Source organism: Lactuca saligna, chromosome 4, assembly GCF_052625555.1.
Source record: "Lactuca saligna cultivar CGN05327 chromosome 4, ASM5262555v1, whole genome shotgun sequence".
NCBI lineage: Eukaryota > Viridiplantae > Streptophyta > Magnoliopsida > Asterales > Asteraceae > Lactuca > Lactuca saligna.
Window position 1 is genome coordinate 139,647,818 of NC_136420.1, and position 72,089 is coordinate 139,719,906.

Genomic DNA, 72,089 nt, shown 5'->3' on the forward strand with positions numbered 1-72,089 from the left:
AAATTATGCACAAACACTAAGTTTTTAATTATTTTATTGGACACAAGGACATTTTTAAGTAAGAATTTATCATGAGAATAAGGAAGATATATTTGGCTAATGTGAGAAACCAAAATAATAGCACCATTACCGACCATGATGGACTTAGAATTACATGGTGATAGAGAAAACATGTTACCTTGGTTGAAGTTCATGTGGGAGCTTAATCCCGTATCCATGTAATATTTATTATCCGGTGGCGGTTAGATGGACATTGCTTGAAAAAACGATGCTATATCTATGGGTTATGTTGAAGAAGTTGAACACGGACCTTGAGAAATATTATTATGTTGCTGGTAGGCTAAACCTTGGTTGTTGGGCCGAAATGGCATGGAAATGGGCCGCCCAAAAAGGGCAACATGTTGCTGGACCGATGGGTATGCAGCGTTGGGTTGTTGAGCAGAGAAATGGGTTGGCAGTTGTACTTGTAGGGCCATGTTGACTTGCTAGTGTGCAGGAAAAGTGCCGACAACAACATATAGCGATGGTGGCTATCCATTTGAGGGCATTACATATCCCCAAGGAGAATTAGGACCACCATTTTGACCATAAAATAAATATTGTTGCTGATGTGGAGATGTTTGACCAATAGTGCTTTGATGGGACCCCATTATACCTACAAATTGAGAATTTTGTCTTGGAGAAGTACCTGCAAATTGGTTAGCACTAGTAGAATTACTAGAATTTCCCCCTCCTTTAGAAGAAACTCGATTATTATTACGATTTTTGTTCCATTTATTTTTTGATTTTCCAGATTGTTTTGAAACGGAATAAAGAGCAGTTATTGTGATGTTTGTCGGGTCTTGCATCATGTCATGGTTGTCTTCACGATTTTCATGGAGTAGAAGCATATTTTGAATTCTAAAAAAAGATGGGAACGGTTTAGTATTCATGACAACATGGATAATACTTTGGTAGGAGGGCGGCAGACCACGAAGAATTTGCATAACAAGCTCCACTTCAGATATATCAGAGTCAACATCATGTAGAGCATCATCAAGGTGTTTGAGATTGTGGCAATAGTCGTGAATAGAGGATGCGCCTTTCTTGGTGTTACGAAACTGTTCTTGTAGTTGCAACATCTAGGGCATTTTATTATTGAGAAAGAATTCCTGATGTAACACCGTAAATTTCAAAACAATTTTTTTTTGAAATTTTCTTATAAAACATAATTCATGTAATATTCATAAAACATCCATAGTTAATTATCCAATTCAAGTAAATACAAAATCCCAAGATCCCAAATGTATAAACTCCAAGTGTGTGTACGGATCAAGCCGGTGCCTTCCCGCGGTCGTCACTAGTACCTGAAACAATAACATCAAACACTGTAAGCACAAAGCTTAGTGAGTTCCCCAAAATACCACATATAACACGTATTAGCCACTCGAGGCTATAACTCTGTGGGTCCGTGCACCCAAACTCTGTGAACCCTCAGGTTCTAGCTCTGATAAACATACACCACATAAGTCACATAGAAATAATGCAGTACAACACATAACATACATAGCATACAAATACTCTATCACATAACTCTGGTTACCTACTCAAGGTAATATAGTATAGTGAGAAGACTCACTTCGCGTATCTCGGTATCTCACGAATCCTGGAAATCCCTCGTGCTCGATCCTCCGAGCTCTAATCCTCCTATAACATTATATGATTCTAATTAACACTTTATATCTCTAAGGTTGACTATCCATAAGAAGTCAACTCAGGTCAACTCTGGTCAACGGTCAACTCTGACCGGACTCGGCGAGTGCCATGGCGATTCGGCGAGTCTAGACGTTTTCACCAACCCTCTGAAATCCCCTTACTACACGTTGAGTATCCCCCCCTTTACTCGACGAGTTTCACCTGAATGAATCGCGGGGCCACCCCGACTCAACTCGCCGAGTCTCAAGGGCAACTCGGCGAGTCCAAGTTTGACTCAGTCCACTCGTCATCCCTCTCCAACTCACCCTGACTCATTGAGTCTACCCATGACTCGATTGGACCACTCGCTGAACAATCCCAAGGCATTCTTCAAGCTACTCGCCGAGTCGGATGAACAGACTCGGTGAGTCCATGCCATGCAACCACCCCAACTTGCTTCTAAGGTCAGATCTGCTTCCATAAACTATAGATCTGGCCTCCCTAGACTGATTCATCACGTAAAGCTCCTATCTTGGTGCCCATAACACACCTCATGGTTCATAAATGGAGTTTTGACCTAAGGCATGAGGATTCCAATCCAAAGCCTCCATTGATTCCCAAAAAGCTTGGGTAAAGGGACACTCTGGACCTCTAAGGGTCCAGATCTATGGTTCAAACCTCATAAGGGACCAAGAGGACACTAGATCTTGCCATAAAAGGGCTCAACAAACCCTAAATCTAGATAAACAACAACAAGGAAGAAGGTAACTCGGATTTATTACCACAAAAGTGATGCTCTGGACTCCAAACCTACAGAAGTGGTTGCTCTTGCTTTCCCTTGGCTAGCTCTTCTCCTTCCTTGCAACAATGGCACCTTCAAGATCAATAATGGCCTCCTACTTAGCTCCAAATGCTCACACTCGATTAGGGTTTCACTCAAGGGGCTGGTGAGCACAAATGACGGCCATTATGCCCTTTAAATAGGTCTCAAACCCGAGAAATTAGGGTTTCATTACACAGTGCTGACTCGCCGAGTCCATATCCTGGACTCGTCGAGTCCAGGCGCGATCCCGCGTCCAGATCTGCGTCCCTACTCGGCGAGTCTGAGCTCCAACTCGCCGAGTCCCCTCACAAATCACCAAAAATACAATAAACAAGATACCTGATGAAAATCCGGCTGTTACACCTGAAGGTTATTCCATAAGTTCTTTGTAGTGCATTTATCAGTAGTAATAACCTACAACACATTGGGATCACAAGTCGAGTAGAACCATGATTTCACACAAGAATAAATTGTAGTGCATTTATCAGTTCCTGAAGGTTATCCCATAAGTTCTTTGTAGTGCATTTATCAGTAGTAATAACCTACAACACATTGGGATCACAAGTCGAGTAGAACCATGATTTCACACAAGAATCAATTGAATGCCAGTCTTCATCATCTTCACCTGTTAGTTTAGATTTTCCAGTAATGTGTCCAAGAACCTTGGCACCTTGACAAATGTCTTTAAATATACCACACCACAGTTTATATTTAAAGCCATCAGAAGTCAATTTGAAACTAAATTGGTTATAGACATTTGTTACCGCATATACCAACTGTTGAGCGGTAGGAGCTATGGTGAAAGAACCGGCTGGAGTGGTACTCATTGCAAATCCGGAAAAGCAAAGAAATAAGATGGAAGAAAAAACACGTAAAAATAAACGGGTGACTTACCGCAAGAAGAGGAGTTATAGTAGAACCACTTGTGCGACACCAACAAGGAAGAAAGGAGGCAGCGAAAAGGAAGGAAACGAGAACAGGTTGAAATATTAGGTGGTATCGATGGGGATTACTGGACAGAGGTTGCAGCGGGGAAAAATCGAGCGTATGCTAGACGTTGATTGTAACCTTGCTTGATACCATGTTTGTGTGGAAAGTACCCGCTAGGGTTTGCATTGTATTCCATAGTATAAACAATACCGTGTATGAGATAATTACATAAAGGAAACTTATCTATACAATATATATGATACCCTTATCTATACAATATATATGATACCTACACTAAACATGAAAATAAATAATACAATTAACAGTATAGTATGTATACCAAACAGACCCTACCTCCAATATAATCCTACCTGGTTGTTTCTTACTTGATAGATCCTGATATACAATGGGATTAGTGAGACATCTAGACTGTTATTAGTCACCAAGAATATAAGACTAAGACTTAGTGGTATTTATGCCCATGTCATATCAAAGGAAAAGCCAAAGTATTAAGTGAAACTCTACCCAAATCGTAAGTCATCCACTTTTAACTTGTTAGTGCATAGTTACTTTCATCTTACACACACACACACACACACACACACACACATATATATATATATATATATATATATATATATATATATATATATAAGTATTTAGATCATTAAGTACTATATGTGCCTATTATCTATGATTAAGACCTTATGTGTTAAATGAAAATATATGACCTGATTTTTATTTAACCATATATGTATTTTTATACTTAAAATATATGGGGTAGTAAAGGGTAAAAAGATATGAAAATAATGATGAGAGGTTGTGACTTTTCAAGTACTACCAGACTAGCAATATAGTCACCTTGCAGGGTATTGATGATGACTACATACTATTTTAGACAAGTCGAGTCAAAACATGGGCATACCTATAACCTATAGATGTTTATAAGACATGGTACATATAGTTTTACCACCTATAGGTGTCAGTCAATCATATACGGGCATGTTTACCACTTGTTGGTGTTAGTCAATCGTACATGGGCAGGTTTACCACCTATATGCGTCATTAAATGGTATATGGACATGTCCAAGGTTGTAGAACTCGTTACTCGGTACCTGTTCGGCCGACTACCGAGTAACGAGTACTCAGAAGTACTCGGATTTGATAATTCATGTAGAAATATTTTAAGGGAAGTTATATATGTCTAAATCATAAGTTAAAACCATAATTTTATTGAAATATATAACAAAATCAGATAAATGTGAATACACAAAAATTGAAAAACACATAATGGTCTCACTTTGTGAGTAATTATTGAAAATTTAAGATATATATATGTAGTAATTATCACATGTGTGTGTTAAATAATAAATCATTAAGTATATTATACATATTAATCACTGAGTTGACCGAGCTTTACAGCATTGCTTAGTTTAGAAAAAGGGCCCATCGGGGAGTACTCGAGATTTCGTAACTTGCCTTAGTAAGGGGCCGAGTAGCAAGTACTCGAAGGAGTAATCGGCCAACTCGGTGAGTTTTACAACATGGGTGTGACAATAGTTAAATTTTAGGTCAAGTCAAAGTCAAACAAAGTCAATGAGTCAAACCGGACGACTCAATTAGTCCTTGTATATTAGGGTTTACATTGTGTAATTACTACACAACTTGCTATTTTAATGAGAAAACATCATTGAAAAATTCGTGTGTTTGAATTTCCTTAGCACTGATAGTGCTAAACAATGAACCAAAGCGATAAAACACTATTACATACTCATCGGGAGTGTGTAGGACACTAAAACATGGCTTAACGGGGTTTACGGACCTTGCGTTGCGAAGCCGGACACTCGAAAATATCACAAAAGAAACCTCCCTCAATCGTTTTCACCCTATCTCTATCTGTTTGAAATCTCTCCCAAATCTCTCCCAAACCTCTCTCAAAATCTCTCTCTCTCAACTTTTTATAATCACTCGGGGCATCCCGACCCTCAAATTTGACGAAAACAGCTCGAAAACGTAAGTCTACGCGAAAAATAGCCTGAAGGAGCCGAACCTCCTTAAGAGCCGAACCCTCCTGAACCAAGAAACAGCCGAAGCCGAGCCTCCCTAATTAGCCAAGATTGAACTTTGCAGAGAGAACCGGAACCGAACCTCGCATCAGCCAAAACCCTAGGAGTTGAACCGAACCTGTCAGAGGTGAACATGTCAAAGCCAAACCTCACTTTCGCTTCCTTCTTCCGAGTTCGGTTTCTCGCCTGCGAAAGTCTCCAACCGAACCTCGCTCTCGGTTCTTACCTCCCAGCTTAGCCTATCTCTCGATTCCCCTCCTCCGACCGAGCCCTCCCTTCAACTCCCTTCTACTTTCGGTTCTTTCTTTCTCTTCTCTCGGTTCTAAACCTCTTGGAACCGAACCTCGCAGGTTCGGTCCAGATTTCCAATTTTTGACCCAAACTTCGTTTAAGCCCATTTTTCGTCATTTTAAAGCGGAATTTTCTCCCAAAACTTTATTTTAACATATTAAGACCCATATGTCTTAATTAATCACGTTTTAATGCAAATCTTATCCAAGATTTAGTGGTTGGAGTAATTAAGGTGGAGTGTTGACTTTCCTTTAGCTTATGACACAAGCAACCACTCACACCCACTCCTTGACCAGCCACACTCCTACCATGCCTAGGTCATGTCAATGTACTTTTTTTCATCATTTCCAACCATTTCCCACGTTTTTAGAGCTAGAACATCCCTCCTCTCTCCTCACTTCACTCATTTTCTCTCATTTCACCAAAGATCAACCTCAACTATTCTCTCTAACTTTCTCCCTCAATTTCGGGATTCCAAGGCTGGTCATCAAACTTTCTTACAATCTTGGTAAGTATAATTCATCCTCTTTGTGATAATTACACTTCATTCTACTCCAATCATAGATTGCTTACACAAATTCCATCACTTTGGTGTTAGATTCTCGAAAATCTTCTAGGCATCTTCAAGTGTTCTTGAGTTGAACACTTCTCTAACACTTATCTACTGAAACCATTTAAGGTGAGTTAATAGCCCTACATATTCATGTTTTCTTAAGTTTTAAGGGTGGGAATACAAGTTAAATCACCAAGAACAAACTAAATGCTTCTAATAGCTTTCATAAGAAAAGTTGGGCTCCATTTACGGACTGTTTTGATCACCTTAAACATTTTAGTTTTCAAAATTGTTTTAGGTGCAAGTAGTTCCAGTTCTTAGCTTTAAAATGGTTACTTGCACATCTCCAAAGAATTTTTCTACAAGTTATGGTGATTTTTACAAAACTGCCTATCATTTCAAGAACCAATCCGGACCAGTCCGTGTTTATGGACATTTTCACCTAAGTTGGAGGTCACTAAAAATCATTGGAAAATTTATGAACAAACTAGACTCATTTTCCAAACTTCTAGAATTTACGGATTCTGATTTGAACCTGTTATGAATCTTCTATAAATTTTCTAAAAACAGTAATAGAAAATGTTAATAACAGAAAAATGCTAAAAAATTCATTTCACCTTGTAACATGTTGAGCAAGGTGTATATATTTATGTGAATATATGTTATTGTAAATAAATGACATTTTGTATTAGTATATAGACATGCATCAGTTAATAAATGGATTTTGATTTATATATAGAATATAAAAGATAACAAATTGTTATAATCAGAGTACATCCATTACATACAAACATTTGAATAAACTATGTTAAATATAGTTTACGTACATTAACATGACTACCCTTGTTTTGATACATTACATAACACGATCATACAAAAAGTGTACATTTATACAAAAAGGGATTTTCATTACATTACACGTAAATTCGTTAATGACTTTGTGAGACACTCGCTTCACATTTACCAATAAGTCATGTATTGTAACCAGAGTCTCCTGGAGGGAGAGCGTGATAGTTGTATATAGATCTATATTGGGTTTAACAAACCCACACCTTAAATGTATGCAACAGTTAGACCGGCAGGTCTGGGGTGAAAAATGTCATAACATTTATGACGCCTGAAGAACGTCGTTTCAGGCCAACTAGGTCATAGCATGGTTATAATAACTCACAAAAAGTATTAACAAACATAGGAATTTTCAGGAATTTCATTGAAATTAAAAGAGTTTATGTCGATTTAAACTTGCATCATTTACTATATGTAAGAAAGGTTACTTATACATTTTGGTCTCTGGATATAAGACTACATTACACATTTTAAGGAAAATATCGGATTTTTCTGGAACAAACATTACATTTACAAGAGAAAGGATTTTATCAAGTTAAAACAAAAGCTTATGAACTCACCAACCTTTGTGTTGACACTTTTTCAAACAACTTGTATTCTCAGGAAATCAATAAACAGGTAACCAAGTGCATTTTGAGGATGGGACGTTAAGGCGTCAAACATTTCACATTTTGTCAACATATTGTAATTGATTTGGAAACATGTAATTCATACAATGATGTAACTCTTTCAATTATATATATATATATATATATATATATATATATATATATATGTTTGTTGTAATTGCTTGAATTACTATTTAAATTGTGGTTATGATACTATACATGAAGTCCTCCACCCCAGACGTTTCCACCATCCTTGGTTTGGGGGTGTGACAATGGGCATGTCTACAACCTGGAGATGTTAATAAATTATTTTTTGGGGATAGGTCTACGACCTGTAGGCATTGATGAACTGTACAAGGACATGTCTACGACCTATAGGTGCTATTGAACTATACATGGACAGGTCCCTGACCTATACATGTTAAGGAACCTTATACAGACGAGGCTACAAACTGTAAGTATGAATGTATTATTCATGTGGGTATTTTCTTCACCGATCACTCCCATGGTCATTGTATTAGCACATATTGCTAAGGAATCCCCGAGGCAACATTGTTCACTGAGAGATCCTTTAGGATAAATCCTTTGAGATTATCAGTTAGGATCAGGAAGTGAGAATAACAAGAATGGGTAATCAGGATAGTTGTCTGATGTGAAGTATATAATTATAACAAATTAATTATAATATTTTGGGTTAAAAACCCTATGTACTCACCAGGTTTCCTAACCCGACCCACTCAATTTCTTTGTATCATAGGTAGCGATTCGAAGGTATATGATGTTTGGATTAGATGAGAGATTCGAGGAAATATAGGCTGTTAGATGTTGTAAGGCCAGTAGTGACTATGTTTATTCTTATGTTTCTTGTATTAGTTATGATATCCCAAGTTTTTAAATAAATCAACAAAAAAATTCTTCCAAAATAATTTTATGGGACAAATTCCACAGTTATAAATAAACTATGTTTTAAAATAAGTATAAATAGAAATGTATTTTCTGGCCGTAAAAATGAGGATGTCACAACCGTTGTCTCTGTTCCACCTCAATCCTGGTTGCAGTGTTGATGTAACGATTTTGTTGATGAGATCTAACATTTCAAGTTGTTTTGACGATGTCGATGCCACTTTCTTTCCTTTTATTTTTCTCTGAGGCAATGCATCTTCAACATTAACGATTGTTGTTGTTGGAGGAATCTGGGAGGATACTATGCATCGTAAGATGTTGTGTATGCATTAAATGAAGATGTTTTGTTTGTTTTGAAGAAGGAGGCAGGGAGACTTCACCAACTTTAGAACCAACACCCATTTCGCATGGTCTTTAAACCACTTCCGCTTACCAAGCCATTCATCCTACACTTATAGATGCAGTTGAAAGCGTTACATTTCTTTTGTATGTATTTCTATTTTGAGTTTACTTGGTGTCATGGTCAATACAAACCTTCCATTTTGAACATTAAAATGTTCTAGAACCTAATCCCAAAATGCATCGAACCTTTGTTGATTTCCACGTTCATTATCTTGAGAAACATCGACATATACTATAGCTAAAGCCAACTATTTGCGTTACCCATTTCTTTGACTTCTGGCGGTTTGCATAGTTGCGTTTTTTTTTCTAAGCATCAGGTTGCAACTTCTCGTTGGTCTCTTCTTCATTTCTTTCGGGAACCGAGTCGTCGCTAGAATTGTTAGATTCTATGTTCTGAGAACTGAAATTCTCGGATTGAGAAGATTTGAATTGGGTTTCTAGAACCCTTTGAGAAAACTGATTACATGAATTATAACTCAGATTTTCTCTGAGAGCCTAAATGTGTCGTAAGATTGTTGCACCAGGTAATATTCTTATGTTTTGTTGGTAGTTTTGGTGGTTACTGATAGTTTGAGTTTTGGAATCATGGAGTAGAAAATGAAATATATTGACTTGAACCGTCATGTGTGAATTTGTGTCTTTTGTTAGAACCGACTTGTTTAACTTTGCCTTGGATTGAATCCATTGAAGGTAACCGAAGAAATTAAGCAAAATATAAATTTTTTCAGAGAAAAATAAAGTTATACAAAGTTATATTGAGTGAAGTATGAGTATTGACCTCATAAATTTATACAAAGTTAGATTTAAAAAAAACAAAAAAGAAAATAAAAAAGTTTGAGATGCACTGAATTACGGAGGGAATCAATTCTTTTGCAATTGAATTATCACATTTCCTTTTCACATGCATGCAACTTCATGGGTTCACCAACTAGCAGAATCAAAATCAATGCTCAAACCCGTTCATCCTTTGGTGCAAGGTATCATAAGCCGGAAGTATCATCAGTATCACCACATCACACAACCTAACTCGCTAGTGACTCTGTGTGCCCTTACAAGAGTCTATATGATAAAATTGAGTAAATGAAATAATAATAAGAGGGTGTTTGAATAGGAAAAAAAGGCTTATAGTTTATTGTTTATCCTCGGGATAATGTCACTGTAGCACATGGAACTTTTAATGTTTGGCTAATTTGGTCCTTAAAGTTTTTTTTTGGTACATTAGACCATTAAACTCGTAAGTGACCTTTTAATTACACCATTTTAGCAACTTTTAGAAGGTTTCCCGGTTATACGATGCCATTTTGTCAATTAATATATATTTTTTGTCTAATCCGATGCCACGTGAGATATGCCACATCAATTAATGAAATACGACGCTTAAAGCCTTTCGTCTTCAGCTATCGAACTTCACTAGTCTTCTTCTTCATTATTGAGCTGTAAAAGAAACTGATTTAGGGTTTGTGAAGCATTCCTGTGATCGAGCTGAAAGAAACAAAGAACTCGCAACAATGGCACAATCGGAACCTAATGGACTATTTGCGATGGTGGAACTCAACTACAAAGGGTATTTAATCGAAATCCTTTCTCTTACACTGGTGGTGTTAAAACCATCTTCAATGATGTTGACTTTTCTTCTATGACTTATTATGAGTTTGTGACCTTCTGCGAACGTTTCATGCATGAAGAGTGTAAAAAGTTTTACTATTGTGAACCAGACATGTCCTTCATGGAAGGCCTTAATCCCATTTCAGATGATGTGGAATATTCTGCTTTTATTTTTGATGCTTATGGAACAGATGGTGTAATTTCGGTTTATGTGGATCATATTGGGGTTGGTGTTGATGAGTGGCATGATGATGCAGATAATGATGATGATGAACATGAGTCTTGTATTGATGGTGAAAATGAAGACAACATAGATGAACTTAGAAATGTTGCTTTTGAATTTAATGAGGATGTAGTGCATATGAATAGGACATCAAATGATCCTTTCTTTAGTAAGCTATGTGTTGATGATGAGGATGAAAACAACATTGTAGATGATGACAATGGGAGAGAATTTGAAGTTAACATACAAGCTCATTCCATATTTAATGAGCTATTACACTGGAAAAAACAAAAACCAATTCTAGGGATGAGATTTAAGGGTCCAGGGCAAGTAAAATCAATGTTGTGTAACTATGCTGTAGCTAATGGATATCAATTGTGTTTTGAAAAAATGATCGGACAAGACTTTTCGTGAGGTGTAGCAAAGGTGCTTGCACATTTAGATTATGGGCCTCTTGGATGAGTGATGAAGAGAGTTTCCAAATCAAGTCACTAAAAGTTGATCATAATTGTGCTAGGAACTTCAAGTTTGGATCATTGGTGACATATGCATGGATTGGGAGTCACTATACCAAAGAGATTGTAGAAAGTCAGAAAATAAGTGTAAGGAAGCTTAGGTTAAAGGTAATGGCCAAGTTTGGTATCCAAGTTAGTATGGGGCAATGTAGAAGAGCAAAGAAGTATGCACTGAAACTTGTTGAAGGAAACCTTGTTGAACATTATGGTAAGCTATGGTCATATGGTCATGAGATTTTAAGGACAAATCTTGGGTCAACTGTGAAACTAGATATGGAGGATGGGCCAGATGGAAAGAAATATTTTAGCAAGTTCTATTGTTGTTTTCAAGGAGTTAAACAAGGTTGGATTGAAGGGTGTAGAAGGGTAATTAGTCTTGATGGATGTTTTCTTAAAGGTGTTTGTAAGGGAGAATTGCTTTGTGCTATTGGGAGGGATGCAAATGACAAGATATATCCTATTGCTTGGGTAGTGGTTAATGTGGAGAACAAGCAGAATTGGAAGTGGTTTCTAGAGCTTCTCATTGATGATCTACAGTTGAATTTAGGCAATGGTTTCAGTTTAATGTCAGACCAACATAAGGTTAGTATTTTACATAGTAATGCATTTATGTTAATTTTAGACTATCTGAATTTAACCTTTTTACTAATACAGGGTTTGATAGAGGCTGTTAAAGAGTTGCTGCCATATGTAAAGCACAGGTAGTGTGCTAGACATATTTGTCAGAATTTGCAGAAGAGATTTACTGGTGCCATATATCATACCTTGTTTTGGAGAGCATCTAAAGCCACAACTGAGCATGCTTTTAAAGTTGTGATGAAAGAAAGTGAGACATTGAACCCAGAAGCCCATCAATATCTCATGGAGAAAGATCCTAAAACATGGTCTAGAGCTTTCTTTCAAACTGGAAGGTGTTGTGATGCAATTGAAAATGGGTTCTCAGAAAGTTTTAATGCTGTAATAGTAGATGCTAGGAAGAAACCCATAATAACCATGTTAGAGGAGATAAGATTATACATGATGGACAGAATCTACAACATGAAATTAAAGGGACAACAATGGGGAAATCATATTTGTCCAGAGATAAGGGATAAGGTGAATTTGCTTAAAAAGGCTCAAAGGCATTATCAGGTACTACCAAGTGGATTAAACCAGTTTGAGGTAAGGGGAGCAATAGATGCATATGAGGTGGACTTAGAAAGAAAAACATGCTCATGTAGGTTGTGGCAATTGAATGGATATGGATGTGCTCATTCTGTAGCTCGCATATCCTTTCTTAATAGGGATGTAGAAGCCTATGTAGACAACATGTTTAGCACAACCACATTTAGAAAGATATACAATTACAGAATTGCTCCCATGAATAGCAGTGACATGTGGCCAGAGACAAACTATACTCCACCATTGCCTCTTATTAATAGAAGGATGCCTGGTAGGCCAACTACTAAGAGGAAGAAATCCACTACAGAGAATACAGGAACACACAGGGTTTCTAAGGCTGGAAAGAAAATCAGATGTAGTATTTGCAAGGAGATAGGTCACAACAAGGCAACTTGTCCACAGAGAAGGCCCCAAAAGTTAAATGTGAAGAAACAGAAGAAACAAAAAGTATGTATGAACCAAAATGCAGGACAGGTAAAACAATTTAAAATATAAGATTAATTACATATAATTTGTTACTAATATAATTATATCATGCCATGTAGGGTAGTACAAGTGAACCACAACAACATGAAGAGGTTGAAATGACTCCAATTGAGATGGATACTACTCAAAATGATATGCAAGTTGCTCCTACTGATGTTGAATCTAGTAGTGTAGGGGATTTTATTCAATATGTGCAATTTACTCCACCTAGAAGTTATGAAGGTGATGAGGGTGTTATGGGTGAGGAAGCTGATGTGGTTGAGGAAGTTGTTGTGGTTGAGCAAGTTGTTCAAGATGAGGAGGCTGAGGAGGTTGATCCTGTTATACAAGTTGATAATGTAAATGTTCAGGAGGTTGATGAGGTTAATCATAATGCCCAAGTGGATAATGGTAATGTTCAGGAGGTTGCTCCTGTTAACCAAGTTCAGCAGGTTTGTGTTAGGCCAATTTCAGATATTTTGAAGAGGATAAGGAGAAGAAAGTCAGAGAGAATACTAAAGATGAAATTAGGCAAAACAATTAGTGGTGTTGATGATCCAGGAAATTCGAAGGGAAAAGCTCTTGTAATTGATTAGTGTTTATTATAATTTGTGTTTAAAGTTTATGTAATGGGATGATGATAAATTGGATTTTAAGTTTATGTAATAGGATGATGGTAATTTATATTTAACGTTTATGTAATAGGATGTTGGTAATTTATATTTAAGTATGTGTGACATTAAAGGGTATTTTGGTCATTTAAGTATGTATGAAAGAAAAAGGGTAATCTGGTCATTTAAGTATTTATGACATAAAAGGGTATGTTGGTCATTTATTTATTGATGACAAATAAGGGTATGTAGGTAATTCATTTATGTATGCAAGAAAAGGGTAATTTGGTCATTCCGTATTGTGACAACCCGATATTTCGAGACAATGTAATGTAAAACCAATCATATTTAGCTCAAAATATAACTTTCCTAAAATCTTATTTTGGTTAAATAAAGTAGTGCAACAGCGAAAAGTCTGACGAAAACGGACATCGGATGAAGAAGTTATGGATTTTTAACAGAATTATCGCATCCCGGACCGTTAAAAATAAATAATTAAAATTAAAGTTAAAATTAGCCAATGAAGTCTAAATTAGAGTTGTAGATCATGTTTTTAGCTACGCGTGCATATAAAGAACGTCGAAAACGGAGGTCGTACGCGAAAGTTATGGATTTTACAAGTTCGGGGTCCAAAATCCGAGGCTGTCAGGCCCCCACGACGTGGCACAGCTTGGCCGCGACCCGGCAAGTGACTGAGGGTGTACAATCAACGGAAGGGGATAAGGCTTTCTCCCCACGACGTGACCAACCTTAGCCACGACGTGGCACACCAGAAATGCCCCTATAAATAGAACTCTTGGGGTGTCGGGTTTAGGTGCTCCAATCTTCTCTTTCTCGCGCCGAAACTCTGCGTTTAAGCCCCCGAGACCCTCCCAAAGCCCCGGTTTTTCACCTTCAAGTCCTGAAGGAAGGTTTTGTGTTCCCGAGATTCCCGAGATTCCCGAGAATCCCGAGATTTCCCGCGTTTTCAACTCTTCCTGTCGAAGTTCTGCTCGATTCTTCTCTAGACTATTTCAAATCGACCACTTCAATCATGTGAGTTCATACCCCTTAACTAATGTTTTAAACTACTTTTAAATGTTTAATGGGGGGGGGGGGGATACAAGTAGAATCATGCTAGTATTATATCAATCACATGCGATTAATAAGTAGAATTATGCTAGTTATTACATCAATCACATGTGATTAATATACAACATTCAAATGATTTGGCTACTCATTAGCCGTTTTACCAAACAGTTTCCTTCAAATGACTTTTTATAAACATTTTATATGTTTTAAACTCCTTTTTACACTGTACAGCTTACTCCGTACATTACCTTTCAAACTTATTTACAACTGTGTTTCAAACAAATGTTTCCTTATACTTAAACTGTTTTATTAAACTTATGCCTTCAAATTGTTTTATAGATTGACATCAAGTCAATCTTTTCTTAAAATAATACTTATATTTCAAATGTCTTACAAAACTTATTTATGCTTTTATATTATAAATTGCATGCCTCTATATGTATAGTTATATAAGAAATGTTTAAAAGACTTAGGAAGGCTATCCACCCTATTTCCTTTTCGCGCCTTGAGATGTGGTCTGGTGGGATATTGGGTATTCGTCCGAAAATCATTTAAATATTAGTTATATATCATGTGTACATATATAGTCATAAAAGGTCTTTCCAGTTCATCCCATGCCCTTAGTTAGTAAGGGTATAGATCCATGACCATACGTACCAGTTAGACTGCTAGTAAACTACCATATGGGTAGTTTAGGAAGATACTAGAACGCAATATCATACAATGAGTCAGTTCATTCATGAGTCAATACTTTCTAGAACATTACATATACAACTATACTAGAACGAGAAACATTACCCTTACATTAATACGTTAACAATTGTGATCCACTATATCGGAGCATGCCTTAAATGTCATGGCCCGAGTTGTAGCCAGAATTCTCTTGGAGGAGAGCGTTGATGTAACGCCTGTGTTTCCAGGCTTGCCATTTTTAGCAATGTAATGGTCTAGGTTAACCTTTGTAACCCGTTTTGAAATAATAAGATTGTATTATTTGAGTATTATGTGTTTTGTGCTTAATTGCTTAATTATGTGGTTTGATTAATAAAGAATAAAAATAAGCGTCAAAATTTAAGTGTAAATTAAACTTGATATCTTTAGATAATGTTGTAGTAGTTGAAACAAGGTTTCCGGAGATATAAAGAATGCCGAAATCCGAGTTATAACGAAGAAGTTATGACCTGTCGAAGTTTCACGACAGAACCGGCAACGCTGGATAACGTAAAAAGTGAGATTTACGTTAAAGTGATATTTAGCCTTAGTGATCTAAACGAGAATCGAAGATCTCGTTGTTAGTATCAAAGCGATAAAAAGTTAGGCGAGAACGGACGTCAAACGAAGAAGTTATGAATTTATAACGAAATTTTCTGTCCCGGCCTATTAAAAATAAATAATAAAAAATAAATTCAAAATTAGTCAACAGAGTCTAAACGAAAGTTGTAGAGCGTAGTCTCACCTTTCCGTGGATATAAAGAACGTCAAAAACGGAGTTCGTATGAAGAAGATATGAATTTCCGAAGTTTATTAATTAAATTGTATTTATTTTTAATTGAAAATTCGGAGGCATTATCCGAAGACGAGTCACAGCTCTGATACCAACTGTGACATCCCCAAAATCACGACCAGAAAAGACCGATTTTCATTTATGCTTTTAAAATAAATTCAGAGTAAATCCTTTTGATTTGAAATAGTTGCGGAATTTGTTCCCAAAACAAAACATGATAAAATAATATTTATCAAATAATTTCATCAAGAGATGCATTTTCATTATATAATTAAAACTCGGGGTGTCATGTTCCGATACAGACCATTAAGCATAAACAATAACATTACAAGTCATTCAACAAATATATACATATACAGACTTGTAAACAAAACAACTTGATGGTTCGTCCATCTTACGCCCTTGCGCCACTTCCTGTAATACAAATAAAACTGAGTGGGTCAGGCTTGGGAGCCTGGTGAGCATATAGGGTTTTCAACCCACAATAAATAAATTATATTTAATTTCACCAACCAATCATTATCCCGATTACCCATTCCCATTATCCTCACTTTACGTCCCTAAAACAACATCTATCTCAAGGGACCTAATCTAGGATTTTCATCGGGACGGACATTACTGCTAAGGGGTTTCCTCAACAATAGATATCCTAAAGGCAACCATGAGGGGGATAGAGTACACCGGTGAACACATTGTTCACAACACCTACAGGTTATGAACCTGCTAGCGTTCCACGAGACTGTCTAGAAGGAGTCTGTGGTCGTTATCCATACTCCGCTGAATAACTAGGTCAACAACAACAACATCGAGGCCTCTCATCTGTTTATTACGCACCAACTATCTACCCATGTTCTACCCAACATATTAGTAGATAAAAATATATATTTTTATACATAGTTTAAAACCTGTATAGCATTTTCATCCAATACATATTTCACATAACAGATGAGGCATACCCACATAACACGTATTTCATAGAAAACAATTCAGATCTATGAGCTTGAAAAGAGTGAATATACATTCACGCACATAACATAAAAATTATACACATAACACATATTTCGTATAAAATACTTCATAATTATGCGTTAGAAGAAATTAACTACACACTCACTTGATCAGAAGATGATCGGACAGCACTACGACTCGCAAAAGTAATAATCCTCCACAGATCTGGAAGATCTCTACGAAAATCGAACTTCTCGCGGGCAGAGCTTCGGCTCGGAAACTGCACTTCTCGGGATCTTCGGGATCTCGGGACTCGCTTCGGGACTCGGGAATATTATCGGGGCTTCGGGATGGCTTCGGGGGTAAAACCGCAGAGCTTCGGCACAAAAACGAGAGGAAATTAGCAAATTGGCCGGCTGCCCTCGCATCCTATTTATAGGAGGCTGGAACCCCCTCGTACGCGGGGCGTACAGCAGTACGCAGCGCGTACTGCCTCCGAATTGCGTCACTGCATGCGTCATCCGAAGATCGTATTTGGGTACCTAAGTCAGGAGGAATTAGAGATCTTTTAATGGAAGAAGCTCACAAGACCATGTATTCAATTCATCCCGGTAGCACTAAAATGTATAGGGACCTGAAACCCTACTACTGGTGGCCGACGATGAAGCTTGATGTTGCAAAGTATGTGGCCGAGTGTGTGACTTGTGCGAGAGTCAAGACACAACATCAGAAACCGTATGGGAGTTTAGAACCTTTACCTGTGCCTATGGGTAAGTAGGAAGACATTGCTATGGATTTTGTCACTAAACTACCCAGAAGAGCATGGGTAGTACGGGTCGCCTGGAGGGTGGAAGCCAGCCATGGTGTCTATGCGAGAAAAGGGGAAAAGAAGGTTAATAGGCATACTAACCTAAATTACTTATAAGACGGTCGTCACGAGTTGGACCAATACTTGCATAATGCATACTAATTACATGTGATTGGGGCAGGATAGTCCGTCGAATAAGTGACCCTAACTCTAAATCCACAACCAAACAAGGAACAGGAAGTAAAGCAAAGATCATAGATTCTAAGTCTATGACGCCCTAGTCACATGTAACCGGAAAGTATCCATTTAGCGACTATTGCTCCATCAGTAACGACCCTTTTTAGTTCTCACAGATGTATGTTTTTAGAGGTACAGAATACTCCTATAGTATTCTAATGTTAACGTTATTGTGGTAGTGTTGGTAAGTCTTAGACTTGTTGCAATACCACAACCAAACTTAGGCACATGCTAGTTACTCCCAGGAAGACGTAGTTGATCAGGCTACATCCCCCTAAATGTGACTATATGTCTCTAAGCTCAATTGTGTTATCCAACAATCTTAATACTTTTGTTTGGTTCTAGGACGATACTGACTTCTGTGTTTTATAGTGATGTGTGTACATATACTTAGTTAAATCTTTTAGATACTTAACAGTATATATTCTTGGTCAGAGTGTTTTAGTCCCGAAGTGTTTATAGTTCGTATATATTTTATAGGTTGATATACTTGATTCACTATAAACAATGCTCTGATACCAATCTGTCACACCCCAAAACCGATGACGGCGGAATACGTTTCGGGGTGGATGACGTAGTGTACAGTATCATCACAATTGTATAATAGTAAAAGCAAGAATAATACAACCATTTCATTCATATAGTAAGTGTATTTACAAGTGTGTTTTGTAAAGTTTGACAAACACCAAAAGTAAACAAAAATAAGAGATGGGTCTTGTATCCTCCATCTTCTCCAAAAATGCTGCTGCTGTACCTGTCTATCTTTGACCTGAAGATACAAGTTATTTTGAAAAGAATATCAGCATAAAGCTGGTGAGTTCATAAGAGTTTTTAGTGTGAGTGCTTGTATAAAAGTATTAGAGTCATTAGTATGAAAACTGAAGTTTTGAAATCATAAATAGTGGTAAAACCTAGAAAATCCCATATTTTCCAGAACTGTATAGTAAGTGAAAATCTTTAAGAAATATGTTGTTTCTATCTTTGAATGTCATTTATCATAGAAGTGTAATAGTGACTCATCGCTATGTAATGTAGTATAGTGAGTTATTCTTAGAGTATATAATAGTGGTGCAGCATCCTTTAGTATTAGATACTTATTTACTTCGGGATATTACTTCATCTTTCTTTTAGTATTTTAGTGCGGTTATAGTGTCTTTCTTAGTATATTTCCAATAGTATGAGTAATAGCGAACCCCCATGACCTTCCCAGTCATGCATAGTGTAGTAGAGTAACAGCATCCCTGGGCCTGAGCGGCTCGGACTGAAGTTATCAGTCGGGATGTAATAGTGTCTGCCCCGTATAGATCTATACATATAGTGTCGTCTTCCTGACGGAAAACTTCGGGCATAGTGAATAGCGTATAGAGTATCCCGTAGTGGATTAGTGAGTTATCTCATGATTAGTGCATTCTCTTGTATTATAGTGTAGTAATCTTTCGTATAACTTGTATTGTATTCTCTTATTAGTGTATTGCTTCATAGTATAGAGAATTATAGTAGTATAGAGTAATAGTGGAAACTAAAGATAGAGTCCTTAACTATACCCATTATAGTTAATTTAGTGTATGTGGTTCTAGTCAAGTAGTGATTCAGGTAATTAATGAATTAAGAAGTACTCATAATCTGTACTAATATACGAGATATATAATTAAGAACTCAATGACATTCGGATGGATAACTACTACCCTAAGTCCACAATCAAACAAGAAACAGGAAGTAAGGCGATCTATCGGTCCTAAGTCTTTCAAATCTTACTTATATAAATATATTAGTATGATTACATTCTTATAAAGAGTTTTATCTAACAAAAGTATTGTACGAAAGGAACATTTAAAACTTGTTTGTTAATCCAAGATAGTTTTGAAAACAATTGATTTATTTATAAAGCATAGTGATAAATCACATGTGATTTGAACTACAGATTGGGAATCACATGTGATTAACTCTGAAATCTGAAAAATAGTTTTGTATAACTTTTCATAAACATGTATATTCAACTTGTATCTCCCCCCTAAAACATATAAAACATTTGAAAGGTTCATTAAGGGGTATGAACTCACCTAAAATCGCGGAGATCGGGTAAATCGGGTAAAAGTGTCAATTGAGCGTTTGGTACCCAATAACCTCTTGAGCACCTCCTAGGACCCTAATGTCCTATGAAATATGTATTTTACAAGAAGTTAATCATCTTATGCCTTTCATTATAGTATTTGGACATTCTAGCATCGTTTTCGGGGTTTTAAGGCTTAGAAGGGGTTCCCGGGAGTGGTACAAGGTCATGAATGATTTACGGGAGGGTCCACGAGCTCACTCCCTTTGATTTTATGGCCCAAAAGCCATCCTTTGAGAGTTTACGGCCGTAAACCCCCTAGGTTTGGCCGTAAACTCTTGTGGCACTCCAAAGTGTATGTTTAAGGTCTTATTTTCACTTCCTTGATTTAGTGGTATGTGTCTTGGACCATTTTGAGGGATTAAACATCATAATTTGTGACATTTTTGGGGAGTTTACGGCCAAGACTTGTTCTTGGGCCGTAAACTCTTGTAAACCCTTCAAGATGTATGTTTTATTGGTACAACAAAGTCTCATACACCTTAGATAAATCCTAGAAGGCCATATAGTGAGTTTGGGACAATTTGGCATATATTTTTGGGGAGTTTACGGCCCAAGAACACCCTTGGCCGTAAACTCTTCATTTTGTGTCCAAATGTGAAGTTTAATGGTACAACACACTTCCAAAGGCCTTAGCTAAAATCCTTACATGCATTTGAGGGGTTTTGGGACTTGTTTGACACAACAATATGGGTGTTTACGGCCCAAGCTTAGCCTTGGCCGTAAACTCCTCTTTTTTCCATCAAATGATGTTGTTTGATGCATTTAAGCCTTCCTTGTTGTCAAGTCTAAATTGCCAAACACCCTAGATAAGTTTTTGGGACATTAAACAAGTGTTTTTGGGGTGTTTGAGGTGTTTACGGCCTAAGCACAAGCTTGGGCCGTAAACTCCTTTTTAGGCTCTAATTCCTTGTGTTTTAGTGTCCAAAGTCCCCTAGGTTTATGCCTTAACTAGTCCATAAGCTTAAAAGAAGGAAAAACAAGGTTTTTGGTATGATTTTGGGGGTTTACGGCCTAAGGAGCTTCTTAGGCCGTAAACTCCTTTATGGTCCTTGATTCTCATGATTTTGGACTCTAAAAGCAGTAAAATATGATTAGATTAAGTTAGGGGATGAATCCTTACGTTTGGAAGTCGGAAATTCGCGGATTTGGAGTCGATTTCGGGTCTAGAGAGAGAAAGTAGTGAGAGAGAGGTGTAATTGTGGTAAAAGAGTCCAATTGAAGTGTTCAAGTGTTTTTATATGTCTCGGGTATTGTACCCGATACACGGCTACTCGATGCTAAAGTTTAACGGGGTTAAAACTTTTTACCCGGGTGAAGTGGTTGAAAAGTAATATAACTTTATTTAGTTAAACGGGGTTAACATTTGCACGTTATAATTACTCATGATAATGCCGGAACATATAATTAACTAAATATTTATTTATTGACGACCCGAACAATACCGAGAAATAACATATAATGACGCATTCCGTTAGTGAAAATAGGGTTTGTAACGGGAATAGATTTGGGGTTGTCACATCATCCCCCCGTTAGGGGAATTTCGTCCCGAAATTTTAGAATTCATACATATAAGAGTTACAGTACAACTACGCGAAGAGATGGGGGTATTTGAGTTTCATTTGGTCTTCGCGTTCCCAAGTGAATTCCGGTCCTCGTTTGGCGTTCCACCGAACTTTCACAATTGGGATACGACTTTGCTTCGTTCGTTTTACTTCTCGATCCATAATATCAATAGGTTCTTCCACGAAGTTGAGGCTCTCATTGACCTCAATCTCGTCAAGGGGAATTACGAGTGTCTTGTCTGACAGGCATTTCTTCAAGTTAGAGACGTGAAAGGTAGGGTGTATGTTGCTTAGTTCGTGAGGTAGGTTGAGTTTATAAGCTACGGGGCCGATTCTAGCGAGAATCTCAAAAGGCCCTATGTACCTTGGGTTCAACTTTCCACGCTTTCCAAAGCGTATCGTGCCCTTCCAGGGTGAGACCTTCAACATGACTCGATCTCCCACCTGGAATTCCAAGGGTTTTCTTCGTTTATCGGCGTAGCTTTTCTGTCGATCCCTAGCGGCTTTAAGTCGTTCGCGTATCTGTACAATCTTCTCGGTCGTTTCTCGAATGATCTCCGGACCAGTGAGAGAGCTGTTAGGAACTCTTCCTTTAGCTAGTTGAGTGTCACCCACCTCAGCCCAGCACAGAGGGGATCTACACTTGCGGCCGTAGAGGGCTTCGAATGGGGCTGCCTTGATGCTCGTATGATAACTATTATTATAAGAAAATTCCACAAGAGGTAAGTGTGTGTCCCATGACTTACCGAAGTCAATTACACAAGCTCGCAGCATATCCTCTAAGGTTTGAATCGTCCTCTCACTCTGTCCGTCGGTTTGCGGATGGTAGGCTGTACTCATGTCCAGCCTCGTCCCTAGTGCTTCTTGCAACGATTGCCAGAACCTAGAGATGAATCGACTATCTCTGTCTGAGATAATAGAGATAGGGACGCCATGTAGTCGTACTATTTCTTTAATGTATGTTCTAGTGAGTTTCTCCATCTTGTCCGTTTCCTTGATGGGTAGGAAATGTGCGGACTTAGTCAACCTATCAACAATGACCCAAATAGTATCTAATCCACCCGTTGTCTTGGGAAGTTTGGTTATAAAGTCCATTGTGATCCGCTCCCACTTCCATTCTGGTATCTCAGGTTGTTGGAGAAATCCTGATGGCTTCTGATATTCAACCTTGACTTTTGCGTAAGTGAGGCACTTACTCACAAATGTGGCGATCTCCGCTTTCATGTTTGGCCACCAGTATAGCTTTTTGAGATCCAGATACATCTTATCTGAACCCGGGTGGATGGAGTAGCGAGTGTTATGTGCTTCCCTCATAACCAAATCTCTAAAACCTCCATGGCGCGGAGTCCAGATTCGGTCCATGAAGTAGTAGGCTCCGTCACCCTTTACCTCCAAATTTTTATCCATTCCACGTAGAGATTCTCCCAACACGTTCTCGGGCTTTAAGGCTTCCAGCTGAGCCTCTTTTATCTGTGTGGAGAGATGCGAATGGATAGTCATCGTCAACGACTTGGTCTTTCGACCAGTATACTCCTTCCTGCTCAGTGCATCTGCTACTACATTGGCTTTTCCCGGGTGATATCTAATTTCACAGTCGTAATCGTTAAGTAGCTCGACCCATCGACGCTGCCTCATGTTGAGTTCTTTTTGGTTCATTATGTGTTGAAGGCTTTTATGATCAGTGTATACCACACTCTTCGTCCCATATAAGTAGTGTCTCCAAATTTTTAGTGCAAAAACAACCGCTCCTAACTCGAGGTCGTGCGTAGTGTAGTTCGCCTCATGGGTCTTTAGCTGTCTCGAGGCATATGCGATAACCTTACCCCGTTGCATCAAGACACAACCGAGCCCCTGGTTGGATGCATCACAGTATACGACAAAATCTTCTGTCCCTTCGGGAAGGGATAATACTGGTGCGGTGCATAGGGCTCGCTTCAGGGTTTGGAATGCCTTCTCCTGTCTTTCCTCCCAGTCGAACGGTACTCCTTTCTGTGTCAGCATAGTGAGAGGTTTCGCAATCCGAGAAAAGTTTTGAATGAATCTACGGTAGTAGCCAGCGAGGCCTAGAAATTGACGAATTTCCGTAGGCGTCTTCGGTGCTGACCAGTTCTCAATAGCTTTAATCTTGGAGGGATCCACATGAATTCCTTCTTCACTAACCACGTGACCTAAGAATTCAACTCTTCGGATCCAGAATTCGCACTTAGAGAACTTCGCATATAACTTTTCGGATCGCAACGTTTCCAAGACTCGTCGTAAGTGATCCTTGTGTTCTTCCCCGTTCCGAGAGTAAACGAGGATATCGTCAATGAAAACGATGACGAACTGATCTAGGTATGGACGACACACTCTATTCATCAAGTCCATGAATATTGTGGGGGCGTTGGTCAGTCCAAAGGGCATCACTACGAACTCAAAGTGTCCGTAGCGAGTTCGGAAAGCTGTCTTCGGAACATCTTCCTCGAGTACCCGTAACTGATGATACCCAGATCTAAGGTCAATTTTGGAGAAGTAACTTGCTCCTTGTAGTTGATCAAACAGATCGTCGATACGAGGGAGAGGGTAGCGATTTTTAACCGTGAGTTTATTGAGTTCTCTATAATCGATGCACATCCAAAACGATCCGTCTTTCTTTTTCACGAACAAGACCGGAGCTCCCCAAGGTGAGAAACTCGGTCTTATAAAGCCCTTGCTGAGCAGTTCGTTGAGTTGACCAGACAGTTCTTGCATTTCGGCGGGCGCTAAACGGTAGGGCGACTTAGCTACGGGGGTAGCTCCTGGAATTAGGTCGATTCTGAACTCAATCTGACGTTTGGGAGGTAGGCCGGGAAGATCCTCCGGAAAGACGTCAGGGAAATCGCATACTACGGGAATGTCTTTTGGATCTTTCAATTTCTGGTTAGTGTCAACGACATGGGCAAGAAAGGCGCGATACTCCTTGCGTAAGTATTTCTGAGCCTGAACACTGGAGATGATACAAAGGCTCGTACTCGGCTTATCCCCATATATCAAGAGGGTTTCGTGATTCGGAAGGTTCAGACGAATAGCTTTGTCAGAACATAGGATATCGGCGCAATGGAGACTCAACCAATCCATACCAATAATGACATCAAAATTTTTGATTGAGACTGGCATAAGATCGATTGGGAATGAGTGATCGTCTAACATAAGAGTGCACCCTATGTAGATTTCGCTAGAGCTTTCTGTTTTCCCATTAGCCATTTCTACGACGAATGTTTCTTTTAGTGGTTGAGGGGTTTGTTTGAGTAAGTGTTTAAAGTTATGATTTACGAAGCTTCTTTCTGCACCACTATCAAATAAGACACGGGCATAGGAGTTGTTGAGAAGAAACGTACCCGTGACTACTGTGGGATCTGCTACCGCTTCATTGTGACCGATAGCGAGTAGCCTTCCAGTTCCTCCAGCATGTGTGGTCTTTGGACAGTTTCTCTTAAAATGACCCGCCTCTCCACAGCCATAACAAGTTGGGGTCACTCCCGTACCAGGAACCTGCGTGATAGGTTTGGGAGGGGCCTTACAAAATCGGACAGTATGGCCTTTTCGACCGCAGTTGGAACACTGCAGTTCACGGCAGGGGCCGTTGTGGTGGAAAGGGCACTTGGGACACTTGGGCAAGTTTCCACTGTAAGCTTTTGGCGGGGCTGGAGCAGCTGGAGTAGTCGGGGTGGTGGCAGCATGGACCGCCACAATTTGTTGGTCCTTTGAGGAGGTTTGAGTTTTCTTGCCTTTCATCTTATCCCATCGCTTCCTCTTTCTGTCAGATGAAGCGGGCGGTGCAGTGGTTGTTGTGGTTGCTGTCGCCGGAGTGGAGGAGATTTCGTGGTTGATCAGACTCTGGGCCAATTCCTTGGCGCTATCAAAAGTTGTAGGGCGTGAAGCTAGAATGTTTCCTTGATACGGGGGCAATAAACCCCAGATGTACCGCTCAATCTTCTTGTTCTCTGTAGGGATCATATTGGGGCACATAGCTGCCAAGTCGCAAAACCTGGCCGTATAAGCTGTTATATCGGTCCCCTTCATCTTGAGGTTCCAGAGTTCTTCCTCAAGTTTCTGAATTTCGCCCCTAGGGCAGTACTCTCCTCTCATGAGGTCCTTCAGAGTGTCCCAGCCCATAGCATTGGCTGTGACCAAGGAAAGTGAACTAACATGGCCGTTCCACCATGTCAAGGCCCTGTTGGTAAGGGTAGCGGTAGCGAACTTGATTTTGCTCTCCTCGGGACAAGATCACATCTCGAACACAGCTTCGGTTCTTTCGAACCATCGAGATAATGTCAGAATTCCTTCAGTACCATCGAAGAAGGTGGGTTTACAGTTCATGAAATCCTTATAAGTACATCCCTGCACTCGATGATGGACTTCACCGAACCTGGAGTTACCACCGCTCGCATCCCCAGAATTCATTTGGGCCATGGCTGCTGTCACGGCCGCAGTTACCGCTGTTTGAAATAACACCGGATCGATCTGTGGAGGAGGGGGTGGTGGAGTAGGGGTTTGAGTTGCAGGTCTTCCTCTGGCGGGACGCTTTCGTGGAGGCATCCTTTACTGGAAGAAGTATAGAAATGATAGCAATAGTAAGGGCCTATTGCGAATATAAATAGAGTGTTTCGTGGACTAAATCAACATAATCCAAGATCAAGATGAGAGTTATAGCAATAGAGAAATCAACTGCCAATATATTGGTATCCATGATGCAACACAAGTTCATGAAAATTTGACCTAGCGATAGGTCTTACATCATACCATAGAGAAAAGGTTTGGCAGTTTTAGAGGTTTGACTAGAGTGCTTTCGAGCTAGGAATGTTTACAGATAATAGATCTACGGAACATAGAGTGGATAGGTTAATCCATTAAACAAAGGATAGAGGTAACTAGACGTCTTCTACTGGCGACGGTTACTTGTCGGGTGAATCCTCAGTTCTGCTAACTGACGCATAACTTCTTGAAGGTGTCGATCATGATTCCTTTGGCGTGCATGGAGTTCTCTAACTTCAGCTCGGGATGCAGCCAGCTGGTGCTGCAGAGCCTCGTTAGTCCTCCTTGTCATGTCCATGGCTTCTTCGAGTTGGCGGATGCGAACTGTGTTGAGATTTGAGTTGGCATCCACTTCCACAACTTGACCTATTGCAGCTCGACCTTGCTCGACATTCCTGGCAATCCTTCGGATCATGATGGGCAGAACTTGATCTGCTGATCCACCTTCGTTTATGTTGTAGAAACTTCGGTCTCCATTGTATGGCGTGGGCTGACCCTGCTCTTCGCTCCATCTGTGCAAGGATATGGCCCACATAGGAGTGGGGCCCTGAAATGTCGGACGGGGGTTGGGGTTTGGGACTCCAAGGGGTAGGTTATTAACTTCTGGCTCGGAGTCGGAGTTATCCGGAAAGCCTTCTGCTCGGTGGTCATCCAAGGGGATTGGGTGATCATCGTCCGACTCTTCACTGAGCCATCCCCCATTACCCTGGTTTGGGTAGTACGGGTCGCCTGGAGGGTGGAAGCCAGCCATGGTGTCTATGCGAGAAAAGGGGAAAAGAAGGTTAATAGGCATACTAACCTAAATTACTTATAAGACGGTCGTCACGAGTTGGACCAATACTTGCATAATGCATACTAATTACATGTGATTGGGGCAGGATAGTCCGTCGAATAAGTGACCCTAACTCTAAATCCACAACCAAACAAGGAACAGGAAGTAAAGCAAAGATCACAGATTCTAAGTCTATGACGCCCTAGTCACATGTAACCGGAAAGTATCCATTTAGCGACTATTGCTCCATCAGTAACGACCCTTTTTAGTTCTCACAGATGTATGTTTTTAGAGGTACAGAATACTCCTATAGTATTCTAATGTTAACGTTATTGTGGTAGTGTTGGTAAGTCTTAGACTTGTTGCAATACCACAACCAAACTTAGGCACATGCTAGTTACTCCCAGGAAGACGTAGTTGATCAGGCTACATCCCCCTAAATGTGACTATATGTCTCTAAGCTCAATTGTGTTATCCAACAATCTTAATACTTTTGTTTGGTTCTAGGACGATACTGACTTCTGTGTTTTATAGTGATGTGTGTACATATACTTAGTTAAATCTTTTAGATACTTAACAGTATATATTCTTGGTCAGAGTGTTTTAGTCTCGAAGTGTTTATAGTTCGTATATCTTTTATAGGTTGATATACTTGATTCACTATAAACAATGCTCTGATACCAATCTGTCACACCCCAAAACCGATGAAGGCGGAATACGTTTCGGGGTGGATGACGTAGTGTACAGTATCATCACAATTGTATAATAGTAAAAGCAAGAATAATACAACCATTTCATTCATATAGTAAGTGTATTTACAAGTGTGTTTTGTAAAGTTTGACAAACACCAAAAGTAAACAAAAATAAGAGATGGGTCTTGTATCCTCCATCTTCTCCAAAAATGCTGCTGCTGTACCTATCTATCTTTGACCTGAAGATACAAGTTATTTTGAAAAGAATATCAGCATAAAGCTGGTGAGTTCATAAGAGTTTTTAGTGTGAGTGCTTGTATAAAAGTATTAGAGTCATTAGTATGAAAACTGAAGTTTTGAAATCATAAATAGTGGTAAAACCTAGAAAATCCCATATTTTCCAGAACTGTATAGTAAGTGAAAATCTTTAAGAAATATGTTGTTTCTATCTTTGAATGTCATTTATCATAGAAGTGTAATAGTGACTCATCGCTATGTAATGTAGTATAGTGAGTTATTCTTAGAGTATATAATAGTGGTGCAGCATCCTTTAGTATTAGATACTTATTTACTTCGGGATATTACTTCATCTTTCTTTTAGTATTTTAGTGCGGTTATAGTGTCTTTCTTAGTATATTTCCAATAGTATGAGTAATAGCGAACCCCCATGACCTTCCCAGTCATGCATAGTGTAGTAGAGTAACAGCATCCCTGGGCCTGAGCGGCTCGGACTGAAGTTATCAGTCGGGATGTAATAGTGTCTGCCCCGTATAGATCTATACATATAGTGTCGTCTTCCTGACGGAAAACTTCGGGCATAGTGAATAGCGTATAGAGTATCCCGTAGTGGATTAGTGAGTTATCTCATGATTAGTGCATTCTCTTGTATTATAGTGTAGTAATCTTTCGTATAACTTGTATTGTATTCTCTTATTAGTGTATTGCTTCATAGTATAGAGAATTATAGTAGTGTAGAGTAATAGTGGAAACTAAAGATAGAGTCCTTAACTATACCCATTATAGTTAATTTAGTGTATGTGGTTCTAGTCAAGTAGTGATTCAGGTAATTAATGAATTAAGAAGTACTCATAATCTGTACTAATATACGAGATATATAATTAAGAAATCAATGACAGTCGGATGGATAACTACTACCCTAAGTCCACAATCAAACAAGAAACAGGAAGTAAGGCGAGCTATCGGTCCTAAGTCTTTCAAATCTTACTTATATAAATATATTAGTATGATTACATTCTTATAAAGAGTTTTATCTAACAAAAGTATTGTACGAAAGGAACATTTAAAACTTGTTTGTTAATCCAAGATAGTTTTGAAAACAATTGATTTATTTATAAAGCATAGTGATAAATCACATGTGATTTGAACTACAGATTGGGAATCACATGTGATTAACTCTGAAATCTGAAAAATAGTTTTGTATAACTTTTCATAAACATGTATATTCAACTTGTATCTCCCCCCTAAAACATATAAAACATTTGAAAGGTTCATTAAGGGGTATGAACTCACCTAAAATCGCGGAGATCGGGTAAATCGGGTAAAAGTGTCAATTGAGCGTTTGGTACCCAATAACCTCTTGAGCACCTCCTAGGACCCTAATGTCCTATGAAATATGTATTTTACAAGAAGTTAATCATCTTATGCCTTTCATTATAGTATTTGGACATTCTAGCATCGTTTTCGGGGTTTTAAGGCTTAGAAGGGGTTCCTGGGAGTGGTACAAGGTCATGAATGATTTACGGGAGGGTCCACGAGCTCACTCCCTTGGAGTTTATGGCCCAAAAGCCATCCTTTGAGAGTTTACGGCCGTAAACCCCCTAGGTTTGGCCGTAAACTCTTGTGGCACTCCAAAGTGTATGTTTAAGGTCTTATTTTCACTTCCTTGATTTAGTGGTATGTGTCTTGGACCATTTTGAGGGATTAAACATCATAATTTGTGACATTTTTGGGGAGTTTATGGCCAAGACTTGTTCTTGGGCCGTAAACTCTTGTAAACCCTTCAAGATGTATGTTTTATTGGTACAACAAAGTCTCATACACCTTAGATAAATCCTAGAAGGCCATATAGTGAGTTTGGGACAATTTGGCATATATTTTTGGGGAGTTTATGGCCCAAGAACACCCTTGGCCGTAAACTCTTCATTTTGTGTCCAAATGTGAAGTTTAATGGTACAACACACTTCCAAAGGCCTTAGCTAAAATCCTTACATGCATTTGAGGGGTTTTGGGACTTGTTTGACACAACAATATGGGTGTTTACGGCCCAAGCTTAGCCTTGGCCGTAAACTCCTCTTTTTGCCATCAAATGATGTTGTTTGATGCATTTAAGCCTTCCTTGTTGTCAAGTCTAAATTGCCAAACACCCTAGATAAGTTTTTGGGACATTAAACAAGTGTTTTTGGGGTGTTTGAGGTGTTTACGGCCTAAGCACAAGCTTGGGCCGTAAACTCCTTTTTAGGCTCTAATTCCTTGTGTTTTAGTGTCCAAAGTCCCCTAGGTTTATGCCTTAACTAGTCCATAAGCTTAAAAGAAGGAAAAACAAGGTTTTTGGTATGATTTTGGGGGTTTACGGCCTAAGGAGCTTCTTAGGCCGTAAACTCCTTTATGGTCCTTGATTCTCATGATTTTGGACTCTAAAAGCAGTAAAGTATGATTAGATTAAGTTAGGGGATGAATCCTTACGTTTGGAAGTCGGAAATTCGCGGATTTGGAGTCGATTTCGGGTCTAGAGAGAGAAAGTAGTGAGAGAGAGGTGTAATTGTGGTAAAAGAGTCCAATTGAAGTGTTCAAGTGTTTTTATATGTCTCGGGTATTGTACCCGATACACGGCTACTCGATGCTAAAGTTTAACGGGGTTAAAACTTTTTACCCGGGTGAAGTGGTTGAAAAGTAATATAACTTTATTTAGTTAAACGGGGTTAACATTTGCACGTTATAATTACTCATGATAATGCCGGAACATATAATTAACTAAATATTTATTTATTGACGACCCGAACAATACCGAGAAATAACATATAATGACGCATTCCGTTAGTGAAAATAGGGTTTGTATCGGGAATAGATTTGGGGTTGTCACAGTTCATCAAACTGCTGAAAAGTTGAAAATAATTAGGGAAAGAATGTTAGCAGCTCAAGATCGTCAAAAGAGTTATGCTGACAAAAAGCGAAGACCGATGACTTTTGAAGTTGGGGATTCGGTTTTGCTTAAAGTCTCGCCGTGGAAGGGACTTATAAGATTTGGTAAAAGGGGAAAGTTGAGTCCAAGGTTTATTGGACCGTTTAAAGTTCTTCAGAGGATTGGGAACCAAGCTTACAAGCTCGAACTACCAGAAGAACTGAATGGAATTCACAACACTTTTCATGTGTGTTATTTGAGGAAGTTCACGGGAGAAGTTCCCGATATAATTCCAATTTCCAAATTGAGAATTGATGAGAACAAAAGGTTGATTGAAGAACCAGAGGCAATCGTTGACCGAAAGACTAAGAAGTTGTGACACAAGATGGTCGAGTTAGTGCTTGTCCGATGGAAACACACGAATGGGCTGAATCTCACCTGGGAGACGGAGAGTGACATGAGGAGTCGCTATCCGCATTTGTTTGTTGATGTGTGATTCCGAGGACGGAATCATTCTAAGGTGGAGAGAATTGTAACGCCTGTGTTTCCAGGCTTGTCATTTTTAGCAATGTAATGGTCTAGGTTAACCTTTGTAACCCGTTTTGAAATAATAAGATTGTATTATTTGAGTATTATGTGTTTTGTGCTTAATTGCTTAATTATGTGGTTTGATTAATTAAGAATAAAAATAAGCGTCAAATTTTAAGCGTAAATTAAACTTGATATATTTAGATAATGTTGTAGTAGTTGAAACAAGGTTTCCGGAGATATAAAGAATGCCGAAATCCGAGTTATAACGAGGAAGTTATGACATGTCGAAGTTTCACGACAGAACCGGCAACGCTGGATAACGTAAAAAGTGAGATTTGCGTTAAAGCGATATTTAGCCTTAGTGATCTAAACGAGAATCAAAGATCTCGTTGTTAGTATCAAAGCGATAAAAAGTTAGGCGAGAACGGACGTCAAACGAAGAAGTTATGAATTTATAACGAAATTTTTTGTCCCGGCATATTAAAAATAAATAATAAAAAATAAAGTCAAAATTAGTCGATGGAGTATAAACGAAAGTTGTAGAGCGTAGTCTCACCTTTCCGTGGATATAAAGAACGTCGAAAACGGAGTTCGTATGAAGAAGATATGAATTTCCGAAGTTTATTAATTAAATTGTATTTATTTTTAATTGAAAATTCGGAGGCATTATCCCAAGACGAGTCACAGCTCTGATCCGAGGTACGCGCCGCGTACTCGAGTACGCCCCGCGTACAGCCAAAGTGTCGACACTTCGGATGACGCATGCAGTGACGCAATTCGGAGGCAGTACGCGCTGCGTACTGCTGTACGCCCCGCGTACGAGGGGGTTCCAGCCTCCTATAAATAAGATGCGAGGGCAGCCGGCCAATTTGCTAATTTCCTCTCGTTTTTGTGCCGAAGCTCTGCGGTTTTACCCCCGAAGCCATCCTGAAGCCCCAATAATATTCCCGAGTCCCGAAGCGAGTCCCGAGATCCCGAAGATCCCGAGAAGTGCGGTTTCCGAGCCGAAGCTCTGCCCGCGAGAAGTTCGATTTTCGTAGAGATCTTCCAGATCTGCGGAGGATTATTACTTTTGCGAGTCGTAGTGCTGTCCGATCATCTTCTGATCAAGTGAGTGTGTAGTTAATTTCTTCTAACGCATAATTATGAAGTATTTTATACGAAATACGTGTTATGTGTATAATTTTGATGTTATGTGCGTGAATGTATATTCACTCTTTTCAATCTCATAGATCTGAATTGTTTTCTATGAAATACGTGTTATGTGGGTATGCCTCATCTGTTATGTGAAATATGTATTGGATGAAAATGCTATACAGGTTTTAAACTATGTATAAAAATATATATTTTTATCTACTAATATGTTGGGTAGAACATGGGTAGATAGTTGGTGCGTAATAAATAGATGAGAGGCCTCGATGTTGTTGTTATTGACCTAGTTATTCAGCGGAGTATGGATAACGACCACATACTCCTTCTAGACAGTCTTGTGGAACGCTAGCAGGTTCATAACCTGTAGGTGTTGTGAACGATGTGTTCACCGGTGTACTCTATCCCCCTCATGGTTGCCTTTAGGATATCTATTGTTGAGGAAACCCCTTAGCAGTAATGTCCGTCCCGATGAAAATCCTAGATTAGGTCCCTTGAGATAGATGTTGTTTTAGGGACGTAAAGTGAGAATAACAGGAATGGGTAATCGGGATAGTGATTGGTTGGTGAAATTAAATATAATTTATTTATTGTGGGTTGAAAACCCTATATGCTCACCAGGCTCCCAAGCCTGACCCACTTAGTTTTATCTGTATTACAGGAAGTGGCACAAGGGCGTAAGATGGACGAACCATCAAGTTGTTTTGTTTACAAGTCTGTATATGTATATATTTGTTCAAATGACTTGTAATGTTATTGTTTATGCTTAATGGTCTGTATCGGAACATGACACCCCGAGTTTTAATTATATAATGAAAATGCATCTCTTGATGAAATGCTCTGATAAATATTATTTTATCATGTTTTGTTTTGGGAACAAATTCCGCAACTCTTTCACATCAAAAGGATTTACTCTGAATTTATTTTAAAAGCATAAATGAAAATCGGTCTTTTCTGGCCGTGATTTTGGGGATGTCACAGTTGAGTTTGCGTATAGATCTATACTGGATTGATAATCCTACACCTTGCTGCTAACTACAGCCGGACCTGCAGGTCTGCGGTGCCAAACGTCATTCCATTATTTACGACCGTTCTTTATGTCGTTGTTATCAGTCGATAGTATGGTGCAATTATCACATTATACCTTAATATAAATCCAGTTTAAGGTAGTTAGTACAGCAGTAGTTCCTATAATACAAAACTACAGTACTACAATGATTTACCCATTACATTTTTAGTGATACCCTCACTTAAACTTTAATGTACAAACTATATTTTGATAATGATAGTTACACTTGGGAAAATTACACACTTTTACAAGAAACGAACATTTAGAACAGTTAGGTCTTGGTAGAAGACGCACTTTATATAATAGTAGGAATCATAGGGATTTCTAAGGTTTTTCAAACGTTTACAGTTGTTTTACAAACATTTTCATACTTACAGTTCACTTACAAATTCTTACATGCAAATTAAGACACTAAATACTTATGATCTCACCAGCTTCAAAGCTGATACTCGCTTTCAAAATTACTTGTATCCTCAGGTCATCATAGACAGGTATCGATGCAAGGAGAAAGGAAGATGGAGCTTGTTCAAGACTTATCTTTCATTTTAATTTATGCTTTAGTGTTTATCAAAATTTGACAGAATACAATTGTATTATAATTATTTTATTAATTCAATGGACGATGTTGTTGCTTGTTTACTACTTTACATTGTTGTTGATATTATACATGACGTCCTCCGCCCCAGAACGTTTCCGCCGTTCTCGGTTTTGGGGTGTGACAGATTGGTATCAGAGCATTGTTTATAGTGAATTAAGTATATCAACCCATAAAAGATATACTAACTATAAATACATAAGGGATTAAAAATACTCTGACCAAGAGTTTATACTTTAAATAGTAAAATATTTAAGTAAGTATACGTGCTGCATTCATACTAAAATCAGTGTCACTAGGACAGTACAAAAGAATTACGATTGTTGGACAACACAAGTGGGCTTAGAGACATATGGTCAAGACTGGGAAGATATAGCCTGATCACCTATATTATCCGAGGGTTGACTAGCATGTGCCTAAGCTTAAGTGCGTGGTTGCAACAATGCTAAAATCTTACCAACCCTACCACAATGAGAACAATAGAACATAACATTAAATTTTAAAATACTATAGGAGTATTTGGTGTTACTAGAAGTACTTTATACTTGAGAACTAAAACGGGATCTTCATTTCTAAGTTGATAGTTGCTAAGTGGATACACTAAGGCTATATGTAATTAGGATGTTATAGACTTAGAATCTGTGATAAGTTTGCCTTACCCCTATTCTGTGTGAATTTGGAAATTAAGGTCACTTATTCGAAGGTCTATCCTGTTTAGATTACACATAGCTGGTATGCACTTTACAAATAGCGATGTAACTAATGAAGGTTTTCTAAATAATTATCTAGATAGCTCGTCTAATAATTATTCTCTTACCCTTAAATTCTCGCATAGAAAACATAACTGGACTCCATCCCCTCGACAACCAGTACCTTCCAAATGAAGTCATAGCTGGTTGGTTTGGAGAATAACCAGAGAATGATAATCCTTTTCCTCTTGAATGATCACCATGATGAAGACTTTTCGTATGATGCTAACTCCGAAGCAGAGGTTGAAAACCTACCCCGAGCAGCTCCCTTTCCAATTCCTAACCCTCGTCCGGCTTTTTCATGGCCCAGCCCTGAGTGAGTGGAATGCTTGGAAATATGGAGCCAAGGACAAGATCAATCTATGCTATTTGATGGCGACTGAAGCTTTTCCGACTTGAGCAATGGGGGCTCAGCAGATAGAGTCTTGCCAATCTTGGTCCGCAGAATAGCCCGAAAGGAGATTCAAGGCAGGACAGCCCTATGTCGGATTACAGAAGTAGTCGCCTATGCTAGAATGCATACCCTCCGCACCGTTCGTCTAGAAGATGCTCACGAGAGGTCAGAGAGAAACCATGAAACCCTGTTGCAAGCACTGGCTGAATCACGAGCTGAAGTCATAGGGCTCCGAGTACGCCAGATGGTGTACGAAAGACACCTACTTGCATGGAACGTCAATTGGCTGAACTAAGAGTTCACCAGAGTGATGACCGTCGCCAGTAGTAGACGCTTTACTTTATTTCCTTATAAAGAAGAATCGTAATTTTCTGTCTATACCTGATATGGCATTTTCTAGGAAATTTTCTTGTTCCGTAAGTACTTTAGCTAGGTCTTTAGGCTGTCAGGAACTATCTTCTGCGGATATGATGTAAGACCTTTACAAGGTCATTTTCCAGAATCCTTACATCGTGAATATCAAAGATATTGACAGCCGGCTTACTTCTGTGTCATTCTTCATTCAAGTACTCTTATCATACTTTCATTGGAGTTTATATGAAACATGCTTTAGTCAAGTCATTGGACTATAGCGATTTATCTCCGGAGACACTTCCAAGTCTCTTTCTGTGGTTGGATCTTGTTATTCACCAACCCATGATACCTCAGCTCGAACGACAAACGTCTTGCGACCATTCTACGAACATACTCCCATTCCGTACTAAGACTGCATCATAGGGATGTAGGTCAAACCTTCGCGAACATACTTTCATTCTTTACTAGGACTGCATCATAGGGATGTAGGTCAAACTTTCGAGATCATACTCTTACTCTTTTCAAGAACAATCTAAGTACATCAAGGGTCAACCAGAATCGCTCACAAAATCTTTATTCTTTCGTGTTAACAGAATCATGTTGTCATCCGGAAACAACCAGCCAAGCAACGAGACCTCTACTTTTCCTATGGATGCCGCTACCTTTCAAATGGCAGTTACAGCTGCCGCAGTGGCTGCCGTAACCGCGGTTCTTGCGCACCGTAGCGCTAACAGCACAATCAATGTTACTGATGGGAATGAAGTTTCCAATCGTGGTATCCATCCAGGAAGTCACCAAACGGTAACGGCCTCAGGCCCGCAAAGCCAAAAACCAAAGAACAAGAAACGAAAGCGTCAAACTCAGAAAGAACGTGAGAAACCCCGAAAACTTTCCATGCAACAACAACAAGCGGAAACCTCTGCCATCCCAGTACCGAGCAGACCATACAAAGGAACACTCCCGAAGTGCGACCAGTGCAATTACCACCATGAGGGAATCTACCGAGCCTTGCAATGCAAAAATTGCAACAAAAAGGGGCACACCAAACGTTACTGCAAGAGCCTATCAAAACCGATCAACAATTCGCCCAACGCCGATGGGAACCAGACTTGCTATCATTGTGGAGAGTTTGGGCACTATAAGAGAGATTACCCGAAAAAGGAAAGAACCCGCGTCCCCATAACTCCTACTCGACGTTTCACTTCCACCACCAATGTGGGTGCTGTCCATATATGTTACCAATGCGGTGAAATTGGACACCTCCAGAAGGATTGCCCGATAACACAAAACTCTGGCACAGACGGGAAGATTCTCAGGATCACAGCCACAGGAGAGCCTGCTCCGGAACCACGTTAAATGTAATTTAGGCGTTTCGTTGTAATAGACTTATAAACTATCTAAAGCTAGTGCAACTAGAGTCTTACCTTTTGCGAGATCCTGTCTGTGTAGGAATTCTCGTGTTGCGTATACTTGTGTTTTGTAGTATATTTTATTCGCAGCAATAGTCTTATGGTAAATCTAAAGTACTGTAACTCTGTTCATGGTTGCACGGTTGTGCTTTGTCTGTAAACGTCTTATGTTCAAATCCAATGTCTTTAAGTTTCAGTATGATTTCGACATTATCATACGAATTGATTCAGTTTGATCCTCACAAAAACAGCTTCATACGTACATCTCTTTCTTCTATATCACTTTTCCAGCGAAACCATCACATCAGAACGCCGAAGTACTCATTCCAGGAGTACCTATTAGTTATTTTCTTTCCGAAGAAATCCCCGAAGTACCACTCGTGCAATACGTCAAGTTTAATCCAGGGATTCATGCGGTTGATCTATCACTGAAGAATGTATGCATAAGAGTGATATATAATCAAGGTTCTACAGGTTTAGAATTGATGATTCCACTTTAAATTCTTTTTCCCCGATGGGATGTGAACTTAAAAAAGAACCAGTTATTCGACTACCTTTTCAACCTTAATTATATATGACTCATATACACGAAAAGGTGATTGTGAAACTAGGTATGAATTATAATATGAACTTTAGGACGGAGAACTGCCTAAGTACGAGTAATCACATCGTCATAAGAACAAGCATAGAACCCAGTACGACTCCCGTAAACAGATCACCTTATAGTTTAAACACCCACGGAGATACAAGAACAGTTTGGACAACTTAGCGAACTACACATAAATAGAATTAGAAGACTAGGTTTCTCACCCTAGAGAACCTCGGTCATATTCTTCCAGAGATCGACGGATCGCATTGCATGTACCTCGGTTATCGAAGACTCCGTCGAGATTTTTCATTAGAAATCGTTATCTCTGCCACGCGTAGACAAAATGGTTGAGCAAACGCAAAGAAAGAAACTAATTCCAGGAATGGATCTGGGATCCGAATATCATCAGTTCGAGTGTTAGGGAAAGATGTCCGGAAGACTATCTCCTGAACTCGATGCGGACACTTCGAGTCCGTAGTGATACCCTTCGGATAGGATCAATACGCCCATAGCTTTTATGAGCTAAACGAGTAGGGTACGTCTTTCTTACCTGGATCAGTTCATCATTTCTACATGTAATGACTTACTTATCTACCCTTGTAGTAAGAAGGAACCCATGGGAAAACATTTCCTTCAGAGGAACTTTTAGCGATGTTCTCAAAGCACGAGTTTTGAAATTGAAGAGTCAAATTTCCAAGGACACACTGTTAGTAATGTGAGGAATTATGAGCACTCTTGCAATTTGTCAAAACCATTGAGCATTTATCGACATCAGAGACGCCGACAGTCCTTCGCCAGATTCTAGGTCTTACCGACCTACCGCCTTAGTTCATTCAAAACTCCTCGCAAGCTACAAAAACTCGTACGACTTTGACCCAGCAAGGGATGGCCTTTGATTGGGAGGTTACACAAGAAAAGGAACCTTTGAGATTCCAAGTGAGTGACCAAGTTCTTTAGGATAACTCACTCTGGGAATGGCTTAATATGCTTCGTAAAGCGTGGAAAGCTAAATCCAAGGTAGACAGGACCTCCGAGATTCTTATCAAAATCGGTCCTGTGCCTCACACAAACTAGACCTACTCCGCGAACTCAGTAACGTACTTTCTACTCTTCGCATCTCGTTCGTGAAACCATACCTTTCCGTTAGGACTCTTGCAAGTCCACTCGTCGAGATCCTCGCCTTCGTATTAGAACCGTAGTGACCTTCGACCGAGAGGTCAAGCAGACGAAGAAACGCCATCGCCAGTTAGTGAAGGTTCGTTGGAATGCCAACCGGGAACCCGTTATCACTTAGGTGCACTAGAACCAATCAATTAGGAAGTTTCCTCCTCACGACTCGATCATTCGTGCATACTTCCTTGCTTAAATTCTAATTTCGGGACGAAATTCCTTCTAACGGGGGATAATGTGACAACCCGATATTTCGAGACAATGTAATGTAAAACCAATCAAATTTAGGTCAAAATATAACTTTCCTAAAATCTTATTTGGGTTAAATAAAGTAGTAGGAATCGTATCAAGGTTTTCGTACATATAAAGAACCCTAAAATCTGAGTTATAACGAAGAAGTTATGACCAACCGAAGATTCTCGGCAAAACCGGCAACACCGATTAAACGAAAAACTCAAAGTTTCAATACATTAGTTTTTATCCTTAAGTATCTAAATGAAAGTTCTAGATAACCTCAAACCGTGAGCGTACATAAAAAGAACGTCCAAATCTGACTTCGTATGAGAAAGTTATGATTTTTCCAAGATTCGGGTATAGCAGTAGACAGCTAAAAACTCGAAATAGAGCTCGAGATACTTTTGACCAAAACAACCTAAATGAGAATCTAAGGTCTCAACATTAGTAGCGCAACGGCGAAAAGTCTGACGAAAACGGACATCGGATGAAGAAGTTATGGATTTTTAACAGAATTATCGCGTCCCGGCCCGTTAAAAATAAATAATTAAAATTAAAGTCAAAATTAGCCAATGAAGTATAAACGAGAGTTGTAGATCATGTTTTTAGCTACACGTGCATATAAAGAACATCGAAAACGGAGGTCGTACGCGAAAGTTATGGATTTTACAAGTTCGGGGTCCAAAATCCGAGGCTGTCAGGCCCCCACGACGTGGCACAGCTTGGCCGCGACCCGGCAAGTGACTGAGGGCGTCCAATCAACGGAAGGGGATAAGGCTTGCTCCCCACGACGTGGCCAACCTTAGCCACGACGTGGCACACCAGAAATGCCCCTATAAATAGAACTCTTGGGGTGTCGGGTTTAGGTGCTCCAATCTTCTCTTTCTCGCGCCGAAACTCTGCGTTTAAGCCCCCGAGACCCTCCCAAAGCCCCGGTTTTTCACCTTCAAGTCCTGAAGGAAGGTTTTGTGTTCCCGAGATTCCCGAGATTCCCAAGAATCCCGAGATTTCCCGCGTTTTCAACTCTTCCTGTCGAAGTTCTGCTCGATTCTTCTCTAGACTATTTCAAATCGACCACTTCAATCATGTGAGTTCATACCCCTTAACTAATGTTTTAAACTACTTTTAAATGTTTAATGGGGGGGGGGATACAAGTAGAATCATGCTAGTATTATATCAATCACATGCGATTAATAAGTAGAATTCCGCTAGTTATTACATCAATCACATGTGATTAATATACAACATTCAAATGATTTGGCTACTCATTAGCCGTTTTACCAAACAGTTTCCTTCAAATGACTTTTTATAAACATTTTATATGTTTTAAACTCCTTTTTACACTGTACATCTTACTCCGTACATTACCTTTCAAACTTATTTACAACTGTGTTTCAAACAAATGTTTCCTTATACTTAAACTGTTTTATTAAACTTATGCCTTCAAATTGTTTTATAGATTGACATCAAGTCAATCTTTTCTTAAAATAATACTTATATTTCAAATGTCTTACAAAACTTATTTATGCTTTTATATTATAAATTGCATGCCTCTATATGTATAGTTATATAAGAAATGTTTAAAAGACTTAGGAAGGCTATCCACCCTATTTCCTTTTCGCGCCTTGAGATGTGGTCTGGTGGGATATTGGGTATTCGTCCAAAAATCGTTTAAATATTAGTTATATATCATGTGTACATATATAGTCATAAAAGGTCTTTCCAGTTCATCCCATGCCCTTAGTTAGTAAGGGTATAGATCCATGACCATACGTACCAGTTAGACTGCTAGTAAACTACCATATGGGTAGTTTAGGAAGATACTAGAACGCGATATCATACAATGAGTCAGTTCATTCATGAGTCAATACTTTCTAGAACATTACATATACAACTATACTAGAACGAGAAACATTACCCTTACATTAATACATTAACAATTGTGATCCACTGTATCGGAGCATGCCTTAAATGTCATGGCCCAAGTTGTAGCCAAAATTCTCTTGGAGGGAGAGCGTTGAGTTTGCGTATAGATCTATACTGGATTGACAATCCTACACCTTGCTGCTAGCTACAGCCGGACCTACAGGTCTGCGGGTGCCAAACGTCATTCCATTATTTACGACCGTTCTTTATGTCGTTGTTATCAGTCGATAGTATGGTGCAATTATCACATTATACCTTAATATAAATCCAGTTTAAGGTAGTTAGTACAGCAGTAGTTCCTATAATACAAAACTACAGTACTACAATGATTTACCCATTACATTTTTAGTGATACCCTCACTTAAACTTTAATGTACAAACTATATTTTGATAATGATAGTTACACTTGGGAAAATTACACACTTTTACAAGAAACGAACATTTAGAACAGTTAGGTCTTGGTAGAAGACGCACTTTATATAATAGTAGGAATCATAGGGATTTCTAAGGTTTTTCAAATGTTTACAGTTGTTTTACAAACATTTTCATACTTACAGTTCACTTACAAATTCTTACATGCAAATTAAGACACTAAATACTTATGATCTCACCAGCTTCAAAGCTGATACTCGCTTTCAAAATTACTTGTATCCTCAGGTCATCATAGATAGGTACCGATGCAAGGAGAAAGGAAGATGGAGCTTGTTCAAGACTTATCTTTCATTTTGATTTATGCTTTAGTGTTTATCAAAATTTGACAGAATACAATTGTATAATAATTATTTTATTAATCCAATGGACGATGTTGTTGCTTGTTTACTACTTTACATTGTTGTTGATATTATACATGACGTCCTCCGCCCCAGAACGTTTCCGCCGTTCTCGGTTTTGGGGTGTGACACGTATTTATGATAGAAAAGGGTAATTTGATCATTTATTTATTGATGACAGATAAGGGTATGTAGGTAATTCATTTATGTATGCAAGAAAAAGGGTAATTTGGTCATTTAAGTATGTATGACAGAAAAGGGTAATTTGGTCATTCATTTATGTATGTAAGAAAAGGGTAATTTGGTTATTTAATTATGTATGATAGAAAAGGGTATGTTGGTCATTTATTTATGTATGCAAGAAAAGGGTATGTTGGTTATTTATTTATGTATGACATGAAGTATGAAAGTATGTTACCATTTTAAGTAAAATCATGACATGAAGTATGAAAGTATGTTACCATTTTAAGTAAAATCATGACATTTGGCTTTGAATATTTATGCATGGAAAAAATTAGAATAATGTGCATGCATGGGGATGTTTTATATGGCCCCGAATTTGGTTTTTTAATGGCTTCACAGGTCCCATTTTTTCATTATTAAAATGGTCCCCATACACATAGTGTACTTCCACATGGACCACTTCCTAATTAAATATATTTGTTGGGAATATAGACCATGCATATGTTTGATAAACATCATCTGATTATACAAAATACCCTACAATTGAGACTTTGGATATTTTTTTTACATTACTTATCATATGCCCTTTCATTAGGGACTTACCACCTTACAACATCAACACATTAAGGTTGATAATCCCAACTTATAACTAAAACTAGCTTCAATACATACAAAATGCCCTTATGGAACTGACTTTCTAGTCTGCCTTTACAAAAAATATAAGGGATCCTAAAAAAATAAAAGCTTACCCTAACCAACCAAACTAACTACATTGACCCCCTAACTTCAAAACACATAGGACCAATCAACCAAACAACAGGGCAACTATCATCCTGTACCTGCCTATTGACTTCATTGCATCGTGAACTTCTTTCTCACTCTTTGCCACCTTATATTGCTCCTATGACAGCAAAAACTCCACTTCAACAATCCTTCTCCTCAAATTGTTCATCTCAGACATTTCATCTTTGGCATCCAGTTTCTGCTTCAGAGAATATAGCAGGTTTTTGTAGTACCCGTCTGCCTGTTCTTCATCTTTCCATTTAAAGAAGCTACATTTCCTCAACCTAGTCTATAAAAAGACAATAAAATTAGGGTTTGACTGAAAATCACAAATCAACTACCTTTAATGTACCAGCGAAATGGGTTTTATTCACAGTGATCGTCAAGAAGGAAATAAAATTAGGGTTTTTAACAGATGAAACAAAATACAAATACACAATTGTCGTTTCTACAGAAAGAAACAACACATCAAACCATAAAATACTAACTTATCAAAATCAAGAGAATCGGGACCTACCATACTGTTTTGACAATTCCAGAATCGCCTCCCAGGGTTTGTTATCTTCCAACAAGTTCGTTCTTTAGCTAGAACGACACAATCACAAACCTTTACCCCTTCTTGCGACTGAACATGAGTGACTTGTAGCTGATTCCTTGACGTCGATGAGCTCGAAGACATTCTTCTTCAAGATGGAAATAGTCGGGGAGGGAGAAGTCTTTGACTTTTCAGAGAAGAGTAAGTAAAGAGTGAAAGGAGGTCCGAATGAGGGTTTCAATTAATAAGCCTGTATTGACAACTGGACCACGTAAGCTTATTGGACACATCAGCGTGCCACATAAGCATTGTAACTGGGAAACCTTCTAAAATGGTGTAATTAAAAGGTCAGTTACAAGTTTAATGGTCTAATGTACCAAAAAAAAACTTTAAGGACCAAATTAGCCAAATGTGAAAAGTTCCATGTGCTACAGTGACATTATCCCTTTATCCTCACAGCTATAAGTTTAGTTTAAGTGTTTGGACAGAAAACATTAAAAATCAACTTATTGTGATAAAGATATGCTAAATAAATTAATTTTAAAAAACATCCTCCTCCTTCTTTTTAGCTTATTTTTAATACAAACATTTATCATACACAAGTGTATATTTAAATTTTCAATGAGGAATCGGTTTGTACTTAAAACACGTTACAAAAAGTGCCATGATCCAGGCATTTCGTCGGACAACCTTCGCAATGGCATCAACGCCTCCGAAATCCCGAGACCCTCTTCTTCGTCCCATTTGCTAAAACCCTTCACCCGCCTAAATTCACTCATCCCATAAACCCTGAAAAATACCAAATACCCCCAATTTTCTCCTCCTAAAACCCTAATTTCTCGTGCCCTATGTTCGCAGAGATGCGAGCATTTCAAATGCTTTACTCTCGTGTTCACAGCCTCAATCTACTCTCCACCAAATACCCACAAATCCACAAACTTTACAGAACATTTCACTCCACCAACCACCGTTTAATCAACGACTCATCAACTGCTGATGTCTCTACTATATACGATCCCATGACTGGAAGTCTTGTAACCAAGCGAGCACCAAAATCAAAACACACGGAAGTTGAATCCAATAAAGACCCTTACAAACAGTCTGGTTCAGATTACGCCGATGCTCTGAAAGACGACAGATCATACGGAAACGTTGTGAAGGCGAGTCATGGCAGTGGGTCGGGTTTTGGGGCTAACAAGAAGAAAAGTAAGAGCAAGAGTAGTTGGGTTTGTTCCGACTGCGGATACACCGACGGGCAGTGGTGGGGATATTGCCGCGAGTGTAAAAATGCTGGTACAATGAAGGAGTTTACAGAAACTGATAATGGAGGAAAGACGAGTGGGTTTCAGGTGTCAGAAAAAATAGTACGATCGTGGTTGCCAAAAGGGTCAGGAGAAGCTCTTCCGATGAGGTTAACGGATGTTAACAGAGGGATCAACCATTTGAACTGGCGATTTCCTCTGTAAGTTTATCCACAATCACGTTTCGTCTTCCAGGCTTTAGTTATATGATTGTATCTAACTATCTAATTATCTATTATACGAGCTGTTTATATCCAGGCCTGGACTATTTGGGCACGAAGTTTCTAGGGTTCTTGGTGGTGGTCTAGTACCTGGTTCTTTGATTTTGATTGGTGGTGATCCAGGCGTCGGGAAGAGTACACTAATGTTACAGGTATTACAAAATCATAATCTTTACTTTATGCATAAACTTATAATATCTTGCTGTTCATGATTTCTTCATCAAGAATATAACTCTAGTTTACTTGATACTGAAACATGGAAGATAGCAGCCATTATAGCAGAAGGGAGAGAAATCAGTAAGCCAGCTCCTGTGCTTTATGTCTCTGGAGAAGAGGTAACAATCTGCTTTCAGTTTCACCATTAATGTTGCTTCATTCATAACTCATAAGTTATAAGACTGTAAAAGTTATTCAATCAATGACTCTTAATTCAGAGTGTTGAGCAAATTGGAAACAGAGCAGATCGTATGGAAATCAACACAGAGGAATTGTTCTTGTATTCAAGTACAGACATTGAGGTGAATATTCCAAAATACACATAACTTAATAAATCATGAACATGCGTTATTATAATTTATAAATATAAATGGTGTTTTACTTCGCTTTTTTTAAGGACATTTTGGGAAAAGCTCAAGCTCTCTCTCCACGTGCCCTAATCATAGATTCAATCCAAACTGTTCAGCTAATGGGAGTTACTGGAAGTGCTGGAGGTATCTACCAGGTAAACCTTTTTCTATTTCATTAACCTCAAAAAAACATCCATTTTGTTACATATGATGACGTGGCATTGTATTAACCGAATGTTGTATAGGTTAAAGAATGTACAGCAGCCTTGTTGCGTTTTGCTAAGAAGACTGATATACCTGTATTCTTGGTGAGTATAAAGTATGAACTAAAAAAATGGCAATTAATCTTTTAGAAAAGTATATTCTGATGAATTATTGTAAATGTTTTTGGATTTGTGTCAGATTGGTCATGTAACAAAGTCAGGAGATATAGCTGGACCTCGTGTTTTGGAACATATTGTTGATGCAGTTTTATATATGGAAGTTGGTACCTTTTTAAAAAAAAAAAAAAAATAATTCTTGGGTTTTTAATTGTTTAGTAATTATTTTTTATCTTATGCTATTTTATTATAATATGAAGGGGGAACAATATTCATCTCATCGTTTGCTTCGTGCGTTCAAGAATCGTTTTGGATCAACTGATGAGGTATTATTCATCATGTTAATTCTATTCCCTTTTTTTAAACTTTTTTTTTTGGAATTGAAAAACTGTTTTTTAATTTTATTTTTTCAGCTGGGAGTGTTTGAAATGTCGCCATGTGGACTAAAAGCTGTAACGAATCCAAGTGAGATTTTCTTGAGTGAAGAACACTCAGATTCAGAGTTCTTAGCAGGTCTTGCAATTGCTGTAATTATGGATGGATCTCGCACATTTGTCATTGAAATCCAGGTTTGTTTAATGAGCTTAATAGGTTAAGCACTTAAATTTGATGAAAATTGTTTTTTTCGGAATGTATTGGTTAAATGGTTATTTGGTCTAGAAGAGAAACAGACGTTATGTATACAAGACTTTATTCAGACAAATGATTACCCTTGTAGCCACTCTACCTATACATGACTTAAAAATAATATCTAAACGCTCCAGTGAAAAAAGTAATCTTTGGTTAAAAATTTTCCAAAAAAAAAAAAAGAACTTTTTGTGTTTATTTTTGGACAAATAGTGAGAAATTGGTTTTCAGGCTCTATGTGCAGCAGGGAACTCGCTTTCAAGGCAAGTGAATGGGGTTCAAGCAGGGAGAGCAGATATGATTATTTCTGTAAGTAATCATTAAATTTTGAGTAAATTACACTTTTGGTCCCTGGGTATAGCTGAAATTTGCAATTTTGGTCCGTGTTTGTGGTTCTTGTAACGTTTTTTGTTCCTTTCCATGTAAAATGACTATTTTTGGGACCAAAATTGCAAAAACCAGCTATACCCAAGGACCGGAAGTAGTCATTTGACTTGGTAAGGGACAAAAAACGTTACAAGAACCACAAACACGGACCAAAATTGCAAAATTCAGCTATACCCAGGGACCAAAAGTGTAATTTATTCTTTACATATTTTTCCCCTATATCTAATAAAAATTGTTATATCTTGTAGGTTCTTATGAAGCAAGCAGGTCTTAAGCTCCAATCAAATGTAAGTCCTATTTCCTTCAATAATATTACTTTAAGAAAAACATTTTATTTATTATTTTTTTTTTGTGGATCGGTTTACAGGCAATCTTCTTAAATGTTGTTAGCGGGGCTACTCTAACAGAAACCGCTGGAGATTTAGCAGTTGCAGCAGCAATTTGTAGCAGGCAATATCTTTAAAATTAGAATAAATTACATTTTTGGTCCCTGAGTATAACTGTTTTTTGCAGTTTTGGTCCGAAAAAGTTCTCTTGCAATCTTGATCCTTATTTGAAATTCTTTAATTTTTTGGCCTCTGTTGCAAGTAAAGTGACTGACTATTTTTAAGTATAAGTAACATATTCAATTTTGGTCCCTGTTCTTTACATCAGGGACCAAAAACGTTACAAAACTTCAAATAAGGACCAAAATTGCAAGATAACATTTTAGGACCAAAATAGCAAAAGTCCGCTATACTCAGGGACCAAAAATGTAACTTGCTTTTAAAATTATGTTATTGAAGTGTACTATAAATTTATAAGATTCATTTGTTTCATGATCTCCAGTTTTCTTGAGTTTCCAATTCCTAACAACGTGGCATTCATTGGAGAAATTGGGCTTGGTGGTGAGCTTCGCATGGTGCCAAAAATGGAGAAGAGGGTGAGTACAGTGGCAAAATTGGGGTATAAAAAATGTGTTGTGCCAAAATTGGCAGAAAAATCTTTGGAAGGGTTAGATTTTGGAGAAATTGAGATTTTGGCGTGTAAAAATCTCAAAGAAGTTATTAACACTGTGTTTGTAGCAGATGGTTAAGGGCTTCAAATGCTGTGTGTTTGTACAGTGCTACTTCATTAAGAAAATTGTATTTCATCTTTTGTTCATTAGTTATATTTTGTAGTCTTTTGTAGAAAATTAGTTGTTATCATAAAAGTATAATCATATTAAGAAATGTAAATTATATATAAAACTATTCACTAAAATTAATATACTTGGAAGTCAAGTATCATATTTCATCTTTTGATAAGAAATTGACCACAAGTGTTGTACCATTTTCCAATAAAACGAACGCTTTCCCCCCCTAAAATGGTGACCCTTAGCATGTTAAATTACTTTGTTACTAACATTTACCATTACTAATTGGCAAGCTTTTCAAAATTGTATAACTTTGAAACAAGAAACGGTGGGGATGCATTTTAGGAGAAAACATGTTTATGCCAGTTATGACCACTCAATGGAATAAGTTGTGTGGATGGATTTGCTATACTCTTATTTTTTTTAACCAATATAGTGAATCGTATGTTTAGTAGTGTCATGTTTATGAAAGGATACACATATAACATAAATGCAATGAATGGAAGAAAAATGTATCAATATATAACTTATACTACTCCTTTGCCTTATAATGAGATGAGAAGACCTAGGATGACACCACATCTTTAGCTTGTGCGGAGTGGCCTCAGTAAGACTTAACAAAAGCCGATGTGTTCAACTGGGCCACCAACTTGGCATGCCAAGTTTGGTGGCCAAACTCAGTAACTTCTAGCTGATGAGAGATGAGAGAGTGTGTGAGATAATTCCCATTTTCAAAAATGTATATGTTTTTAACCCATTTTTTGACTTTTTTTTTTTTTCAATAAAATTCAAAATTTACCTTTCTTTTCAACCTATATAAATACCACTCACTGCCATATTTTATACCAAACTACATTTTTCCATTTTTCACTCAAATAATCTTCATATTTGTAAAAAAATGCCCCCTCCATTCCAACCCAATAACTGCAAAAAGTAGCAAAAAAAATAAAAATAAATAAACACTCACAACACAAACCCAATCTCATCAGCATCACATACCTTCATCCAAAATCAAAATGATCGTCATATATTATTCACCTTTAAATTTCCACTATCTCGATGCATACTACCCATATCCTATCCAAACCCAACCACAATTCCAAACTCAACCCTATTCTAAACTCAATCTCAATCACAACCTCAAATGCAATTCCAATATCAAGTTACTCCCAGCCGGAGAATGACTTCAATCTATTTGATCATCTTCTCGACTCGCCAATCTAATTCCAATCCTAATCGTAAATCCATTCCAATTCCAAACTCACTCACAACACGAAGTCGTACCCGAAACGGATTCCGAGCTGGAAGCGATTCGACCTGAACCCAAGAAAAAAAGGAAAGGCACCTCCCAAACAATGGACAATGGAGGATAAACATCGTTGACTCGTGCGTGGGTAGATGTTTTAGAAGATTCGAGGGCCAGGAAAAACCAATATTCGCCAACTTTTTACTAGGTGTTTTCTCACAGAAATAAATTGTGGAGACTATAGACATAAATATCAAATTTACTCAAAGTGGAGGAACACAAACAAAGTTGTCATGGAGTTTAATTCAATATTTTCGAGTGTGAAGTGACAATGACAAAGTGGTGCAAATGATGAAGCAATCTTGCAAAAAGCTCTTGCACTTTACCGGATTCAGAAAGGAACAATTTTCAAATTTCTTCATGTTTAGAATGTGGTGAAGATTCGAAAAAGTGGCAAGATATCGAACATTCGGAAACATTCACAGGTGGTTCTTTTAAAAGAACCAAAACACGGAAACAACTCATAGTCGATGTACATGTCGGGATTGACTTAAACGAAAATGAGCCTATTGGTGTTCCAAGAGCCACTCTTCCCATGAGAAGAAACCAAGCTAAGCGAAAGGGTAAAAGGGTGACAAGTGGTTCGGGAGACATCGATGATCTAACAACCCAAATGGACAACTTGAAGTTGACGTTGGAGCAATACTTGGTTATCGCAAAAAAAAACCGTGCCATGATAATTTCAACAAAAAATACTAATAATTTTACCGTATGTGAAAAAAAAAAATAGTGTTAAGGACAAAAAAGCTGTAGCCTAAGGCTGTGTTTGGCGCGCCGCAGCTAGCTGATAAACTAACTTATTTTTCGAGATTTTTTATGTTGTCGTGTTTGGTAAACTAAAAAAGTACCTTATAAGCTAGCTTTTTAAAAAATTACTTAAACTAGCTTTTTAGGAGCTCTTTTAAAAATTTTAAAATACACTTCTTAATTAATTATAAAAACACATACTCTTACATGTGATTTTATGTAATTTTATATATTTCAGCTAATTTTACAAACGTTATTTTTATCAACTAGCTTTTCAATTATCAAAAAACTTTTTATTTAACATCTTTTTCAGCTACTGGCTAACCTTTTAGCTAATACTCCAAAAATAACCTATGCAATCTTTAAAATTAATTTCACATCAAATAAAAAACCCGCTTAATATTAAGTGTTTGAGCATTTGAGGTACAAAACTCAGAACCCCAATGGGTTTGACTTTAGTGACTTTTTGACTCCCAGTTCAGGGAAGTCGAAATAGTGCGCATTTGAAACCGACCATGAACAATGTCCGGCTCCTCCTCCGCCGTGGCTATGCCACCAAATACAGCGGCAGAGTCATCACCGAAATGGACAACGGCCGTTCATTCGCTGTCGAAGTCCAAGTCCCAAACATCCAACAACTTGACCCCAGAGGCTACCCTCTCCCTCGCCGTGACCTTGTCTGCAAGATCGTCAACATTCTCCAGTCCCGCTCATCAGACCCCTTCATCGAACTATCCGACTACCTGGAAACTCTAACCCTAACCCTCACCGCTTCTGAAGCAGCCGAAATCCTCAAATCGCTCCATTCTACATCTCTTGCACTCCAATTCTTTCGATTTTGCCCCTCTTCTATCCCTAAATTTCGCCACGATTGCTTCACCTACAACCGCATTCTCCTCATCCTCTCCAAGTCTTCCTCCCCTGACCGATTCGACTCTGTCCGTCGTATTATCGACGAGATGGAGCGGTCGCGCGTGCACGGCAACATCTCCACCGTCAACCTTTTGATCGGAATATTCGGCGGCGGTGAAGATTTGGACAGGTGCTTACGGCTGGTTAAAAAATGGGAGCTCAGGATGAATCGCTATACGTATAAATGCCTTCTGCAAGCTCATTTACGCTCTCGTGATTCAAACAAGGGCTTGGAAGTTTATCAAGAGATGAAACGGAAAGGATATCAACCGGATATCTTTGCCTACAATATGCTACTTGATGCTCTTGCCAAAGACGAAAAGGTCCAATTTATGACCATTTTTGTTGCATATTGAAGTTCGTGTTTATTCTAGCTGTTTTTATAGAATTCATCATCTCAACACCCTTCTTAATCCAATTATGTCAGCTATCAAATGTATCATCCTGTTTCACCTCTGGTTTGGTATAATCATGATAACCTGAAATGCAGCATCTTTTCAGGTTGATCAAGCGAACAAGGTTTTTGAAGACATGAAGAAGAAACACTGTGAGCCTGATGAATATACATATACAATTCTAATCAGAATGACTGGAAAACACGGGAAGCTTGATGATGCAATATCACTCTTTCAAGAAATGCTATCAAAGAACCTAGCTCCAAATCTAATTGCCTACAACACTACAATCCAGGTTCTTGCTACAAACCGAATGGTTGACAAAACTATATACCTCTTTTCAAAAATGGTAGAAAACAATTGCTGCCCAAATGAATTCACTTACAGTATCCTCCTCAATGTCTTAGCTTCAGAAGGACAACTTGGTAGACTCGATGAAGTTGTGGAAATATCAAAGAAGTACATGAACAAGAGCATATATGCATATCTTGTACGTACACTTAGTAAATTAGGTCATGCTAGTGAAGCTCATCGCCTCTTTTGCTACATGTGGAGCTTCCATGATAAAGGAGACAGAGATGCTTACTTATCCATGTTAGAGAGTTTATGTAAAGAAGATAAAATGACTGAAGCTATAGACTTATTAAGTAAGATTCATGAAAAGGGGATAAATTCAGATACCATTATGTACAACACTGTGTTCACTGCTCTTGGGAAATCAAAACAGGTATCTCATATTCTTGATTTATATAAAAAGATGAAACAAGAAGGGCCTGAACCAGATATATTCACTTACAATATATTGATTTCAAGCTTTGGGAGAGCTGGAAGAGTTGATGAGGCTATTAAGATCTTTGATGAGCTGGAGAATAGTAACTGTAAGCCTGATATTATATCATATAATTCTTTAATAAATTGTTTAGGGAAAAATGGTGATGTTGATGAAGCTTACATGAGGTGTAAAGAGATGGAAGAGAAGGGTTTGAATCCAGATGTTGTTACATATAGTACATTGATCGAGTGTTTTGGGAAATCAGATAAAGTAGAAATGGCTTGTAGATTGTTTGATGAAATGCTTTCTGAAGGGTGTTGTCCTAATATTGTTACATATAACATATTGTTGGATTGCCTTGAGAGAAGTGGGAGAACTGCTGAAGCTGTTGACTTGTATGCAAAGATTAAAGAACAAGGTTTGACTCCAGATTGGATTACATATTCCATTCTTGAACGTTTACAAAGTGGTTCTCATAGGAGATTTAGAAGCAGGAGGCAAAATCCAATTACTGGATGGGTTGTTAGTCCTTTAAGGTGATGATTGGATTATGAAGATGAAGTCTGAATGCTGAAGTTTGGAATTTGGAAGTTGTTTTCTTCATTGGAAAAAGAATTCGGGCAGCTTTTCTTCGATATGCTTGGTAAGTTTCCTGTAAACCTAATGGCTTACTGATTTAGTTAACCTTCAAATACTTATAAAAAGATATGTTTTCATCTCTTTTGCTTTTCATGCATAGTTTTTTGACAAATGGTTTTGCTTTTGATGTTGGGTTAGTTGACAATTTGTAAAGAAAAGTCATGATAGAAACAAAAAAACAATTGACTTTAGCAAATTGTTCTCATATATTTCGCCTATTTTTGGGCCTTTAGCCCTTCATCATTGCAAAATATGACCAACAGAATAATAGGCTTCATGATGTGTATAGTATTTACAACTTCGATCCAAAAGTCATCATCTTTGAAGTGTCGATTGCCTGTCCAATTTGTCTAGTGTGTTCATCGCCTTATTTCTCCCAATTTCTCCACGAATTCCGAGCAATTGTTGTAGACAGGGCTTCTCTATAAGTGATTAACCGCTTTAACAAAATATTATGAGACGTAAATTGAGTTTTTGCAACCTTTAAAAGCTCTAACTTTGAATAGTCCCTAAAAATGGCTAAAGGTTGTACATGGTTTAAAAAATATTTGACAATCATTTTCCCTTTTTTATATGTGTCATTTAGCCAAATAAACTCACTTGCAAAGTCTTTAAAAATCAAGTTCAATGTATGAACATAACACTTTGACCAAAAAATGTGATTGTATACCTTTTCGACTTTTATTCCTGCAACTTTACAATTAATGTCATTGTTCGACTGTTCGACACGACACTGAGAACATTACTTGGGCCAACAAAATCAATCCCTTCGCCTAGAAATTCAACAATTCTGTGGCATACATGAACATAAAACGTGGCTATTTATGGCAAGACCATTGACTAATGATTTATGTTTGATGTTTGTCCAACAATAAGTTATTATAGAAACAGAAATCCCGTGTGAATACCATGTATATTTAAATGGTGTTATTGCATTTACCATTTCGTGAAATTGTGAATTACGCAAAACGTTAAAAGGAATCCTGTTTGCACATAAAGCCATCATATGTTAAAAATCAACCGCAATTCTCTCAATTATGGCATCACGAAGCCTATTTTTCTGCTAGTCAAATTTATGCGACGGTGAAGGCTCCAAAATAGGTGAAATATATGAGATAATGGATAGTATATTGGGGGGATATAAAAAATGTGACAAAAGAAAGTATATATGCTTCGTATTTCCTAAAGCAGAGCAAATTATATAAAAAAGGTGAGAGAAAATGACCATAACATTACATTGTCTGGGATTTGCTTTTACTCTGCAATTTTACGACACACGTTATCTTGAAACGTTAGCATCGAGTAGAATACATAGAAAACCACCTAATCTTGATAAAGAAGTTGTACAATGTGTTATGGAAGCTTTTAAATGCATTTCTTTAAATAGAGACGAAGAATGGATGTTGTGAGAACAATTAGCTACATTTCACATGAAGAAGATTCTTTACACATTACCAACAACTCAAATGGAAGTGGTTATAACGGAAACAATTGATTGGTGGTCTACTTATTGGCCCAAAAACACCATTAGCTAAGTAAGTGGCAAAAAAATGTTGTCACAACATATAAGCGATCTTTTAGCCGATAGAAATTGGAGCACTTATTCTTTTATCCATAATGTAAAAAAAAAATCAGCTAAACTGTAAAAGGGCTGACAAACTTGTTTTTGTTCAAAGTATGACCACTATCGGGTAAACATCTATTAGTTTAACCGATTAGTACGGGTGGGGTTGAAGTGGTGCATGATGGATGGGGCTGTTATGTCTGTTATTTTTGCTTTCAACTCTTTTATGTAAATGGTCCCCAAAGTTTATATATGATAATGTAACAGAAAAGACAAAATGAGGGGGTAAAGTTGTCATTTTACTTGCGGCTAATGGATAGGGATAGATTGGTAACAACAAAAAGAACTAAATGTTGAAAGTCTGATTAACATGGATCTTTTAATGCAGAAATACGATTGTCACATGGGTGCATCAACAAATTCTTTAGCCACAACGATTAGAAAAACAAATTCTTCTACACAAAATTCAGGAGATTCAATGGCTATTACAGATGAACATACACTCTTGTTGATTTAGTTATTTTACTAGTATAATGTGCATACATGTTAGATCATGAATTTAAGTTCAACAACACCAGCAAAGATAGTGGTCACGACAATTGAATATCATGGCTGCTTTTTTTTTTGAGCCAAGTATTTTTATATTTTTGGTTTTCATCTCTTTGTAAAAATATGTTTATTAGTACTTGTCAACATTTAGGTTTCGTCGTTTATGAATTAGTAGAGTGTAAATTGATTATTGATTTGGATTTGGAAAGCAATGATAATTGGTCTAACAACTACAAACTACATTGATACTTGATTAAAAAAAATTCGTGTGAACTATTTTTTTTTTTTTTTTTTGGTTTCTTCCTTGGCATAAAAACAATTTATGGTTTAAATTTACCCTAATTTATGGGAAACATTCATAGATCTCAAGAAACAAAATCCCAAAACTCGAAATTGAATTTGAAAAGAATCGAAACAAAAACGAGAAATAATGGTACTACCAATGAGGATGAGGCGTTTATCGGGCTTGGATGAGCAATTGGGTTGGTGAAAGGGTCAGTCATGATGTCCAAATTCCAATGATACGAAGGTGCATTTTAATTCACAAAATATCTTATTATTTAGTAAAATCAATCGAAAAATTTACAAAAAATGAAACAGTTTCCTGTTTACATTTATTGAAATACCAAGTTGTTCTAGTTAAAATTTACCCTAGTTTCAGAAATCCGACACTAGCAACTTCAATAATATATTAGTGCCAAATCCGCGCATGTAGTACCTAAGAAACTAACACCCCAAACAAGAAGTTGAGACTAATTAAACATTTTCATTTCATTACATGATCCTTGTGGTTTCATTTTATTGGGTTTTTGGTCCCGACCTAATGCAATCATTGATTCGGGTAAGGTAAAATAGAAGGAAGAATCTAGAGGATAAGATGATAAATTAAGCAATTGACATAAACTAGGTGAAAAGATGGAGTGAATGTAATAGTAAATGCAGAAATGGGAAGAAAAGGAACGTTTGATAATCAATGATGAAATAAACAAGGACCACAATGACACTGGGGAGTAGACTTTCTCTCGGTCTTTTATTCTATTATTAGGCAAATCTCCGTACGTTGCGCAAGATTTTAATTTCATGACATAAATATTAGAATTATATATCATTTAAAACAATATAATATCATTTAGGTCTTAAGTTGTTGTATTAGGCAGTACACTTGGATATATTTTTAATGTCTCATACAGAAATAGTGTTTATGATTTGCATATGACATAATATCCTATGATGTTTGCTAACGGATATTGTTTTAGATTATTTAGTTATCAATTGGTATCAAACTTATTATAAATCAAGTTTATGGCTTGGATTTGTCTTTTTCGTAGGATCTAAAATTTGGCTTTTTGTATTTAGTTAAAATACGTTATCACCTTCGGCTATACTGAGAATGTGATTGTTGATGTTTATATTCGCATGTACGGATTAGTTTCAAGAAGAATACTATGGAAAGAAATTAGAGAATTATGTCACAATTAAACTTTAATGACCTTATATATGATTTATTTTGGTTAAATTAGTTTTAAATAATGTTGAACATTAATAGTTGGTTAAGTACTATAGTTGGTAAATAATAATTATTAGTATTTGAATAAATAAAAAAGTCTTTATTTGCTTAAATAACTTGTTTTTAGAAATTTTTTTTAAATTGAATAACATAAATAGTAGATGACCATATCGAGTGATTTACGAAATGGATATGTTCGTGTATTCACATTAATATTTATAAAAGTTAATGAAAAAAACATGCAATTTTGCATTGAATCTAGTTTTTCTAAGAATATATATATATATATATATATATATATATATATATATATATATATATATATATATATATATATATATATATATATATACACACACACACTAGTAGAATACCCGCACGATGCGGCGGTGACGATTAGTTTCATTCCGGGAATTGGTTTCCAATTGAAAGTTAGATTCATTTAGGCGGTCATCAAGTTGTTTCCTTTTGATTTGTTTAATTTCAAAGATTTTTTCCTTTTGGCGATTAGCTGTCTATAGACGGGCTTTAAATAGTATTTCCCATTTATTACCCTTCTTTCCGCATATAGTAGTAAGTCGATGATTTTGGTTAAGATAAAACCACATTCTTTTTTATATTAAAAATAAAAGTATGGTGTTGCCTTTATAATTTCGTTAATCACTTATGCAGAGACAACTTTTATTATTTTACATTAGGAAAAGAAAAGTCGATAAAACCAAACATCAATTTAGAAGTGGTGATTAAAAATATACAAATAGCAAGAACATTTTATGGAACAATTTTTTTTTATGTAAGACTGGTTTGTTATATGCAACCATGTGCAACACACACCTTGTAAATTTATACATCCTACCAACACACACCTAGTAAATTTACACATCCTACCAACACACACCTAATATATTTACACAACGTGTTGCAAGCATCCACTTTTCATTAGAATCTGTGGTGATAAACCACCTAAGCCGCCAACCAGGAACGATATCATTAGAACCCATAGAAAACATGCGTGAAAGTCCCTAGCATATCCACGAGGATGGTTCAATATTTCTCTAATAGCTACAATTGACTCTCTCCTAGGAACAAAACATGATGCAATTAATAATCAAAGATAGCAATAAACAATTATATTTGATGAAAAACTGAGAAAGACGCTACTCGTCGTTGAAATCAGCCTCAAATCTAGAAGTGGTGATAAGAAACACTTGCTCAAGGACAGGTTTAGTCTTTAGTGTCTTTAGTGCAAACTTGCACAAAACCTGAACATTGTAGCCAAGAATAGTGTAAGTTAGTAACTTAAAAACCTACAAGGATTCCATATTAACTCTAAACGATAGAGAATAATGGTTATTCTTTCATATTCAAACACTTCATTCAGAAAAACAATATAGAAATAAGGCATACTTGTATAGTTTTTATAATATACGCACAATCAGATCCACCACATTTACAGTATCTTCTTTCACTTCTTTTCAGTTATTGCAAGTATGCAATCCAAACAATAATATAAGAAAAGGAACAAGCCAAGATATAAAAATAACCATAATTCATGTGTCATATTGGTACATTAGAATGACTTAAATACTATATAAAATAAACATAACAAACAACAACTAAAATATTGAAGTAAACATTGTAATTATGTGATTTTTCACACTAAAATGACCAAAACCAAGCACATACTTAACAGAACGACCAGACCAGCTGTTAGTCATTCAAAACATTCCCCAAGCATCAGTAGTTCCATCTTTTAGGTTTACTTTTGATAAAAAATATAACAATCATATGTTTTCAGTTTTAACCATTCAAATAATAATAGATTTGCTCATGAGTAGAAAATCAGGTTTCACAAATATGTGCACAATAGACTTGGGAAAGTGTCAGTTTTGGGTTTTTAAGATACAATTTTTCTGCATGTTTTCATTACAGTATCATACATTCAAAGTTTCTAATAAAACCCTTGTGATGAAACCCTATGACATATCAAAAATCTAAACATTTTTCTACAATAAAGAAGCAAATTGATATAGGAGTCTATTGCCATAAAGCATTACCTTGAAAATCTGGTTTTGCATTTACTCTTGTTGTATCCCCATAAAACATATTACCAATTTCTTGGACCTGATGATGCATAACAAACCTACATGTTAGAATATTTATTAAAGCCTTTTGTTACATTAAAAAGGTAAATTACCATTGAAGCATTTTATAAACCGAATAAGATCTATGATAATTCAATTGTATTGGAAAAATTATAGGTGACTTTCTACAAAACATTTTATAAACCGAATAAGATCCGATTTCCCAAATATCCCACATCATAATATAAGCATGGAAATTTAATGATTGATGCTAAATTTCACAAAAGCATATGATTCAAACAACAAAAATCAATAATTCTCAAAATCTTCTCAGAAATACACATTAAATTCAAAACTTATTATACTTTATTAAACTTGATGATTTAAAAACTCAAACTATGAGGGTTAGATTCAAGATTAGTAAAAGAGAGAAAAAGAACCTTGAGAGGTAAGCAATATACAAGATCTATTATACTTTTTTATTTATTTATTTATTTATTTATTTTTTTGTAACATTACCCTCTTCATCCATCGGGTAAACATATCATTATTTTTGCACAACCAAAATTAAATGTCTAAAATTTTTTGGTAAAATATATGAAGAAAAAACAGGGCTTAACAGTAAAAAGTACAATAAAACCATCTGTGAACAAAAAAGAAATGCATTAAAAAAGAATACAAAAATCATGGAATCTTGTAAAATTACATAAAAGCTTAATACATTTCAACATCTATAAGCTTTTTTGTCCTATTTTGATACATTCAACATCATATGCTTGTCTTTCTGCACCATATTACTATTTGTTCTATTTAAAAAATATAATTACAAATAAATAGAACTCGAAATATATCTATTGTGAGTTGTTGTTATTAATTTTGTCTGAACCTAGACGACATAAAATAAACCAAAATAAGAACCATAATAAACACAAAATATTAAACAAAAAGCACATGTTTAATTGTTACTTCTCGTTTCGATAACAAAAAGAGTGAGATAGAGGAGATCTGGCTCCATATTTATCCATGGAGTGTATATGTGAGAGAAAGAGAAAAACTATGGTCAAGTCTAAAATAATTAACCCAAAACTGCCATCCATATGAACTTGTTTATTTGAAAAGAAAGTCTGAATGAAAAAGTATACCTGATTATATACAAACCTTAGATTGAGGCAGACCTGAAAGATGGTGGTTGTTAAGAGTGACACATTAGGCTTAGATAGATGGGTTAATGGCAGCAACGAAGTTGGGTTGTGATGTAGGAGAGCAACGAAAGAGGCGACATCAGCTGGAAGAAACCACCTGCAATCCACCAGGAAGACAAAAACCTTTGAAATCGACCAATAAATCTTAAAAAAACATTAAAAATCGCTAAAATTAACCTGAAATTTTAGCAAATGCTTGTAAGTATGTAGTGCTCGCCTCTTGTTTCTTCAAGAGAGAGAGAGAGAGAGAGAGAGAGAGAGAGAGAAAGAGAGAGAGCTAGATGAAGATATGCGAGGCGGGTGAGTATGCATAGATCGAGCAGGGGAGACAGCTGCAGTCGTCGTTTAGGGTTTCCAGATCCAAGCGAGTCTAGGGATAAAGTTTTTTGGTGGAGAACTGGTGGTACGATTGCAGAGCCCTGGTGGTTTGGTGGTTCGTTGGTGAGAGGCAGTTGTGCCAATGTTGGTGGTTCAAGGGTTTTTGTTTTTCAAGAGCTAGAGAGATAGAGAGAGACAGAGAGAGAGAGAGGGTTGCAGAGGGATGGTTTATGTATGAGAATGGGGAGAGATTCAAAATTTGAAATCGGGTTTATGTGTGAGAGTATGAGAGCATGGTTGAAATTGATATTAAGATAGGTACAACCTGTCGTTGACCGGAGAGGGCAGACAACCTGTATTTTATTGTATGCCATGCTTTATAAGTTATAATTAAGACTAAAAAAACATATGTTTTTATAATATAATGTAGATTTTATAAAATACTTGATTTTGATTGGTTTAAATCTATTGACATGGATCACTATCCTAACCATTGAATGAAATCCAAAAACCAAAAATTCATCTCCTTGTTTTTAAGACTTTGATCTTAAAAAATGCATTATCCATGTATTATAACTAATGCATGATTCAAAGATTAACTAATGCATGATTGAATATTTACTTTAGAATGTTAGTCAATTTACAATTTGTATGCCATATATTTAAATTTATGATTGAACATTTTATAGGTTTTCATTGTTAATTTTTATATTTTTGCCCATATTTGGATTTTATTTGAAAGTTATTAAATGGAAATAATATTTTGGCGGATATATTATATATAATATATGTTTTACTATTAATTATATAATACCTATAAAATAAAATATGTTTAGATAGAAAGTTTCATATGTTTCGCTTTTATCTTGATTTAATAAAGTAATTAATAATCACTATTATAAAGCATTTAAACATTATTGACTTTCAGTAGTAAAGCCGAAAAAATATTAGTATAATAAGTATTTTTTATATGATTCTTGAACCACATTAATATAATAAAAATTAGTTAATTGTACTTGATAGCATCCCATAGGATCACGTCAGACGGTGACACCTAGGGAACCACGTTGAAGATTGGGCGGGAGCGATCCCGTGCCAGCTAGGAAGGCTACACCCAGGAAGCCTTTCAGAGACTTTCCCCAGCCTAGCACATGATGGTAAAGCCTCTTAGAGACAAAATAGAGTTATTCAGCAACCTTAGTGGTGCATGCACCACCAATGCCTTGTTTGAATCAATCACAACCCATGGCAAAGGGCAAAGGACATTCCTTCCAATGATGTCGCCCCGTATCATGGTTGCCATTCTTGTCCCCCTAAAGGCAAGAGTGTCGTTCATGTCAACTATATAAAGCTAACAATCACCTTGCCTGGAGGAAAGTTCCATTTCCATTTACACCTTCTCAATATACTTTCCCATACAAAGACTGACTTGGTTGTCGGAGCATCCTTGTAATGTCCCAAGTTTCAACATAAAATTTTCATTTTTATTTATTCAAATATATCAGAGTATAATTACATTATGCGGAAAACATGATGCGAATGCGTGTGTGTACAATTGATTATTGCCCTTCTCACGAATCAATGAAGTAGCTCAAAAACATTTATAATAAACTGGGAAAATGCAAAGCTTAGTGAGTTTCCCAAAATATCATATCTCATAATACATATACAATGCATACACATAATGGAAACTCACTAATAATGGCTCACGACCTTTCACCAATTCACCAGTAATACACATAATGACCTTTAGCATAAAGTTGGTTCGCCTTTTTGCCTTCATTATAAAGCTGGTTCGCTCTTCAACATAAAGTTGGTCCGCTACTTGGCCTTTAGCATAAGACTAATCTGTCTGAGTCTATTGGCCTTCAGCACGAGGCTGGTCTACCTTCAACTGCCTACATAATATATCAACACATATATAGCAGACAAATAGTCTAATACTACAAGCAACTAACAAAACTATCCTTATTGCTAGGGATGGCAAATCGGGCGTCGAATTTTTTCTGATACGTCACGACACGACAATATTTTATGTAGCATAAACACGACATGACACGGTGTCTTGTTTTTTTTAACTAACACAAAAACGAACCTATTAAAAACGACACGACAAGACAAAGATAAAAAAATATAAATTATATTTTTAATTAATAGTTAATAATATATAACATGAAAAACATGAAAAAAAACGAAAAACACCACACAAAAATTGTAACAGCCCAAAGATAGTACTAAAACATTTCATTTAAAAACCATTAGTTTTCATTCATTGATTGTATCAATTATCAAAAGCCACCATTTATTAAAATATTACAAAACATCAGAGTACAAATACATCAAGTGCAGAAATCATGTGGGGATGATGATGTGCCAACACGTGGTTGTGTTAGGTCCGTATCAACCCCCGAGTCTGTATCAACCTAAAATAACAACATATAGTTGTGTTGGGTCTGAGTCATCCCCAAGGTCCGTATCAACCCCGAGTCCGTAATGACTCCGAGAGCGTCGTGCATGTCAACTATATAAGGCTAACAATCACCTTCCCATGAGGTAAGTTCCTTTTCCATCTACACCTTCACAACACACTCTCCTATACAAATACTAACTTGATCCTCATAGCGTCCTCCTGGAAACTCCTCCTGGAGAACAGATGGCGACTCTTTTTCTATGTTCTAGAGCTCAATTACTAAGCTGAAGACCGACCAGATCATCCTATAGTACCACTTCACATCGCGTATTGAAGGTTTAATTAAATATTACAACTTTTCAAATTTCAAACAAAGGTTATTTAACATTAAACCACCAAGTATAACTTATGAGAAATTAATTGATACTTATGAATTTTAATTAAAGATAATTTTAATAGTTATATTGTTTTTAATTAATTAAATGGATAATGTGATCATCTAATATCTCGATAAAAAATACTATGTAAAAAACCTCAAAAATTACATTAGGGAACTTAATTATATATGTCATATATTTTTGTGTGTATTATTTATATAAAATAATTTGTATAAGACTATGAGTTATTATATTCAATCTTATTAATAATTAAATGATTTATCCAGAACTAAAAATGTTGGTTTATGCATTTTAGTTCCTTAATCATTGGCATTTTTTGTATTTTACTTTGATGTTTTTGAATATTTTTATTTAAAATGGTCATACTAATGTGCCAAAACTCAAGTTTCTATTAAGATCAACATTTTAATCAAATCATATAGAAAGACTAAGGTGTTAATACATCAAAGTTTTATTTTAATATTGCAACTTTTTAAATTTTAGATAAAAATTATTTAGAATTAAATGGATAGAACTCAAAAGATTTACTTTACTAATGGTACTGAATAAATATTTATGAGACTTAATTAAATACTAAAATTTTGTTTAGTCATGTAAATAAATAATATGATCATCTAACCTTTAGATAACAAAATTTATATAAAAACTTTCAATCCACTATTAAAAACATAATTATAAGCATATACTATTTTGTGCATATTATTTGTATAAAATAAATTATATAAGACTATGAGTATTTATATAGAGACTTTCTATTTAAAATCTATAAATAAATAAAAATATTGATTCACTATCAACTTAACTACATTAATACTTAAATGATGTATTTACAACTAAAAGGTTAGTTTAAGCTATTTATTTTATAATTTATTCTCATTTTCTCTTTTGTATTTTACTTTAATGTTTTTTCATTTCCATTTTCTAAAATGCCATACTATCCTTTCAAAACTTAATTTCATTTAAAGTTTATTTATATTAAAATTATATACTACATTGAATATTTAATCAAATAATAGAATTCTTTAAATTCCAATTATGGTCCTTAGTTGATTTTTATGGTGATTAATTAATACTTATAAGATTTAATTAAATAAGATAGAAATAGTTAATTATATTTATTCAGTTAAATTAATAATATGATCATGTAATATCTTCATCAATAATTATGTCAAAAACATCCAAACTCACTAATAAAAAAGTTATTTTAGGCTATTAATTGATTAAAAAAAACTAAAATCTTGAATTTTCATAGCACATTACCGGTTATCATTATTAATATGTCAAAACTAGAATTTTTATTAATTTCTTTTATTAATGTTATATACAAATACAAATATGTTTCTAGATATGGTTAGTGAATTTTTATAATACTTTCAAATCATAAAGTGTTCATAAAAAAAAACTAAAAACAAAAACAACAGGAAAATCTAAAATAGACTTTAATGCAAAGGATCCAAAAGAAGGATTTTTAAAATGACTAATTATTTATATATATATATATATATATATATATATATATATATATATATATATATATATATATATATATATATATATATAATTTTTCACTACTTATTGATGTTATGTTAGAAAAATATAAAAGTCAAGATTATATATATATATATATATATATATATATATATATATATATATATATATATATATATATATATATATATATATATATATAACCGTAAATTTTCGGACAATCCACAAATGTTAAAATATATTCATAATAATACATATGGATTATAAAAATGCCTCTAACTTTTCTTATCTTTTTTGTACTATTATAACATTATTATGTAATTAACCATTTACTTTATGAATAAAAAAAAAGTAAATAATCAAACATCATGAAATATAATTTAACTTAGGTGATATTTCGCAGTTGACGTAGTTATAATTAAAATACTAATAAATCTATGTTATTAAAATAAACATATTCTTGTTAGTAAGTTTAAATTAATAATTTTTACACTAATTTATCATGAAACATTCTAAGTATTTTAAATAAATCATAAGCATTATAAAACATGGGTGTATGAAATTACTTTGGTAATGAATTTATGAGTATTATTTTATTTAAAGTTACATCACCTCAATAGCTGTTAGATGTGAAAATAAAAATAAACTCAATTTAGATAAACATATTTCATGTAATATTGTTTTGATGAAATATATCTATAGTTTGTGTTTGAATTTGAAATTACGATGTAGATTTTATATTTAAAATTATCTCATATTATTTTATTTAAAGTTACATCACCTCAATAGCTGTTAGATGTGAAAATAAAAATAAACTCAATTTAGATAAACATATTTCATGTAATATTGTTTTGATGAAATATATCTATAGTTTGTGTTTGAATTTGAAATTACGATGTAGATTTTATATTTAAAATTCTATTTATATTTTTTTTATATTTATGAATTTAAAAACTAACTTCTGATACATGTTTTATATTTAATATTATATTTAAACTTTTAATATTTTTAATTTATTTTAAACTATCTATTTTGAGGAAAAAATTATTATTATAAAAAGTAAATTTTAATCAACTTTTTATTTGTTAATTTGATATTTTTTAGTTAGATCTTATATTAAAATTTTTTAACTATTTAAAAAAAATAGGTTTTTAATATATTATAAAAATTAGGTTTTGAATTTAACATCATATTATTATTTAGATTAACAAACTAACTATATTATAGTGAGAATAAAGAATTAATCTTGAAATTACAATAATATTGGATTTGATGTATTAATTTAAAAAGAAGTTGAAAAGTTGGGGTTTCAAATTAATTTGCTTAAAGAAAAATGCCACTATTATAAGTATACTAGGCGGATGCCTGTGTGTTGCGTAGAAATACCTATATAGTTGAAATCTTTATAAATATATGTTTAAATATAACAATAACGTTGTTGTGAAATTTGATATAATAATTTGTATACTAAGTAGATATAATATATTGATTATTTTGAATTATATGAGAATATATACATCTATTAAAATTGCATAATATCAATCGTTTGAATGATCTCTACCCACGAGTTACTCATGAATGAAAATAAAAAATAATATATAGTGTAATGTTATTTATATTTGTTATTGTTAATTAACTTTTTAAAATTTATTAGCTTAACTTTTTAATTTATATCATTGCATTGTTTTTTGTTTTTAAAGGTAACAATATAATCATTTGTATAGAGTTATCTTTAACTATTGTTATTGTAAGTTATTTTAAGCTATTTATTTGAAAACTTTTAATGATTATAAAAATATATTTAGAAAATATTTTAGTTAAATTGAGACTAAAATTTAGTTTTTGTATTTAGCACTACAATTTATCATTTTTAACTATTCACAAAATTTTCTTTGAGTTTTTTTAAATGGAATTGTAAATTATATTTAAGTTGACCATGTAATATTATATTTAAATTAACAATTTAAGTATTATATCCAAACTGTTCGAAAGTTGTAGCTTTAAACTGATAATGGTTTACATACAACAACATATTAAATTTAATAAATTAAGTATAATATGTTAAAAGTTAAAGATATAACTTTATAAGTAGAAGTAAATATATTATTTACAGATATGCTAGACAATTATCGGTTGAAAGAGACCGAAGGGGTAGGCCAGCACCCAGATATGCTTGGCAGTATGTTTATTGTATGTTATGTGATATGATGGGGGAACTCACTAAGCTTCATGCTTATTGTTTTCAGTTTTGGTTTCAGGTACTTCTTCTTCGAAAGGAAAGGAGTCGACACGATCTCAGCACATCACACTATATTTTCCGTACATGAGATCTTTGGGGAGTTATACTCTGATGTTGTTTTCTTATGACATGTTCTGCTTATTGACATATGGGTTTTGATATGGGATGATACTATGGATGTTTTTAGACTATAGGTTTTATAATTACTTAATTAAAAATGAACATTTTGGTCATTAATTTTAGGATGTTACAAGTTGGTATCAGAGCCTTGGTTTGAGGGAATCAGATACACCCTTGGGGGTGTCTGGACTCAAATCGAGGGGTTGAGAGATTTTTGCAAGAAAAATAATTATTTTTTCAAAAATTATGATTAAGGTTTTATATAAAGAACAAGGAGTGTGATGCATGAAATTGGCCAGGATCAAGTAAGTTTTCCCCAAGATACCCATACATGTTAGATTAGGGCTAAAGATCTAGGAAGGATGCCTTGTATGCCTATTGTATGTGCTTATTGAACTGGATGCTAGATTAGGGCTAATAATCTATGAATGATGCCTTGTATGCCTACTGTATATGCTTATTGAACTGCATACTAGTAGTGATTAGTCAGTAAAATGATGGACTGTTCAAGATATGCCTGATTTTGGTTACTTAATGCTCGAATGCTGCTTTCTTTGTGCTTTTAGGAGTTCTAGTGTAACACCCAAAGTTTCGAAGACCAAGAAAGGAAAGAAAACCCTAAGTTTAGGGGTCGACTCGGCGAGTCTAAGGGGGACTCGGCGAGTCTGAGCGGGATCCGGGTCGGGGAGTAAGTGACCGACTCGGCGAGTCGACCAGGGGGACTCGGCGAGTCTGGTCTGTGCGTGGAAAACCCTAAATTCGGGACTTGGGGCCTATATAAATGTCTTAATCTTCTTCCCAGGGTTCCTTACTGCCTCTTTAGCCCTGGATATCAAACCCTAGCCGTCATATCTCCTAGTTGAGCCTTGGAAGGTGCTTTAAAGCTTGGAAAAGGAAGAAGGAACTTGGAGGAGCAAGAAGGAGCTATAGATCTGGGATTGTGAGTTCATTTTGAGCACTTGGAGGTAATAAACTAGTTCCTGGACCCTTTTTGCACCTAGATCTACGTGTGGTTGTTGGGGCTCTTTTGCCATAATGTTATTATTTTGGGTTAGAAGCCGGATCTGGAGTTGCTACTTCAGATTCAAGTGTTTTAGGGCCTGGAGAAGCATAAAGTATCAGTCATTGTGTTGATTTTGAAGTCCCTTGGCCTTACACCCTAGTTAATGGCGTATCTTGCCTAGATCTCCTTCTCTACACGTAAAGTTTGCAACTTTACGTAAGGAATAGACCTTAAAAGAGTGGATCTACAGTTTGGAGTCCATGCATGACTCAAAGGTCCTCTGCATGTATGTAGAACCGACTGGACTCGGCGAGTCCTTCGAGTGGACTCGGCGAGTAGCTTGAAGATGAGGAGGAACTCGACGAGTAGGATGAACAACTCGTCGAGTCGGATGAAGTTAGGCATGGACTCGGCGAGTTGGATGAGCAACTCGGCGAGTTGGTTGAAGATTGTCTAGGACTCGGTGAGTTGGATGAGCAACTCGGCGAGTTGGTTGAAGATTATCTAGGACTCGGTGAGTCATGGACTGACTCGGCGAGTCGGGTCGCGAATAAGAAAGACCCTGAGTTTATGAACTCGGCGAGTCTTTAGGAAGACTCGGCGAGTAGGGTTGACCTGGAAGGTTGACTTTGACCAGAGTTGACTTAGTTGACTGTCAGACTAAGTGTTATATGTATATTGATAGCTCGGAGAGCTGGAGGAGCAGCGGATCAGGGGATTGTCGAGTAGCAGCCAAAGATTTATCAGTAGGGTTCAGCAGTCTCAGGTGAGATTCCTTCCAGTAGGGACGGGTCTAAGGCCACAATGCCGGCCCGTCCAGTTAGCAATAGTTTCCGATGCAGTAGTTAGCATGTTTGATGCCTTCGTGGCCCAGACAGGATTTATGTGCTATGTTTTATGTGTTATGTGTTATGTGTTCCGGGCTACGGCCCGATGTAGTATGCAGTATATGTGTTCATGCTAGTTGATATGTTATGCTATGCTATGTTCAGCCAGTTAGCCCGGACTTCGGTCCGATGCAGGGGACAAGGTCCCAGTCAGTCTCCGGACTTCGGTCCGATGCAGGGGGCAAGGCCCCAGTTAGCCCGGACTTCGGTCCGATGCAGGGGACAAGGTCCCAGTCAGTCTCCGGACTTCGGTCCGATGCAGGGGGCAAGGCCCCAGTTAGCCCGGACTTCGGTCCGATGCAGGGGACAAGGTCCCAGGCAGTCTCCGGACTTCGGTCCGATGCAGGGGGCAAGGCCCTAGTTAGTCCGGACTTCGGTCCGATGCAGGGGACAAGGTCCCAGTCAGTTTCCGGACTTCGGTCCGATGTAGGGGCAAGGCCCCAGTTAGTCCGGACATTGGTCCGATGCAGTGGGCAAGGCCCAGTATGTGCTTTATATGTTTTTGCATGGTATGTGTTAGATTGGGGGAGCTCACTAAGCTTCGTGCTTACGGTTTTCAGTTTTGGTTTCAGGTACCCAGTTTTCAAAAGAGGAGCTCGGGGAGATTGCAGTGCACACACCGTAGTCAGTTAGCCTGGGAATGTTCGACTCTGATAATGATATTATGCTTTGAATTAATACTCGAGAATTTATGTTATGACTTATGATACAGTTTTTATAAATAAGATTCTTGTAATGCTTTTAAAGAAATTTTTGGTCGTGATTTTTGGGTCGTTACAAGTTGGTATCAGAGCCTTGGTTTGAGGGATTCAGATATGCATTCGAGTGTATTTGAACTCAAACTTAGGACACGATAAGGGATTTTCAAAAGAAAAACATTTTTGAATAAGGGTTTTGGAAAAAGAACATAGAAAGAAAAGATTTTTTTTTGAAAACGAGAAAAGGGTGTGGTGCATGCAATCAGCCGAGCTCAAGTAAGTACTCCCAATTTACCCATACAAGTTATGTTATTATTTTCGATATCAGTTTCAGTATCAGTTTCAGTTCAGTTTCAGTTTCCAGCTTCAGTAGAACAGCATGCTAGAATAGGACTAAGGATCTAGGGTGATGCCTTATGTGCCTGCTTTATGTGTTTCAGCTTGATGAGAATTGCATGCTGGTAATGAGTAGACAGTAGTAGGATAGCTTGTGTAGGTTATGCCTGAAAGTACGAGCTTAGCATTATATGCTGGTGCAGTTTCTTGTTATGAGAATTGTTTTGCCTGAGTATGTTTCCCTTATCCGAATGCTGCTTGCTTTGTGCTTTGTGGGACTCTGAGTGATGAGAGTTAGCCATTAGGTGAATACGTTTCATCACATGTGATCAGGGTTGAATAATCTCAGAGTGCTGGATTTGGCCCTACTGCGCAGTTCTCGTTTGAGTCCAACCGTTGTAGGGACGAGTCCTTTACTTGAAGGATTATCTGAGCCTCGTCACATGTGATGGTATTCAGGTGGTGACTAATTGGCATTACAAGGAGGCCTTCAGCAGCTGAGGACTGTTTGGGTAGAGTTAGAGGTTCCCTAGGGCAAGCCTAGGATGAGAGTAGCAGAAATCAGTAGAAGAGTAAAGGGGACTTGGTGGAGTTGAGGTAACTCTTGAGGAAAGTACGGATAGATGTGGAAGGTAGTAGGGGCCCATACTACTGAAAGCAGAGGATCCGTACTCGATTCAAGAGGGGCCGAGGCGAAACCAAGGAACTAGTAGAGTATGTGAGAGATCCCTCAGCAGTAGTATGTAATTGATCAGGGATTGTTATATTTTTCAGCATGGTGACGTTGCGCGAGTTATCAGTTGGCAGTTCAGGTGCAGGGGAGGGGTCTGGCTCGGGCTTTAGAGCCGGGCAGCTTGATGATCAGATGAGGGATTTCATTTCCGCAGAGATTATGCGCAACATCATCGATCAGACTCCAGTGATTTTCGGTTCAGTTAGAGAGGCTATTGTGGAGCTCATGGACAATCATCTTGAGGCCTTTAGGGCCGGATTAGTTTCAGGACAGATTGGGGCTCGTCTAGGTCCCGAATCCTATGGAGTTCAGGGATCCATCAGGGAGGGAGATCCCATTTCTAGTTTCTGCTATCAGGGGGCAGGGGTGTGTGGGGCATTCTGTCTCCAAGAGAAACCATTGCATGATTGGATAGTTGAGGAAGTTTCGCGAGCCATTCGCGAGGGTCTGCCAGACATGGTCGTGAGGATCACTGATAGATGGATAGCGAGGCTTCAGGATCAGACATCTGTTGTTCAGTCAGCAGACGTTACCATTGGGGTAACACAGGAGCGAGAGTCGGGCAGGGAGTCGGAAGGGAAGAGGAAAATGGATGAGACTCAGGCTGCCACAGGTTCGAGTAAGAGACCCAAGAGTTCAGATTTGAGGACGAGGAACTATCAGAGCCGCAGTCGATGTGGGAAGTGCGGGAGGACGCACATGGGTGTGTGTAGGCGTAGAAGTGGTGGCGATGCTGGGTGTTTCAAGTGCGGCCAGATTGGTCATTTTAGCAGAGACTGTGTTGTTACCATCGCCCAGGGACTTGATCCGTTGTGTTTCCATTGCAGTCTGAGGGGCCACAAGAAGGCCCACTGTCCGAGTTTGTATTCAGCAGGGCAGGCGCCAGCTCCTGCCCTTGGAACTTCAAGTACCGTCAGTGGTTGTCAAGGCCGGGCAAGGGTGCCTACGGCTCGGAGCCAAGTTTCTCCGGTAGATTTCAGCAGGGATTCGAGCAACACTGAGTAATGGAGGTATGTAACTTTGTGTTTGTCAGCTTATGTTATGATTATATTGTTATGGTTTTTGCATCAATTGTGGTATAAGTGTTGTGTTATGGAGTGGCCTGCTTGTGATTACGTCATATGCCATTTTCATACCTCGGATAATTGGTTGGTAGTTAGGGGATGTGCTCATATGGAGAAGTTTCGGAGGATGTAGTAACTGTAGCATGGTAGGGAGAGATTTGGATCGTTTCGCTAGTCCGGAGTGGATAGTGGGTTGGATGGAATGGTCAAATTCCTACCTGGCGGGCTTGGGTTCCCCAGTAGAAGTTTTGGAATGGTAGAAAGGATCGGGATCTCTTTTGAGTGTGAAGCCGCAAGGGTTAAGCAGGATCGAAGTGGGGGAGAACCCTCCGGGTATATTTGGATAAGAGTCTCGTAGACTCAGAATGAGTGCGCGGCCTCTAAGAAGAAATGGTAGTAGCTCAGTGATGGATGGATTGAAAAGTTCAGAATTAGGAGTTCGAGAAC

The 72,089-nt window shown here is 37.0% G+C and overlaps 2 protein-coding genes and 1 long non-coding RNA gene across 4 annotated transcripts; 2 read left to right on the forward strand and 1 right to left on the reverse strand.

The window, feature by feature from the left end:
- The first annotated feature begins 44,373 nt into the window (after nucleotides 1-44,373).
- LOC145042882 (DNA repair protein RadA-like protein) lies at nucleotides 44,374-48,300 on the forward strand. The gene is made up of 13 exons (XM_078991393.1): nucleotides 44,374-45,197; nucleotides 45,295-45,409; nucleotides 45,521-45,592; nucleotides 45,692-45,775; nucleotides 45,871-45,978; nucleotides 46,069-46,131; nucleotides 46,226-46,306; nucleotides 46,404-46,469; nucleotides 46,557-46,712; nucleotides 47,002-47,079; nucleotides 47,406-47,444; nucleotides 47,525-47,607; nucleotides 47,986-48,300. The coding sequence occupies exons 1-13, from the start codon at nucleotides 44,584-44,586 to the stop codon at nucleotides 48,230-48,232; spliced, it is 1,806 nt and encodes a 601-aa protein (XP_078847519.1). The 5' UTR covers nucleotides 44,374-44,583; the 3' UTR covers nucleotides 48,233-48,300.
- A 2,455-nt stretch (nucleotides 48,301-50,755) lies between these two features.
- On the forward strand, nucleotides 50,756-55,321 carry ABO5 (ABA Overly-Sensitive 5). 2 transcript variants are annotated; one of them, XR_013680797.1, is made up of 3 exons: nucleotides 50,756-51,559; nucleotides 51,738-53,046; nucleotides 54,995-55,321. XR_013680797.1 is itself a non-coding variant. In XM_078991394.1 (2 exons), the coding sequence occupies exons 1-2, from the start codon at nucleotides 50,840-50,842 to the stop codon at nucleotides 52,941-52,943; spliced, it is 1,926 nt and encodes a 641-aa protein (XP_078847520.1). In that variant the 5' UTR covers nucleotides 50,756-50,839; the 3' UTR covers nucleotides 52,944-53,319. The 2 variants fall into 2 exon arrangements, 1 of the variants encoding a protein (XP_078847520.1); XM_078991394.1 differs by lacking the exon at nucleotides 54,995-55,321 and having other exon boundaries at nucleotides 51,738-53,319.
- A 2,283-nt stretch (nucleotides 55,322-57,604) lies between these two features.
- On the reverse strand, nucleotides 57,605-60,466 carry LOC145038833 (uncharacterized). The gene is made up of 5 exons (XR_013679590.1): nucleotides 60,126-60,466; nucleotides 59,889-60,045; nucleotides 58,720-58,786; nucleotides 57,824-57,924; nucleotides 57,605-57,741 (listed from the first exon to the last, which is right to left on the reverse strand). It is a non-coding gene; the product is annotated as an uncharacterized LOC145038833 (long non-coding RNA).
- Nucleotides 60,467-72,089: the final 11,623 nt, after the last annotated feature.

Coding starts and splice junctions, on each gene's coding strand:
- ABO5 (XM_078991394.1), top strand. CDS start 50,840: ATGAACAATGTCCGGCTCCTCCTCCGCCGTGGCTATGCCACCAAATAC. Junction 51,560..51,737: donor CTCTTGCCAAAGACGAAAAG/GTCCAATTTATG, acceptor GCATCTTTTCAG/GTTGATCAAGCGAACAAGGT.
- LOC145042882 (XM_078991393.1), top strand. CDS start 44,584: ATGTTCGCAGAGATGCGAGCATTTCAAATGCTTTACTCTCGTGTTCAC. Junction 46,713..47,001: donor CATTTGTCATTGAAATCCAG/GTTTGTTTAATG, acceptor ATTGGTTTTCAG/GCTCTATGTGCAGCAGGGAA. Junction 47,080..47,405: donor GAGCAGATATGATTATTTCT/GTAAGTAATCAT, acceptor TATATCTTGTAG/GTTCTTATGAAGCAAGCAGG.